At 39.6% G+C, this 58,099-nt stretch overlaps 2 protein-coding genes across 7 annotated transcripts in view; one reads left to right on the top strand and one right to left on the bottom strand.

Annotated features, from left to right (window-relative positions):
* The window catches only part of trim33 (tripartite motif containing 33), a 150,308-nt gene extending 124,013 nt beyond the window's left edge, over nt 1-26,295 (bottom strand). For 4 of the 6 annotated variants that reach the window (XM_061985614.2, XM_061985615.2, XM_061985616.2 and 1 more), the window contains exon 1: nt 25,324-26,294. In XM_061985614.2, coding sequence (XP_061841598.2) covers nt 25,324-26,248 — 925 coding nt within the window. In that variant the 5' untranslated portion in view covers nt 26,249-26,294. Of the gene's footprint in view, nt 1-25,323 lie in introns of all 6 variants that reach the window. The other 2 variants (XM_061985612.2, XM_061985613.2) reach the window with 1 other exon arrangement.
* A 20,178-nt stretch (nt 26,296-46,473) lies between these two features.
* On the top strand, nt 46,474-57,832 carry bcas2 (BCAS2 pre-mRNA processing factor). The gene is made up of 7 exons (XM_061985395.2): nt 46,474-46,699; nt 49,544-49,636; nt 49,719-49,789; nt 57,059-57,220; nt 57,290-57,340; nt 57,417-57,497; nt 57,563-57,832. Exons 1-7 carry the CDS (start codon nt 46,607-46,609, stop codon nt 57,687-57,689), a joined length of 678 nt encoding a protein of 225 aa, XP_061841379.1. The 5' UTR covers nt 46,474-46,606; the 3' UTR covers nt 57,690-57,832.
* Nucleotides 57,833-58,099: the final 267 nt, after the last annotated feature.

The following is a 58,099-nucleotide window of genomic DNA, read 5'->3' as shown; positions in this document are numbered from 1 at the left end:
AATTAGTATATACAACAGTTTTGTAATATGTAATTAATTAATTCAGTCATTAATAATATACTGAGATGAAGAATATCTTATTTTCAATAAGGTTGAAAGTATTTCTCATAATTCTTCTTCTTTGTACTTTGTAAGCACTATTCATTTGAACAACCTCTTCAACTGGATCATATCAGTACAATGTTTAACTTCTTTACTTAATCCATTCCATCATTTAATTCCACATCATGTTAGCTGTTTGCAATTTTACCAAATCATCGAACTTTAATATTTTTGATTCAATAAATAAAGTGTTTGTATGTTCTCTATATCCAACATTATGTATCAGTCTAATTTTTTTTGTAACACGGTTAACGAATGTAGCGCACATTTGTAGTTATTTCCCCACATTTCTGCACAATAACTCAGATATGGTAATACTATAGTAGCGAGCAGTAGAGAATGTGAAGTGATTTGTTAAACCAAATATTGTGTTTTTTTCCATATACAACAATCTATCTGGACTCGATAAGGAATCGGTTCGATAATAGGATTCGATAATAGGCTCGAACTCGATAATTTCTTATCAAACATCATCCCTAGTCAAAACATGTTTGTGTGTCCCTATGTCTGGAGGTGGTACAGAAAACATGCCGGAGATCCTAACACAGTCCACACAAACATCTTATCTCCTCTTACTGTGTGCACACAGCGGTACTTCATTTCCAACAGCAATCAGTGGCTTTGCGATCTTAGTTTTTTGGACACAACTAGCACGTCTTTCTCTTCTGCTGAGCCTTTGTGCTTCTTTCCTGTGGCTGGATCGCAGCAGATTTTGTGACTCCACGCCTTCCCATTGCGTCAGTGAGTAGGACTGGCAGGGTCGGGGTACCATCCAGTCGAGTTTTCATGGGTGGTGTCACAAGGTTTTTTCAGAGCTCTGTAAGGAAGTGTTGTCGTCAATAGATGATGCCTGTGTAAAATTCAGGCTGCTGAGCCCTGAAAGATGCGGCGACAACAATCATGTTGTACCAAAGCACCATGGGCCACCTGTGCGCCTGCCGTTTGCAGGTGTAGTTGCCAGCCATCTGGTCCATAGTATCTACTCCCCCTTCGGTCTGGTAATAGAAGCGGATCACTTCTGTTTTTTTATTTGGGCTGTTTTTATCTACAACCTTGCTGTGGTGCATTATGCTTAGCCTTTCCCTTATTTCTCACATACCTGATCATGGTCATGCTGTATTGAACCCAAATTCAGTGCTGTGGACCTATCCGCAATTGGAAGCTTTCATGACTGGAGGAATATCTGGCTTGTTCTGTCGCTAAGTTCCCACAATAGTCAGACCCGTCTCCCGGAGATGCTCACTGGTGAAGAAGTTGCCACCTGTGTGTCTGAATGCACTGCACAACTGGACGAACAAGGTTTTCCCCCAGATTCTTCTGGATGTCTTCCTCTGGTTGTCGCCCTCGGAACACGATCCAATCAATTGCATATGCGTGCGTCACAAAATAATCTTTATGCCGTACTTTGCGGGCTTGCAGAAGCCGGGTCCTCGCTCTGAAAGGCACAAGTTGTTCATCCACTGTAACACCATCACTGGGGATGAATTTCTGCCTCCAGTTGACAAAGAACAAGCGGTCGGACAAAAAAAACCAAAAAAACTGAGACTTCCCGCGGACCGGATTTTGGACGCTGGGCCGTAGTTTGGGGACCCCTTCTCTAAACCATAACAAACTAGCTAATATATCATTAGCCTGCTTTTGAGTTAGCTAGGTCAGATACAAAGTGTGTGTGTGTTACAATACTGTTAGCTAACACGAAAGTGTTACCAACCTAACTACAATACTGTTCGCCAACAACAAAGTAGGCTAATCTGATCACACATTACAATCTGTCAATGTAAAACATAAGTGGAGATAATACTTGCTGTATAAAAATTACCTCCTGGGTGGTGAGACTGCTGACATCATAGGGCTGAGCGGTATACCGGTGTTATACTTCATTTTAGAAAGCAGCATACAGCGGTATACCGGTGTTATACTTCATTTTAGAAAGCAGCATATATTTGAGACAATACCGCCATACCGATAGCTTTTGTTGTACCTTTGTTTGGCCGTTTGCACAGGGCATCCTTTTTGGCTCACCCTCGCCCCTTGCGTCTTTCTAGAGGCTTCTATGACGACGCACTTTGATGCGCATCAAATTTGTTTTTTTAAATGTGACAGCGCTGTACCGACTTTTCGACTTGCAAATTATGCAATGCTTTGGACAGCGACTGCATTTGGCGAGTGACTACAGCTTTATTTACACATACACCAATTTGCTTTGGAACATACGTACTTTCCAGACTATAAGGCACACTTAGTGCACCTTATAACCCAGTGCACCTAATGTATTGCATCTGCTGTCCCCTCCAAGGTTTATCATTGTCATCCCATTGGATTGAGTTTTTTCTTGCCTTGATGCGGGATCTGAGCCGAGGATGTCGTTGTGGCTTGTGCAGCCCTTTGAGACACTCGTGATTTAGGTCTATAGAAGTAAACTTTGATTGATTGATTGATGTACGGAATAACTAGTTTTGCTTGCCGACCTCGAAGCAATTTTATTTGGTAAATGGTCTAATGATAAGTGTGGCCAGTAGATGGTTGTCAAACCTAAAAGACACGTGTACACTGCACTATGATGGCAATATGACTCAAGTAAACAACACCAACATTTTATATGTTCCATTGAAAATATAGAACATTACAAACGGTGCTCAAAAATCTATCAAAATGTTTTAGTACAACTTTGGTAAGTAATGAAGCCGCACCGCTTGAAGGATTGTATTGTGCTTCAACATTGGAGTATTACTATGGTGTGTGTAAGGTAAGACATAGTCTGCCGATTTGTTTTCGCAATATTATGCAAAAGCAACTTTTCATACCTGCTGGTACCTGCTGATCTGTATTTGGGATCTGCATAAATCCTGAAAAATTGCGCGCATCCGCCTTTGTGGTGGTCCGTGCCGACACTGTAGTCGATAAGCGTCTTCTTTTTCTCTATCTTCTCGTTATGGGACATTCATCCTCCGCTGTTGCCATTTCTAATATAAAGCAGTGTCAAGTTCTTACTTATATCTGTCAACAACAACACATCATTTGCAGACTATAATTACTAGTTTGCAAAAAATATTTTTAACCCAAATAGGTGAAACTAGATCATCTCCCACCGCACACCAGACTGTATCTCACGGCACACTAGTGTGCGTGTGCGGCGGGACAGTGGTTGAAAAACAATGATGTAGACCACAAGGAAGTCTTACATTTATGAAAAAAATTATAATATGACTCCTTTAATGCGTCCTTTAATCCGGTGTGCCTTTTATATTAAAAAAAAGATAACGGGCTGTGGCGGGGGGTGGCGGCCTCCTGGCCGTAGTTCCTGGTTGTCGGCCGCGTGGACTGGGGGGATGTCCGGGCCCTCTACTCCTCCTACTTATAGCGCACACAGTCACACATATATAGGACTTTGGGGATTGTCCTGCGGGGAGGCATGGCGGGGGGTTGAGGATGCCTCCAATGGGGCTCCAGTCCTCCTTTCTTGTCCCCTGCTCGTCCATCCCTCAATCTTAGCTGCATATTAGACACTTAGGATTTGGGGGGCTTGGTTTGGTTGGGACCCACCATGACCTTGATGTCCCCCAATTTTAATCGCATTATTAGTTCCCACAAGCATACATATCTCACTCACGCTACAGTACACACATCAATAGGGACTGGAGGTCGGCTGTAACGGCTGACCTCCTAATTTTAACTACACAGTAGACACTCTGGGGGCCTTGTACACATGCATGGGGGGTTTGGGGTTCGGCGCACCCCTCATTGCCTCGTCGGCCGGCGGGGACTGCGGTCTGGTGGCCTGCCAGGCTTTTATTCATTTATTATTGTTATATATATATATTTTTTATTTTTAATGTATTTATTATTTTTATTTTTATTATTACTCATTTTTATTTTATTTTATTTTTTAAATTTTATCTTTTATTTTATTTTTTTATTTTATTTTATTTCATTTTTTTTTTTTTCTTTTTTTTTTTTTAATCTTATTATTTATTTGTGTGTGGCGTCGCGCGGGTCTCACTTCCTGTTGGATGGGGTCCGTGCCCGTGTGGCCCGACCTTGCGCTGTGGGGTCTCTGTTGGTGACTTGGTGTGGTGGCGGCGCAGCCCCCGTGTCTGGTCTGGATGCTGTGTCCCGGTTGTTTGGGCGGTGGTGTGTTTGTGCGGGTTTGGGTTGGGGTGGGGGGCCTTTTGGTTGGGGGGGTTGTTGGTGTCTCTTGTTTGCGTGTTGGCGTTCGGGCTGACCGGCGGGCTGGCGCCGGCTGGTCTCCGTGGCCCTGGTGGCGTGTGGTTGCTGGTTGCAGTTTTTCTTTGATCGCTTTGATTTGATTGGCTGGTGCTGGCTGTCTGGGGTTATTGCGGCTGCTGTTTCTGCTGCCGTTTGTTTGTGGTGTGGGCGCCCGTGGCTGCTGGGTCTGGTGCAGGGGTGTGGCTGATGTTGTGACTGGTGGCAGCGCGCGCGCGTGATGGCTGACGAACTGTGTATATGTATGTATATGTGTGTGTATGTATGTATGTTTATATATGTGTATGTGTACATATGTGTATGTATATGTATATATGTGTATGTGTGGGTATGTATACGTGTATGTGTGTATGTGTATGTGTATATGTATGTATGTATGTATGTATGTATATTTCTGGGGGTACGCTCTGGGCCTGCCTGTCAGACGGGGGTCGACGCCTCAGGCTACTGCATCCGAACTGCGTGTCTGGAGCTCCTGGGTCCCGCTGTCCATCCCTTCCGGGTGCCCGTCTTGGTTGGGGCCTGTTGGGCCTAGTCCCTGCGTCTATTGTGGTAGCTTGGTGCTGCAAGGTATTCCGAGGTGCTGCGAGTCGGCCAGTTGCTGGGGTAGTGACCTTGTTTGTCAGCATGTCTGTGATCTTCTTTTAATTCTTTTTTTTTTTTTTTTTTTTTTATTAATTAATTAATTTATTTATTTATTTATTTTTTAAATATATTTTATTAATATTATTTTTTAATTTTTTCCCCTCCCTCAGGGGGGGGGCTCGGCGGGGCGGTTGCTGGTTGTTCCATCTCCATCGTTGGGGTCCCTGCGGGTGGGGTGGGTGGTTCCCGTGGCCCTGTGCCTGGGTGGTCCTGCGGCGGCCGGTTTGGGTGGGGTGGCCGGGGGCTGGCCTCGCCGCGCTCTCCGGGGGTGGGGGGTGGGCTCGTGGGGGCCCGGTTGCCGGTGGGGCGGGGGCGGTCTTCCCGTCCGGTTGCGGGGAGTCTCTGGGTCCCTCGGGCGGGGCGTCTCGCCTTTCTGCCCGTGTGGGGTGTGGTCTCTCGCTGGCTTGGGGTCTGGCTGTCCCCTGCTTTTCTCGTGCCCTGTCCTCTGCCGGGTGCGTCTGTCTGCGGCCTGCTGCTGGCCCTTGTGGGCGGTACGGTGGGTCGGGCTCTGGGGTTCCTGTCGCTGGCCGGCTTGGCTGCGTGGGGGCGGTGGTCCCTGGTTCCCTGGGCACCACGCCTCCTGTTTGTGGGTTGGGCTCTCGGGGGTGATGGGGCCGTGCTCTGGCTCCCACGCACTCTGGGAGTCGAATGTATTGTACATGCAAATTCACATATGCTCACATACGTACATAGGTACCTACGCTCCCACATACATACACAAATACAGTACATATTTACCTACCTAATGTTCGTACATCCACACGCACATTCAATATACAAACATACACATACACATACTGTACATATACATTCGCTGTACAAACACATATACACATTCTGTACATATACATTCATTGTACAAACACATATACACATTCTGTACATATACAAGTACATATGCATACTTACACTCATGCACATAATCACGTTTCATCAAACATATATTAACGTTGTTGCCCTAGGGTAAACTGGGTGTAACACATGGCACACTGACAAAGCTTAACCTATTGTGACTATAACAATCTACAAGGTTAATGTAGGTTGCTTCTCTTTCTCCCCCTCCATTTTTCTGCATTCTTTCGTATCTCAAGTTATCATTACGTATATGTATTGTTGCATTTAAACAACTGTATTGTTGATAATAAAGGTAAATTATTGGTATTGTTAATTATCAATAGCGCTATTTCTATTGGTATTTGTATTGATCCATTTGTAGTGTAATAATGCTCATTGTCATTTCTGTATTATTTTTTATTTTTCGCTAACTGCTTATTTGCTATTACTTTTACCATCATATTTGTACATGTCATATTTGCTGATGTTGCTCTATTGTTGTTGTTGTTGTTGTTTGCTGTTGTTGTTTTTGTCTCTCTGTCTAATCCCCCTCTTGTCCCCACAATTTCCCCCTCTGTCTTCTTTTTTTTCTCTTTCTATCCCCTCCTGCTCCGGCCCGGCTGCACTAAATGATAATATAAATACATTTAATAAAGTCAAATACAAATAAGGCAACAAGAGAAGTATCCTACACTTCTCTTTTGTAAAGTAAATCTGAACAGCCGACATGGGCATCTACATCAACTATATGATTTGCCTGAGAAGCTGGACAGGACATAAAAAAAAAAAAAATAAATAAAAAAAAAAAAAAAAGAAAAAAAAAAAAAGAAAAAAAAAAAAAAGAAAAAAAAAAGAAAAAAAAAAGATAAAAAATAGACCAATCATCAGCAATGCGCCCGTTTTTCCAGAAAATACGGTATCTCTCTCCTTCTAGCGACTTTATCACTAATCTCATCTGTTTATGTTGTTCACTTTTGTTAGCAACTTAGCATGGCAGCTAGCAATAGCCCCTCTCTGCTGCTCGTTCCGTGTGTCAAATATTTAACCACAACTCGGTTGAAAAGTGCCTTTACCCATAGCCCGCGCGGACTAAGCTACTGTAGTGTAGCGGCTGGGTGGCTGAAAAGTAGTTTTAAACCTAACAGCCAGCGGCTTTCACCGCAGAGAGCGAATAGAAGCTCCATCTATACCCACGCACAAGCATAGGGATATGAACCTAACAATCAAACAAAATGAACGAAAATTGCTTGGACATAGTAACGGCTAACATTACTTTTTAAAGAATAAACAAGACATTACGTTACTACTTACAATAAAAATACTCAAGTGCTCCCAACACTGGTTATCTAGCCATGAAACACTGAGGCAACCGTAAACACTTTGCAAATTGTTTTAATATACCGGTTTTTACTAGATATCGGTATTCAAACTAAACATACCGCGGTTTCAGTTCTGGTCCACAACGGCCAGCCTTATGACATCAGATGTGTAAGTTGAACAGTATTGACAGTCAAAGTTGCATCAGATGTGAGAGATGACATCAGATGTATAAGTGGTACAGTATTGACAGTCAAAGTTGCATCAGATGAGTGAAATGACATCAGGTGTGTAAGTGGGACAGTACTGACAGTCAACGTTGCATCAGATATGAGATGATATCAGTTGTGTAAGTGGGACAGTTTTGACAGTCTAAAAGGTTGCATCAGATGTGAGAGATGACATTAGATGTATAAGTGGGACAGTATTGACAGTCAAAGTTGCATCAGATGTTAGTGATTGCATCAGATGCATAGGTAGGACAGTATTGACAGTAGGGCTGAAACGACGCGTCGACGTAGTCGACGTCATCGGTTACGTAAATACGTCGACGCCGTTTTTGTGCTTCGACGCGTCGCATATTTACGTCACACTACCGTCATGGCGGAGCGCAAAGCAGACGATGCGAGCGGTGCGAGCGAGGGGAAAAAAGCACGCCAAAAGTCGTCAAAAGTGTGGGAGTATTTCAATAAACGGCCTAAGAAGAAACGCTACTTTTACTCCGCTACTTTTATCTACATTCAGCTCGCTACTCGCTACTAATTTTTATCGATCTGTTAATGCACACTTTGTTTGTTTTGGTCTGTCAGACCGACCTTCAAAGTGCCTGCCTTACTGGTGACGTTTCACTCCATTCCACCAATCAGATGCAGTCACTGGTGACGTTGGACCAATCAAACAGAGCCAGGCGGTCACATGACCTGACTTAAACAAGTTGAAAAACGTATTGGGGTGTTGCTATTTAGTGGTCAATTGTACGGAATATGTACTGTATTGTGCAATCTACTAATAAAAGTTTCAATCAATCAATCAAAAGTGTGAAGGAAAAAAGACTACTTTTTATTTCAACCGTACATCCCGTCAAAAGCCTAAAGACTGACTGCACAGTTCCTGTCTTCACAATAAAAGTGCCGCTCCATCGCGCCGCGCTTTCAAAATAAGAGTCTCTGAAAGCCAGCGCAAACAAGCTAGCAAGCTACGGAGTTTGCCGCCAATTTATTTCTTGTAAAGTGTATAAAAACGAATATGGAAGATGGACAAATAAGATACCAAAAAACAACCACTTTCATGTGGTATTAGACAGAAAGGAGGAACTTTTTTTCTCCTCCATTTGAAAACGTGGACGTTATAAGCAATACTGTCTGTTTACAATCAATGCAAGTCATCAGAATCAGGTAATACACCAACTTATATTCTTGTCTTCATGAAAGAAAGGAATCTATATGTGTTAAACATGCATGTATATTCATTAAAACACCTTTAACATGTAAACAAAAACGGCAAAATAAATAAATATAAATTATATACTGTATATATCAATGTATGTATATATATGTGTATATATATATATATATGTGTGTGTGTATATATATATATATATATATATGTATATATATATATATGTGTGTGTGTATATATATATATATATATATATATATATATATATATATATATATATATATATATATATATATATATATATATATATATGTGTGTATGTTACTCATCAGTTACTCAGTACTTGAGTAGTTTTTTCACAATATACTTTTTACTTTTACTCAAGTAAATATTTGGGTGACTACTTACTTTTACTTGAGTAATAAATCTCTAAAGTAACAGTACTCTTACTTGAGTACAATTTCTGGCTACTCTACCCACCTCTGCTAATAATGTTGTTGTATGCACAACGGCTATAAACGAACATTTGAAAAGAAAACACCCGACAGCGTTCTTGCCATCACCATCAACTAGTCAATCGTCCGCGTGAGTATACGTTGTCATCATTACACAAAAACATGAATGTGTCATTTGTATCTGCGTTGTAAATTCATAAACTAAAACACTGTTTCGCTCTGAGAGGCGCGTTTGGCGTGCCTGTTCAGTGTTTACAAAGATGCGCTCCTCTTTAACGCTAACGTTAATTAGTTGTGCAAATACCTTTTACAACATTAACAGTTACATATACTATGTACAAACCAACAATTCAATTTCACTTTAATCATACTATCATTGTTGTGTTATTAAGCAAAATAAGCAATACTTTTACTTTTGTTGAAATGTTTACACTGTTACAGAATATTTCGTTTTGCACTTTTTTGTATTGGATGTTTATCTTTATTTTTGCACATTTTAGCAAATAAGCAATACTTTTACTTTTGAAATGCTTATACTATTGCAGAATATTAAGATTGCACTGGATGTTTACTTTTATATTTGCACATTAAAAAGCAAATAAGCTACTTTTAATTTTGTTAAATGTTAAAAGTTTTAAATGTTTACATTGTTACAGAATATTTTGTCATGTTGTTGTCAATGTTGACTGAGTGGCCAAACTTTTTTTTTTGTAAATAAAAGCCATGCCTTTTGAAAAAACTGGCCTACATTTATTTTTTCATCTTCATTTTAAATAAAAAAATAATCGGTAAAAGGAAAAATAATCTATAGATTAATCGGAAAAATAATCTATAGATTAACCGATTAATCGAAAAAATAATCTATAGATTAATCGATAGAAAAATAATCGTTAGCTGCAGCCTTAATTGACAGTCAATGTTGCATTAGATGTGAGAGATGACATCAGATGTGTAAGTGAGACAGTATTGACGGTCAAAGTTGCATTAGATGTGAGAGACGACATTAGATGTGTAAGTGGGACAGTATTGACAGTCAAAGTTGTATCAGATGTGAGAGATGACAATTGTGTAAGTGGGACAGTATTGACAGTCAAAGTTGCATCAGATGTGGGAGACGACATCAGTTGTGTAAGTAGGACAGTATTGACAGTCAAAGTTGCATCAGATGTGAGAGATGACAAATGTGTAAGTAGGACAGTATTGACATTAGGGCTGGGCGATATTGGCTTTTATGAATATATCGATATTTTTAGGCCATATCGCGATATACGATATATATCTCGATATTTTGCCTTAGCCTTGAATGAACACTTGATGCATATAAAAGGGCATATTAAAGGAGTCATATTATTATTATTTTTCTAAATTGAAAACACTTCCTTGTGGTCTACATAAGTAATGGTGGTTCTCTGGTCAAAATGTTGCATAGATGATGTTTATGGGGCCATGTCCTTTGCTATGTAATAAGTTACTGCGGACGTTATCTCCTTGTGTTTGTGACTTTGTTTTTCATATGGTGTTGATCTATAAATGGAAGACGTCAGGCTCATTTGTCAGTGCAGGTTGTTACGGCATTTTTTTGGGTGTGGCACCGGCCGGAGATGTTAACCTACTCAGTGGCCTAGTGGTTAGAGTGTCCGTCCTGAGATCGGTAGGTTGGGAGTTCAAGTCATACCAAAGACTATAAAAAAAATGGGACCCATTACCTCCCTGCTTGGCACTCAGCATCAAGGGTTGGAATTGGGGGTTAAATCACCAAAATGATTCCCGGGCGCAGCCACCGCTGCTGCCCACTGCTCCCCTCACCTCCCAGGGGGTGATCAAGGGTGATGGGTCAAATGCAGAGAATAATTTCGCCACACCTAGTGTGTGTGTGACAATCATTGGTACTTTAACTTTAACTTTTAACTTTAACTTTAACGTGCAGAGTTTCAAGCACTCTTCATTCTCTCGCGGGTGACTTTTTAAATGAAAGAACAAATTAGTAGTGCTGCTACCAATGTTCCCTCTAATTGTTCATGTGTCTGAGCAAACACAAAAACTCCCTGAGCATTCAGTGGAGCACATGTGAGCAACATCACACGTGGCAATACCAGCAGCACACCTGTCTCAAACCAATCTTTTATAATAACACTTAAATGAGAGGAGTCATTTTCATGAGATTATTTTGTAATATTAGTGATTTGGCTCACTTGTAATGAAAATAAAAGAAATCTTGTTTTTCATAAGCTTTGGAATAGTATTGTACAATATGTCTGGGTGGGGGTCCTGCTTTGGAAATCACTTTCAGAGATCACATTTAGTTCCCCTTAAACATCCTCATGTTGCACAATGAAATGTAAGCATAGGATGAAGTGTGCATTCCTGTAACTTTCTCTAGTAACAGCATTCTATGATTAATATAAATAAATTAACATTAATAATAAATGACAGTAGAATAAGCACACATATGACTGAGGAGTCATAGTGTAACTTTGTGTGGTGTTTGAGTTGTCTGACTTTTTGTTTGGCCTTAAACGCACCAGTGGCTTAGTGGTATGCGTGTTGGTGACAGATGACAAGTTGGTTTTGGCCTGGTTTGTACGGCAGAAAATGACTAGTTTTTCGAGATAGAAGTTTTTTACTCATGTTTTTGGTGTGGTTATGGCCGAATATAAACAGTTTTGCTCAATAAAGTGATCGACATAATTCCTGTCCTCGAAGCATCTCGATAGACGTTACAATAATTGAACGGTGTTGACGAACACCGTTAGGGCTGCTTGTTGTCACTGTCACTCAGAGTTGCATTGCAAAATTATACAGAATAAATGTATTTATCTTGTTTAGAATTCAGATGGGATTTGATTTGGTGCGCGGCATATATTTGCTGTGCGCAGAGGACGCTTGAGCAGTGCGCAATTGCGCAGGCGCGAACCTTAGAGGGAACGTTGGCTGCTACCTTTTGTAGCAACGCTTCTGCTGCATACTTTGCATATTACTGTTGTCTGCTGAATATCTTCCCGCTTGAAGCCAATCTACCGCCAGATGATGGACCCCGTGCTGTTTTTTTGGGGCATTAATTGTTCTTCCATTTGTGATCAGTTTCGCACCTTTTCTTGTTTTGTCACTCGCACCGCTCCGCTTGTACCACCTGCCTCAGCTAACGTTAGCCATGCTGCTACCTCTCTGCTGGGCGACGGCGTATACGTCACATACTGTCACCTATACGTGACAGTATGTGACGTATGTAAGAAGGTGGGCTTGTTTTACGCCCCTGTGAGAAGGAGAGACTAGAAAGAGTGAGAAACGCCTGTAGTGTAATGCCCGCAGCTAAAAGCAACTGCGTGAGAACGTATACTCCAATGTCACGATATCACGATATAATCATTTTCTATATCGCACAGAGGCAAACCCGCGATATATCGAGTATATCGATATATCGCCCAGCCCTAATTGACAGTCAAAGTTGCATCAGATGTGAGCGATGACAAATGTGTAAGTAGGACAGTATTGACAGTCAAAGTTGCATCAGATGTGGGAGATGACATCAGTTGTGTAAGTAGGACAGTATTGACAGTCAAAGTTGTATCAGATGTGAGATGACATCAGTTGTGTAAGTAGGACAGTATTGACAGTCAAAGTTGCATCAGATGTGAGAGATGACATCAGATGTGTAAGTGGGACAGTCAGAGTTGCTAAGAACTAAAGGTTCACAGAAGATTCCATAGAAACTGCTTGGGGTCATGTTTGACCCCACTAGTACAAGAGTAGTGATGCAAAAACTGCAATTTCTTAAAATTAATGAAAAATTGAATAAAAATGCAAATGGCCTCATGTCACAAACATGTTTTATGAAGAATACCTGCAGTGTTTCCCACACATTCATTTATTTGTGGCGGCCCGCCACGAAAGAATTACGTCCGCCACAAATGGATTTTTCGGCTTTTGACTCGGTCGACCGCTCATAAAAGCATTGGGACTGTCTGTGAATGTTGCTTGTAGTTACACCTCCGGTGCAGTAGGTGGCGGTAGCCTACTATGCACTATGCAATAGCACTTAATTCACCTGGTGGGCCAGAAGAAGAAGAAGAAGAAGAGGGACGAACGGACGGACGGAATCAAAATACTCGCCGGCTACTTTTCATAATGATGGCGCTTCCTACGTTTCTACCTCAAACGTCCAAAAGCTGCTGAAAGCCTTGATCCAGGATGCCATGGGGAAAAAACTTAAATGGTGCCTTTTGGCGACAGTTAGCAGCTTGGTGGTTCATAGCCGGAAAACGCACCCCTGCCATAATATGCACCCCCTGACGCGGGAGCGCGCTTACGTCACTCGGTTGCATCACTCGTCTCAAAAAGTATATCTAACTCGGCTGTTGGCTGAAATCGCCTCTTTTAAATCGCCTCTTTCGGCATAAAAAAGTACATAAAGTGAAATAATCCAAGTTTTCTTTACTTGTGGATGAATTAAAAATTGTGAGCCTTTAATGATTTCGCTGTCATTCAAGTGGCTGAAATCGCCTCTTTCGGCATAATAAAGTACAAAGTGAAATTATCCTTACGTGTGGATGGATTCCAAATTGTGAGCATTTAATGATTTCGCCGTCATTAGATCAGATAAGGCGAAAACAATAACCAATTAATATTGGAATATTTGCTGTCCCGAAAATGTAGTATTGTCTACCTTGACAGCTATACTGTAAAGAATATGTACACCAAAGTAAACCTCTATATGTACTTTTTTAGAGACATCAAGAAGAACGAATGTTTGCTGCTTCATTCGACGTGTTGTCGTGATCCAATACTCGTATTTTAAAAATATGACATTTTCTTTAACTTTAAGGAGCTCATGGGTGGATGGATGAATAAATAAATGAATGCATCTGATGTCTACCTTTGATTTGGTTTTAAGAAGTTTCAAATTGAACATTCACAAATAACGTTACCAAAAGTACCCGAAGTACCAGAGGTGGAGTTATGGGGGGGGGTGCATTTCCCACCTGCCACAGAATGCACCCCCCATCTATCTCTGGTTAGGAAGGTCCTAGAGACATGAAACTCACCCTGGTTACTCATCATAGCCCCCCGGGTATACACTGAAAACCATGTGAAAATTGGACCACCAGAGGTGGAGTTATTTGCATTTTCAGGCAGGACGTTCAGGCCAGCTGCCTGAGAATGCACCCCCTATGTTTTTCTTGGTATGTACAGTGTCCCCAGCTCTTGGTACATGGGACTTCTCTAACAAAGTTTACCTCCCAAAAGAGATAAAGTCCCTGTCACACCAAACATCATAAATACATCGGTATTACGATAATATAATCTGAAACCAGTCTTGTAATTAAATAGGTTTTTTCAGGTCAGAGGAGAAGAAATATTATTTCTTATCAAACAAGGTATAATGCAATTTATTTTAATACAAACAAATAACAAAATCCACCAATAGTTAAATAATTTATATATACAATATTCAAAGTCAAACAAAGTGAACACAAAGACATACATTGATACACAATAACGTAAAATCAACTATGATTAGTTTATTCAAATGTACTCTAGAGTTTAATCGAGAAAAGAAAACGTAAATTGTGAGAAGTTATATGACTTCCTATCAAAATCATTGGCAAATAAAAACAAACGCAGTAAGTTTGGTATAGGTTTTTATTTATTTTGTGTTACATAGAAATAACACTGCACTTCTTCTGAATTGGAACATCCAAAAGGAACCAACTTTGAAACCATAATTTTCTTTTCTTCTGGAAACATGTTAAGAGACCAATAAATTGTGTGTTTTGGATTGACACAGCAGTGTGTGTGTGCGTAATATATATATATATATATATATATATATATATATACACATATATAGACATTTTTAGAACAGCAATATCCCCCCCACTGCAAAGAAAGGGCTATGATGAGTAACCAGGGTGAGTTTCATGTCTCTAGGACCTTCCTAGCCAGAGATAGATGGGGGGTGCATTCTGTGGCAGGTGGGAAATGCACCCCCCCCATAACTCCAGTTCTGGTAGTCCAATTTTCACATGGTTTTCAGTGTATACCCGGGGGGCTATGATGAGTAACCAGGGTGAGTTTCATGTCTCTATGACCTTCCTAGCCAGAGATAGATGGGGGGTGCATTCTGTGGCAGGTGGGAAATGCACCCCCCCATAACTCCAGTTCTGGTAGTCCAATTTTCACATGGTTTTCAGTGTATACCGGGGGGCTATGATGAGTAACCAGGGTGAGTTTCATGTCTCTATGACCTTCCTAACCAGAGATAGATGGGGGGTGCATTTTATGGCAGGTGGGAAATGCACCCCCCCCCCCATAACTCCACTTCTGGTAGTCCGATCATCACATGGTTTTCAGTGTATACCGGGGGGGCTATGATGAGTAACCAGGGTGAGTTTCATGTCTCTAGGACCTTCCTAGCCAGAGATAGATGGGGGGAGCATTCTGTGGCAGGTGGGTAATGCACCCCCCCATAACTCCACTTCTGGTAGTCCAATTTTCACATGGTTTTCAGTGTATACCCGGGGGGCTATGATGAGTAACCAGGGTGAGTTTCATGTCTCTAGGACCTTCCTAGCCAGAGATAGATGGGGGGTGCATTCTGTGGCAGGTGGGAAATGCACCCCCCCCATAACTCCAGTTCTGGTAGTCCAATTTTCACATGGTTTTCAGTGTATACCCGGGGGGCTATGATGAGTAACCAGGGTGAGTTTCATGTCTCTATCACCTTCCTAGCCAGAGATAGATGGGGGGTGCATTCTGTGGCAGGTGGGAAATGCCCCCCCCCCATAACTCCACTTCTGGTAGTCCAATTTTCACATGGTTTTCAGTGTATACCTGGGGGGCTATGATGAGTAACCAGGGTGAGTTTCATGTCTCTAAGACCTTCCTAGCCAGAGATAGATGGGGGGTGCATTCTGTGGCAGGTGGGAAATGCACCCCCCCCATAACTCCACTTCTGGTAGTCCAATTTTCACATGGTTTTCAGTGTATACCGGGGGGCTATGATGAGTAACCAGGGTGAGTTTCATGTCTCTATGACCTTCCTAACCAGAGATAGATGGGGGGTGCATTTTATGGCAGGTGGGAAATGCACCCCCCCCCATAACTCCACTTCTGGTAGTCCGATCATCACATGGTTTTCAGTGTATACCGGGGGGGCTATGATGAGTAACAAGGGTGAGTTTCATGTCTCTAGGACCTTCCTAGCCAGAGATAGATGGGGGGAGCATTCTGTGGCAGGTGGGTAATGCACCCCCCCATAACTCCACTTCTGGTAGTCCAATTTTCACATGGTTTTCAGTGTATACCCGGGGGGCTATGATGAGTAACCAGGGTGAGTTTCATGTCTCTAGGACCTTCCTAGCCAGAGATAGATGGGGGGTGCATTCTGTGGCAGGTGGGAAATGCACCCCCCCCCCCATAACTCCACCTCTGGTACTTCGGGTACTTTTGGTAACGTTATTTGTGAATGTTCAATTTGAAACTTCTTAAAACCAAATCAAAGGTAGATATCAGATGCATTCATTTATTTATTCATCCATCCACCCATGAGCTCCTTAAAGTTAAAGAAAATGTCATATTTTTAAAATACGAGTATAGGATCACGACAACACGTCGAATGAAGCAGCAAACATTCGTTCTTCTTGATGTCTCTAAAAAAGTACATATAGAGGTTTACTTTGGTGTACATATTCTTTACAGTATAGCTGTCAAGGTAGACAATACTACATTTTCGGGACAGCAAATATTCCAATATTAATTGGTTATTGTTTTCGCCTTATCTGATCTAATGACGGCGAAATCATTAAATGCTCACAATTTGGAATCCATCCACACGTAAGGATAATTTCACTTTATGTACTTTATTATGCCGAAAGAGGCGATTTCAGCCACTTGAATGACGGCGAAATCATTAAAGGCTCACAATTTTTAATTCATCCACAAGTAAAGAAAACTTGGATTATTTCACTTTATGTACTTTTTTATGCCGAAAGAGGCGATTTAAAAGAGGCGATTTCAGCCAACAGCCGAGTTAGATATACTTTTCGAGACGAGTGATGCAACCGAGTGACGTAAGCGCGCTCCCGCGTCAGGGGGTGCATATTATGGCAGGGGTGCGTTTTCCGGCACAACACCGGCGAGCTAACGCTTGCTAGCGTGGTAGCATTGCTTCATTTTTACAGGTGTTATAGGTAGATAGTAGTGATGGGTCCGGCAACACCGATGCATCGGCGCATGCGTCGAGCTCTAGAGCGAAACCCTGTGTCGGTGCGCGTACCGATTTTAGAAAGTCACGTGACCGATCATGAGCTGTTTTGGTCACGTGACCGATACGCGAACTGTGTCGCACTGACGCCTCCACTGTGCCCTGTGAGCGGCTCTTTTCTACAGCCCGAGAAATAATAACTAAGAAGAGAAAGCGTCTAAAAGTGAATACGTTGGAAAAACTGTTTTTTTTTGATAAAAATTTGTAAAAATAAATAAATAATAATTTCCAGGTCCACAAGCATCCTCATTCACAACATGTTCTCTTAGATTTCCATGTTATGATACATGTTCACATTATTTGACTGTATCTAAAAAAGACAAAAAATATATTTTTATTTAAATGAAGTTATGAAATAATCCTAAATGAAATACAATGACTTGGTTTATATTATTGTATATACTAGGTCAGTGGTTCTCAACCTTTTTTCAGCAATGTACCCCCTGTGATTTTTTTTTAAAATTCAAGTACCCCCTAATCAGAGCAAAGCATTTATGGTTGAAAAAAAAAAGATAAAGAAGTAAAATACAGCACTATGTCATCAGTTTCTGATGTATTAAATTGTATAACAGTGCAAAATATTGCTCATTTGTAGTGGTCTTTCTTGAACTATTTGAAAAAAAAAGATATAAAAATAACTAAAAACTTGTTGAAAAATAAACAAGTGATTCAATTATAAATAAAGATTTCTACACCTAGAAGTAATAATCAACTTAAAGTGCCCTCTTTGGGGATTGTATTAGAGATCCATCTGGATTCATGAACTTAATTCTAAACATTTCTTCACAAAAAAAATAAATCTTTAACATCAATATTTATGGAACATGTCCACAAAAAATCTAGCTGTCAACACTGAATATTGCATAGTTACATTTCTTTTCACAGTTCTTTTTGACAGACATTTTAGTGACAAACCTGAGCTTGTGCTTCACTGAGTTTATGAACTTACATTCATATTTTGTTGAAGTATTATTCAATAAATATATAAAGGATTTTTGAATTGTTGCTATTTTTAGAATATTTTTTAAAAATCTCACGTACCCCTTGGCATACCTTCAAGTACCCCCAGGGGTTCGCGTACCCCCATTTGAGAACCACTGTACTAGGTCATAAAATCAGTGTCAGTTGAGTCGGTCCATAGGTTGCCTGTAGGGATTTTTAATGTCCAGCAGATGTCATTATTTAGTGACACAGTATCGACACAGTATCAATACAGTTTTGCAATGTGTCAAAACGCTTCATGACGCCTCATCAACCCATCACTAGTAGATAGGTTATAGCTGCATCGCTCGCGGCTCGTCATATATTTAACGTTAATCCGTGATTTCACCGAGCGTTTCACTGACGGTGAGCAGCCTGACGCTGCTTCATTAACACCGCCGCTGTTTGACTCGTGGCCCGGGGCAGACGCTCGTAGTAACAGTCACGTGTTACAATACCGACGAGCTAACGTGTCCAGGTTATAACCATGTTGTCAATAAACACACATGGACTGAAGCTAAATTGTCCACTGTCCACTGCAGCATGTGAATGCAATGAAAAGAATAAAATCTGAGCCAACCAGCTGTTAAAATGTTGTCCAGGTTAATGTTTTGGCCATTAAAGACCATTCATTTCAAGATTTCAACTGTGATCGGGCTTTAAACAGGTGGCTGACCTGTTCAGATGAGTGTAACTGCTACTGGTCAAATAATGTGAAATAGCATTTAATTTTACATGTATGCAATGCCATTTAAATGCAATTATAGATAATAATAATAATAATAAATACTGTGTAGTGTTGTAAATAGTCAACGGGAAGGATTATATTAAGATATAAGCCATGAGCACTACACAGCCAGAAAAAAACCTAGGCAGGACAAGTACAAATATTGGGGCAAGTAGATTTGAGAAGTCAGGCAAGTAGAAAAAAACCTTAACATTGAACCCTGCATGTGTTGAGCTGCTGCCGCTTAAGGTTAGACGGCACTGTACATAGAGCGGTTCTGCTCGTTAGTAATAAATTCTAATGTTGGATGTTCACTCCTTCACACAGATGAGTATAGAAAAATATTTTCAACGACCGAAAAGGGCTCGACTTGGAGAGGAGGTAGGCCAACAGTTCGGACCACAGGTGCGACCTGTTCAGCAGCAGCAGCAGGAGGAGGAGGAGGAGGAGGTTGACTGACTTGCAGGACACCTCTGCCTCTGTTTCACTTCATGTTGCTGGTAAATAATATGGTTGTAGTAGTAGGCTAAAGTTAAATTATTTAGTATTCACTAATTAAAGGGGCAGAGCTTTAAGAGACATTTTAGCTTTTATATTTTATAAGATATATTTTTTGTAAGAACCACAATTAATAAATATATTTCAGTGAATCACTAATTGTTCAAATCTGTATATAAATATGTACATAAAATGTTATAATTATATTCCAACTCCGCGTTCTTCTTGGTCATCGCCGCTGCCCCCCCGCCCGCCCGCCCGCCCGCCGACTACACCACCACAAATAGATGCCTGTCCTGTGGGAAACACTGACCTGGAATATGAAAATATTACAACTTTTCATTTTCAAGATTTTGAAGAATAATAACCCGTGCGGTCATTTAAATGCGTTTAAATTGAAGAAATAACTGATTAAAGTATCCAGTGATTATAATGTAATGTTATAGTATATGAACTATAATAATAATAACAATAACTAGAAAATTGCTATCTGTGCCCTGGAACTCTGGCTGGGGGTCGCCGCAAGCCGCTGTGCTTTTGAGATGGTGCCAAGTGTCTGAATCTGTGAGTTTTAGGTGTAACTGAACAAAATGAGCTACAGACCTAGCCTAAAATGTTAGCATGCTTACATAAAATTGCTAACATTTAGCATGTGTGCTAACATTACCATGATAACAGTTAGCATGTTTCATATACCAAGTTATATGACTCTAAGGTGTGTGGCTGCAGAAATAGAAAAAAAATTGTAAAATTAGATGAAAAAGTTATCATTCTTAAGTTAACCTGCTAGCATGCTATCGTTTGCAAGTGTCACATACGACTCTGGGGTAAACGGTTACAAAACTAGCTCAAAAAGTTAGCATGATAATGTCTAACGTGAACATGATAAGAGTAATAATATGACTATAAGGTGGGGAATAATAATAATAATGCAAGTAACTATTTAAAATTATATAAACGTGTATTCCTCATTACTGTATAATTGTTTACAATAGTACTTTAATTAGAAGGTAAATAACTTTGTTATCCTAAATAAACAAACAAAAAAATTAAATGGCTTTAAATAAATATTAAACATCTTAGCATTTTTTCCCAGTTGGAAAAATGAGGTCAGGTTGTCTTTTTGTTTGTTGTCATCATGGAATTCTTGCTCGTTCGTCAGTGTTGATGGGCTCATATTGCCCATCCGATTTGAAGATGAAACATTACCACTATGGGACATTGGCTTTGTCAGCAATTTTTCCTCCTCCTAGTTTTTGTTACTTTGCAGCGCTATTCACTGGCGAGTAGGGAGGCTGTCTGTGCTTCCTGTGTGTGTAGAGCTGGCGCCGCCGCCAAAGAGACAAAGATTGTGAATGACTGAAAAGAGGGCTCACTGCGTTCAGTTAATTCTACTGTTAAGTAAACGCACTCAGGGGCTGAGAGCGATGCACGGAGTGAGACCTCGTTCTCCCTGTTTGAAGCGAGAGACAAACAAAGGCGAGGCTCAAAGATTCCGATAGGCGAACATGTCTGTCACTCAAATGGCGGTGACGACAGGGGAATGGGAACAAACCCTCAGCCTCTTGCGGTTATTTATCGCACTAATTAATACCGAAGTTAAGATCTTTCAGTTTTGGTTGATTTTGGAGGGGCCAGTGGAACAAAGCGGTAGTGTTTGCCAGAAGACCACATTTCCCATGAGGACTAGCGCTTATAGTGTCGCACTGACATGATGTCAGCAGTAATATTGTCAATAATATTAGGTCTCTAATGGCTATGCTGATGTTAAATAGCAGACACTATCAAGAAATGATCATGGATTGTTCTACAAACATGACTCGACTACCAAGAATGTATCGTGGCGGATGCAGGTCCGAAACAAAAAGACTGGCGGGACAGTTTTATCGAAGGAAGTATTGTGGAACTGTTAACTATCAAGCTGGTGGCTATTTATTGCTATCACGCAAATTTCCGATAGCTAACATTAGCATTATCATTTTGATTTGAGCATGGAAAGTCACTTCCTAGTTTAGCAGAAACAGCGCTAAAGCAGCATCGGTCTGAAATTCAGCGAGTGAAACCCGGGGCAATGTTGATCCCTGACTGTCCTTTTATCCCGGGAGGTTCCCTTTTTCTTATTTTTGCCTCCTCAGACAAAACGTTTCCTTCCTTTGATTGTTTTGCAGCTTCGGCCGTGATATCGGTAATTGCATGTAGGCGTTCTTCTTCTTTTACAAACCCCGTTTCCATATGAGTTGGGAAATTGTGTTAGATGTAAATATAAACGGAATACAATGATTTGCAAATCCTTTTCAACCCATATTCAATTGAATGCACTACAAAGACAAGATATTTGATGTTCAAACTCATAAAACTTTTATTTTTTTTGCAAATAATAATTAACTTAGAATTTCATGGCTGCAACACGTGCCAAAGTAGTTGGGAAAGGGCATGTTCACCACTGTGTTACATCACCTTTTCTTTTAACAACACTCAATAAACGATTGGGAACTGTGGAAACTAATTGTTAAAGCTTTGAAAGTGGAATTCTTTCCCATTCTTGTTTTATGTAGAGCTTCAGTCGTTCAACAGTCCGGGGTCTCTGCTGTCGTATTTTACGCTTCATAATGCGCCACACATTTTCGATGGGAGACAGGTCTGGACTGCAGGCGGGCCAGGAAAGTACCCGCACTCTTTTTTTACGAAGCCACGCTGTTGTAACACGTGCTGAATGTGGCTTAGCATTCTTGGCTAATGGAGTCAATGAAGGAGGAATAACAACCACTTACCACACAGGTAAGTGGTTTTATTCATTTTATTAGTTTAACCTTTGTAGGTAACATTTATAAACAATATAAAGTTATTGTTGTACGTTTGTCCGCAATGCAAGAAGTGATCTAATAGGAGACCAAACAGACCATCGGAGTGTACATTTGTCCAGTTGTCTGATTGGTTGCCTTTTTGGCAAAATTGTAAAAGATGTGTCGAAACTTGAGCAAGCGCAGTAAAAAAACTGAATGCAGAGTGAAGAGGGTGCGAGAGAGATATCAGTAATCATTGCACATTAATAAGGATAATGGCAGACGTGCAGACACAATAATTCAGCACAAAATACTATTATATGCACTCAAACTATTCCATTTTTTTTTTACTTGAGTTTAATTTATTTTCAAAATAGCATGTATGTGCTTGTAGTGGTACACTCCAGCCAGTTGTACGCCAAAGAATCAAACAGTGTTACTGTTTAAACTGCATGTAATGTTAAAATATTACATAAACTTGTAAATAAAACATCTGCCTTGTTTTTAATGAATGTTTAGGCGGACTATGCTACTGTATTTTAATGCCAGTTGTTATGGTGGTACTTGCGAGTGTTTTCTGAGGTGGTACTAGCTGAAGAAAGTTTGACAACCACTGCCCTCGTGTGATATTTTTGCCTAAAGTTACCATACCGGCCCATGCCCAGCGGTCAGTGAAGGGTTTCCTCTAGATTGTCAAGATACCTGTGGTTGTTAGGGGCATCGTCACATTATTTGCTATGATGCAAAGATTTTCTTTAAAAAGTCAATAACATGTATATATACACATTTAAAACAAATATGCAACATTTACATATTTGTACGTCACACTTGCTTTGTGCTGCTGCGAGACTCTCTCTCCTTAAAAGCCGCCAGTGTCATCATAAATGTTCAAAATCCCTGTCCGCGGGTATATCTCGACTACATTAAAGTACGCAATCAAAGTCCTTTTATTCGGTGAAACATGGAGACAGAAGTATGTGCACAAAGGAAATACTTGTTGGAATTAGACCCGTTGTTCGCATAATAATGGCAATAAAAGATAAAAAGATCTGGTTGTACGCTATATTATACTGCTCCATATTGTTTTCTCATACAACAATCTCATTTTTAAAGTGTGGCGGTTAATATGTTGCCGTGTCGCACGGCCACAATCAAATACAGTAAGGGGAAAACCCTGTAGTGGACCAAATACCGCTCTCATGGATTCAAAAGGGAACTGAACTTTTTTGGAATTTTGCCTATCAATCACAATACTTATTTAAGAAAAGAACACAATTTTTTTCTATTTTATGCATTCTAACACGTAAATAAATGCTAGCAAAAGTCAGGTAACAATGGGGCTAATAGGAGTTGCTCTAGTCTGCCTATAAAGCGCTCTAAAAAACATTCAAACACCTCCATTAAGGTTTTATATACATGCTGTAAGTATATGTAATCTAGTAACATTCAGAATAACATTTAATATTTATATATAATACGGTAGCGCATTAATCTCACAAACGCATCGCAACATTCGCTTTTTCATACATATATACACATCTATATGCATATATACATATATATGCATTTATACATACAAATATATACATATATACATACCAATTTCTATGCATATATCCATATAAATATATCCATATATTTGCATACATATACATACATACACATATATACATATATATGAACCTTTAGGACTCACCTAAAGATTAAAGTTTGGTCCCAGTCATAAAAATGCTAGCAATTGTCATATTGTTATTTTTTTTTTTCATTCAACACTTAAATCTATAGATCAACCTCAGGTCTATCTGTCGATGTATATCATTTTTTTTATGTTTTATGCCCTTTTTGTCAAAGTCCTGTTTTCTTTTTTGGTTAAAAACAAAAAATTTGCAATATTTCCCCCAAAAAACAATATACAAAGGGGAATATATGATGTGACGTGATTGGAGCATTAGCTATATCAATAATTTATAACATCATTGATTTTAATTTGTTATTATTATTAAAGAAACACCATTACATGTTATGTAGACCAGTGTTTTTCAACCTTTTTTGAGCCAAGGCACATTTTTTGCGTTGAAAAAATCCAGAGGCACACCACCAGCAGACACCATTAAAAAACGAAACTCAGTTGACAGTAAAAAGTTGTTGTCGCAATTGTTGGATATGACTTTAAACCATAACCAAGCATGCTAAAATATAGCTCTTGTCTCAAAGTAGGTGTACTGTCACCACCTGTCGCATCACGCCGTGATTTATTTGGACTTTATTGCTGTTTTCCTGTAAATCGTGTTTTAGTTCTTGTGTTGCGCTCCTATTTTAATGGCTTTTTCTCTTTTTTTGGTATTTTCCTGTAGCAGTTTCACGTTTTCCTTTGAGCGATATGTCCCACATCTACTTTGTTTTAGCAATCAAGAAGATTTTAGTTGTTTGTATCCTTTTTTGTGGGGACATTGTTGATTGTCATGTCATGTTCGGATGTACTTTGTGGACGCCCTTTGCTGTCGTCCAGCATTCTGTTTTTGTTTACTTTGCAGCCAGTTCAGTTTTAGTTTCGTTCTGCATAGCCTTCCCTAAGCTTCAATGCATTTTCTTAGAGGCACTTACCTTGTGTTTATTTTTGGTTTAAGCATTAGACACCTTTTTACCTGCATGTTGCCTCCCGCTGTTTCCGACATCTACAAAGCAATTAACTACCTGCTGCCACCTACTGATATGGAAGAGTATTACACGGTTACGCTGCCGAGCTCTAGACAGCACGACACTCAACAACACATCATCTGCAGACTATAATTACTGGTTTGCAAAAAATATTTTAACCCAAATAGGTGAAATTAGATAATCTCCCATGGCACACCAGACTGTATCTTACGGCACCCTAGTGTGCCCCAGCACAGTGGTTGAAAAACACTGGCCTAAGGTTTGGGATTATTACATGATCCACACTTGACCAAAGGAAACGTGCTAAGACCTACTAGAGTTCCTTTGAACCGAAGCAACATGGCAAATGTGAACTTCCCCTACTGTCGACATTCATTGACTGATGTAAGAGCAAGCAAATAACGAATAATTGTAAGAAGTTCCGAGTGTGAAACTTACCGATATGCGTGTCCGTTTGCCCGTGTGGTCCGGGGACCTGCAGGCTGATCTGCCTCTCCGGCTGCGGGATACATTTCAGGCAGAACGAGTGCAGGCAGGGCAGGAGCTTTGGTTCCCGGCGCTCAAGACTTTGTTTACACACAGCACACGTATCCAATAAATTAAGGGGCACCGGTGTAGCCGTTGGAGCCGTGGGAGGGGGCGACATGTCCGATGAGAGTCCACTGACTACGGCGTCGCTGGCGGCCGAGGCCGTGGCTGGAGGAGCCGTGGCTGGAGGCGCCGGAGCCGCGACTGGAGGAGCCGGGGCCGGAGGAGTCGTGGCTGAAGGAGCCGGGGCCGGGACCGTGGCTGGAGGAGCCGGGGCTGGAGGAGCCGGGGCTGGAGGAGTCTGGGCTGGAGGAGTCGGGGCTGGAGGAGTCGGGGCTGGAGGAGTCGGGGCTGGAGGAGTCGAGGCTGGAGGAGCCGGGGCTGGAGGAGCTGGGGGTGACGAAGCTGGGGCAGAGTCTGGGACTGGTACCGGTACTGGAGCCGGAGCGGGAGCTAATGTTTCGGCGGAAAGTGGCTCCGTGTTAGTATCCGTCGGGCTCGCGTCGCAATAGCCGCTGCTAACATTGCTGATGCTAATTCCGCTGCTAACATCGCTCATGCTAACATCGCCGCTGCTAACATTGCTGATGCTAATGCCGCTGCTAACATTGCTCATGCTAACGTCTCCGCCGTCACCGAAGGTGGCGCTGGTTGTTGCCAGCGCCTCGTTAACGGGAACACGCAGTTCCTCCCCTTTTGTTTCATTAGCTTCGCTTTCTACGACCACCGCCACGGCTTCACATTTAGTCTCGGCGTGTTCGTCGTCCCGCGTCGAGGGCGCTGGCTCCATGTACGGCGGCGGTTCCATATCATCCGCGCCTTTGTTATCCGCCATCTTCCTTCCTCTTTGAACCGCTGCACGTCCTCTGCGTGATGGCGTCACGGGCGTGACTTGACAAGCCGCGACTACGCCAGTGCGTCGTGACGTCACAGTGACCCGCGTCACCCCGGCGTTGGCTCTTTTGACGATATTCGCGCGGCAACGAATGCCGTTTCTAACACAATTTGGTCGACGTCACGTACGATGTCATTTTTGACACAAGACACGTATTCACCGCGTCAGATTCGCAGTTGACTTCAATGCCATTGCAATTAATTTGTGTCGCTCAGCACCACTTGATCACCAGATGGCGCCATCTCTCAATCTTGTTAGCACGCATTTTATTGGAAATTATTTTTATTTTATACTGAGGGCCGCACACTGAAACATTAAAATTTAACCAGACCGGGGCCATTTTGATATTTTTCATTTTCAACATTCCAACATTAAATATACTTAATGTTTTTATTCATTTTAATTTAATTTATTAAATAACATTAGGGACAAGCGGTAGAAAATGTATGGATATTATATATATATATATATATATACATATATATATACATATATATATATATATATATATATATATATATATATATATATAGTCTTAAAGGTGTGTGTATATATATATATATATGTATATATATATATATATATATATATATATATATATATATATATATATATATATATACACACACACACACACCTTTAAGACACCCTTTAAAACTATATATAGTCTTAAAGGGTGTCTTAAAGGTGTAATGTATATATATAACACCTTTAAAACACCCTTTAAGACTATACATATATATATATATATATATATATATATATATATATATATATATATATATATATATATATATACACACACACACACACACACCTTTAAGACACACTTTAAGACTATATATAGTCTTAAAGGGTGTCTTAAAGGTGTAATAATAATAATAATAATAATAATGGATTAGTGTGTGTGTGTATATATATATATATATATATATATATATATATATATATATATATATATATATATATATATATATATATATATATATATATATATATATCAAGGCTTTAATCTCTAGACCAGTTTCATGTATATTTGTCGATATATATATATATATATATATATATATATATATATATTTATGTTTTATGCCCTTATTGTCAAAATCCTGTTGTGTTTTTGAGGGGTAAAAACACAAAATGTGCAATATTTCCCAACCCAAAAAACCCCTAAGGGGAATGTTTGATGTGAAGTAATTGGAGTCTTAATTCATCACATTATTGATTTTAAATCGTTATCATTTTTTGAGCAATAAAATGTAAAAACTTTTTTTTGTTTTTAAGTCCCACTAAAATTATTGGGGATCCTAAAGGGCCCTGCTCATAAGTGTTAAAATAATTCACACTGATATATTTTTTACTTCAAATCGATCCGTCGAATATAAGTTTTTAATATTTTTCCTTGGGTTTTTCTGTTTGTTTTATGCCAATAACTTTTATTGTTGTTTTTATGGGAAACAACATTTTCACCAAAATATATGTCAAAGTGAAATGTTGGATGTGCATTATGTGGAGTCTTGAATGTGGCAAGTATTCATATCAACATTGATTTTGATTCATCAGTATTTTTGAGCAATGACCTTTTAAAAAAAAAAAAAAAAAAAAAAGCTTTTTCTTCCGCTTTGCTCGGTAAGTACGTAATGTGCAAGCAAGAAAATGACTGGCAATTAAAATGTGTCACTCGTATTATCAAACAGCAAGCACATGTATCATTTTAGTGTAGCTCTTTGGAGACACTACATGCAGAATTGAACCTAAATAAGATAACGTGTTCAGTGCAAAATAAGGCCATCATCAATCACTTGTTTGGCCCTGTGATGTTTATCATTTGAAGATGATTCCCCAGTAGAATTAGAATTAACAATGAAAATGTTACCAGGGTTTGTTGTTCGTGCGTGTTGGAGGAATTGTCCAAAAGTCCAGTGGGGCAAGGCAAGAAGGAAGTCCGTAAACAGGCGAGAGGTCGGGGGCTGGAGAGAGCCGTCGAGATCCGCGTCAAGGCGGGGGCGGAGGATTGAGGGAAGCAGTCCAAAATCCAGAGGGCGGTCCAGTGGAGCGAGAAGCACAGCTCGGTCACTAGAGACGGAAGGAATAGTGCGGGGAACACAAAGGACATGTAAGACAAGGGCAGAGGGAAGCACAGAGAGCAGGTAACGAGGAGGGAAGCCAGAGACGTGATGCTTACTAGGAAACAGTGAACTACGTTCTGGCACTGGATCTCAAGGTCCGCTGGTCTTTATGGCGTCGACCCTCATCAGATCCAGGTGCGCTGATTGTTGATTGCTGGCGACCGCGTGCGGGAAGAGTGAGCAAGGGCGTGTCCCGGGGCACTCCTAGCGGGAATGATGGTTTGCGCATGCGCCATGACAATTTTGTCTACATTATGAGGGACAAGTTGTAAAAATTGATTATTAATCTACTTATTCATTTACTGTTAATATCTGCTTATTTTCTCTTTTAACATGTTCTATCTACACTTCTGTTAATATGTTATAATCACTTATTCTTCTGTTGTTTGATACTTTACATTAGTTTTGGATGATACCACACATTTAGGTACCTGATACCAAGTAGTTACAGGATCAGACATTGGTCATATTCAAAGTCCTCATGTGACCATAATATGAATTTCAAAAAAGGAAAAAATATTTTGTGATGATAAAAATGATAGATGTCATCATAGTAGTATCAACTAGATACGCTCCTCTACTTGGTATCATTACAGTGGATGTCAGGTGTAGATCCACCCATGGCGTTTGTTTACATTGTGACGCCGGTGATCTATTGTATCCTTCTACGGCAGTGGTTCTTAACCTGGGTTCGATCAAACCCTAGGGGTTCGGTGAGTTGGCCTCAAGGGTTCGGCGGAGCCTCCGCCGCGGAGGTCAAGACACACCGACTCATCGTGTGAATAAAAACTTCTCCCTATCGGTGTATTATGTATCGGGCAACCGCAAAAGTCACACTAATTTGCAGGTGTGTAATTTGTTGTGAGTTCATGCTCTGTGTTGGTTTTGTTCTTTGAACAATGTGATGTTCATGCACGGTTCATTTTGTGCACCAGTAAAAAAACATATAACTTTGTCTTGAATTTGAAAAAAAAAACATTTTATATTTCACTAAAGAAGGATTCTGTGAATACGCATATGAAACTGGTAGGGTTCGGTACCTCCAACAAGGTTAAGAACCACTGTCCTACGGTGTGTAGTGAAGCATGTTTAGCTATTCCTCGTCCTGCAGGGATGATACTTGTAAGAAACGTACTTTATTTGTCGCCCTGGAGACGAGGATTAGTGATTAAGAAGTACCGGTAGCTAAAACACTGCAGACTGCGGATGGATGTTAGCCGCTAGCTAGCTAGCCATGTCTTAAAGCACCTCTTCCTGTGTTATAACTTCACCTTCACCTTTAGTTTTTAGACAAAAATGCATCCATTCTCCCTTTTCTGTCTACACAATGTTATCTGCTTGTAAGTACTCCATGTGTGTGCACTGCCGAACATGCTCCTCTGCTCGTAAAACCAGCAATGTCATGCGATAAAATAATATATTGGGAACCGGTACTTTTCAAACAGAGTATAGCACAGTTTTTGATCCATTAGTACCGCGATACTATACTAGTACCGGTATACCGTACAACCCTATTCGGGACATTACCCAATATATGGAGAGGTTGTTGGGTTATCAATGCTCCTACAAGAATCATGTCAATGCGGCTAAACAACAGTAAATAAACAAAAGTAACATTTTAGCATTATTAGCTTGAAACATTTTTCATCCAAATAACATCTAGTTGTTCATTAGTTAGTCTTTTTAAGAAATAAAACCGGACAAGGATTCCTTGCTCAGTGGCCTTGTGGTTAGAGTGTCCGCCCTGAGATCGGTAGGTCGTGAGTTGAAACCCCGGCCGAGTCATACCAAAGACTATAAAAATGGGACCCATTACCTCCCTGCTCGGCACTCAGCATCAAGGGTTGGAATTGGGGGTTAAATCACCAAAAATGATTCCCGAGCACGGCCACCGCTGCTGCTCACTGCTCCCCTCACCTCTCAGGGAGTGAACAAGGGGATGGGTCAAATGCAGAGGATAATTTCACCACACCTAGTGTGTGTGACTATCAGTGGTACTTTATGTCAGAATAATTGTGTATAAGTTATCACACAACTTGTTTGCTATGAGTTCAGGTTGCCCTTCGTGAAGACAAAAGCTGTCTTTGATCTTATCAAGCAAAAGGCGGACGGCTTGTAAACCTCCACTGTGTGCGATGGAATGCGCCGTAGAGGTGTCGGTTTCTTTGATCTATTGGACTGCCACAGGAAGGACACGAGATCTACGAGCAGAGAGGAGGCAAACCTGACACCGCTCCAAGCACCTTTTTGTTTGAACTGTTTATGACCCAGTGCAGCAGCTGTTTACTACCCCTCCCCTTAGAAGCAGCTGCAACTATGTAATCAGGAAATGCCCAAATAAATGAGAAGGCGTGTGGAGCTTGTTCCTCAGAGCGGCGGGGTGACACTGTGCGGGTACAGGTCGACGCGCTCTCCTCTTGAGCTAAATTGAATCCTGTCTCTGTTTGATTCCTTGCTTCTTGTCTTGTTTAATAGATAGTTCGGTGTTTGAACCTGACATGTTCAACTTTTTAACTTTAACTTGTCCAGATAGTGTTGGCTAGGGATATAAGCAGTGGTGGGCAGTAGGAAGCTACATGTAGCTAAGCTACGTAGCTTAACTACATTTTCACAAAATATGGAGAAAATCCAATGACCTGGATGAATGAGAACATCCATGATTGGCGGTCATCGAAACTAGTGTTAAAACATAACAGACACACACTCATGTCACATGACGAGGGAGTCAGAGACAGAGGGATGCTTCAAGATGACCTTTAAAAAAAAAACATACTTAAAATGGCAGAGAAATTCTCTCCCGCAGATTAGATTCTTCCTTTAGTGATGAAAATGATGTCCAGGAAACCCACAATAATGCGTGTCCTTGGTCATTTTTATACAAATGTATGCCTTTAGAGAAAACAATGCCCAAAACCTTATTTTTTACTTGTTTACTCTGTAAACCAAAACCATAACTGCTCTCTTCATCTAAGATGTGGAACACAAATGTAGGAACCCGCATTAAGGTGACTTCATGAAAAGTTTTACTGCACATAACCATTAGCAACTGTTCCCAAACAACACAAGTCATTGTTTTTTGTCAAGATATAGATAGATGCTGCTTTTTTTTTACTGTAGGTAGAGAAAATGAATAACAGTATAGGAGTGGGCCAAAGAAAAAGCAAACTAAAATAAATACATAGAGTGGTGTGTGGAGACCCCAAGAGGAAGTTGTAGGGTGTCCCCAGCTAAATGACAGATTGTTAAAGTTCAAGTTCAAGTTAAAGTACCACTGATAGTCACACACACACTAGATGTGGTGAAATTATTCTCTGCATTTGACCCATCCCCATGTTCACCCCCTGGGAGGTGAGGGGAGCAATGAGCAGAAGCGGTGGCCGCGCTCGGGAATCATTTGGTGATTTAACCCCCAATTCCAACCCTTGATGCTGAGTGCCAAGCAGGGAGGTAATGGCTCCCATTTTTTTATAGTCTTTGGTATGACTCGGCCGGGGTTTGAACTCACAGCCTTCCAGTCTCAGGGCGGACACTCTAACCACAAGGCCACTGAGCAGGTTAATAGTACGGTAATAGTTGTACAGTTACATGAATATTAATATTATACATGTAGCTTTGATATTAACATCAAAGCTACATGTTGTTAAATGTAGCTTTGATGTAGCTAGCTACTTTTGCCGTGTACATACTTGCCAACCCTCCCGGATTTTCCGGGAGACTTCCGAAATTCAGCGGCTCTCCCGAAAACCTCCCGGGACAAATTTTCTCCCGAAAATCTCCCGAAATTCAGGCGGACCTGAGTGACGTGTTGACAGCCTGTTCACACGTCCGCTTTCCCACAATATAAACAGCTAATGATGGAGGGCGAGTTCTTGGTTTCTTATGTGGGTTTATTGTTAGGCAGTTTCATTAACGTCCTCCCAGCGTGGTAACAACACACAGCAGTCAAGTTTTCGTCTACTGTAAAGCAGTTCGTCTGCCGTAAACAGCAATGTTGTGACACTTTTAAACAGGACAATACTGCCATCTACTGTACATACATATGTGACCCACCCATAATGTGTCACATTTTTGTGTTGATTTATTTATTTTATTTTGTGGTTTGAATTCGTTTTTGGAGCTGTCATTACACATTTATCAATATTCACATTGGTCAGTAGGGGCGTTTCTTCCCAATTGAATGCTATCACCTGCAGACCGGAAGTGTCTTGTCATTCTGATGAGCGCGACCAGTCTGTGAACAATTGAAACGTTCTGTGTGCTTTTTCCTCCTGTATAACAGGTTAGTTTTGGTGAATCAACTCACTGAATAATATCCATGTGATCTTTATAAGTTTAAGTACACATTCTGATGGTGGAGCCTAACTCTAAAGTGTTTGTGAGTTGTAGTTTGTATTTGTGAATGAATCCAGTGCACAGCTGCAGTAATCAATACAAAATGGCGACGTGAGTACCAATGTTTATATAAGAACTTCTGATCCTAATTCAGACTCCCAAATTAGAGCTCCCGTTTTCTTATTGATTTTATAATGTATATTTGTATAATGTGTGTTCTGAAATAGTGACAGAGAATAGAACAAGGATGGACAATTCAACCCTTAACTCAACAATGAGTAGAGGAGTGTTATGTGTGTGTATATGTGTAAATAAATGAACACTGAAATTCAAGTATTTATTTTATATATATATATATATATATATATATATATATATATATATATATATATATATATATATATATATATATATATATATATATATATATATATGTAATAAAAAAATATATATATATATGTAATAAAATATATATATATATATATATATGTCTTAATAAGGTTATCCAAAAAATAGTGCTCGATACCGTAGTAGAGCGCAATATATGTATGAGGGGGGTACCCTCAATCGTCAGGAAACCTGACGATTGAGGGTACCCCCCTCATGAAACAGGCCTGTAGAGATGAAATAGTCTTGTGATTTTTTTTCCCCACACATACATATATATATATATATATATATATATATATATATATCATACTTGCCAACCCTCCCGAATTTTCCGGGAGACACCCGAAATTCAGCGCCTCTCCCGAAAACCTCCCGGGACAAATATTCTCCCGAAAATCTCCCGATTTTCAGCCGGAGCTGGAGGCCACGCCCCCTCCAGCTCCATGCGGACCTGAGTGAGGACAGCCTTTTTTCACGACAGGAGGACAACAGGGTGACAAGAACTAAATCATCCAGACTAGAGATAAATTGTATTATTATGTTTATCTTACCTAAAAATAAATATATCTATTAATTAAAAAAAACAAAAAAAACTAAATACATTTTCACTATATTTTGCTAAAAACATCAACATTTATTGTATTTTTATTTGTATTTTTTCTGACTCCTTATTACGTCCAGCCATAGAATTATACATTAAAATAAACATATTTGAAATAATTAATTTTAAATGATCATAATAATGCATTTAAAATTACCATATTTAATTATTAAAATAATTGCTTGTTTATCAACAACTTTAGCATTTTATTCATTACATTTTGAAGCTCTCAGAAGCCAAGTTATGTTATATTCAGGATGTAGATATATATATATATATATATATATATATATATATATATATATATATATATATATATATATATATATATGAAATACTTGACTTGGTGAATTCTCGCTGTCAATATACTCCTCCTCTCTTAACCACGCCCTCAACTACGCCCGGCCCCACCCCGACCACGCCCCCCACCTCCCGAAATCGGAGGTCTCAAGGTTGGCAATTATGATATATATAGCTAGAATTCACTGAAAGTCAAGTATTTCTTATATATATATCTTAACCACGCCCCCAACCACGCCCCCCACACCCCACCTCCCGAAATCGGAGGTCTCAAGGTTGGCAAGTATTGCCGTGTAGCTTGCTACAATTCTCCGGGGATAGCTTCCCCTGTAGCTTAGCTACATTTAGTCGAAAGTAACTTGTAGCGTAGCTTACTACATTTTTCGAGTAGCTTTCCCATCACTGGATATATGTATGTATGTTTGTATGTATGTATGTATGGGTATATGTATGTATGTATGTATGTATGTATGTATGTATGTATGTATCAGTGATGTGCAGTCAGGGGAGTCAGGTGAGGCAGTGCCTCACGTGCCATCATGGAAAGAAAAAAATGTAAAAAGAAAAAAAATTAATTAAATTGTTATATGTATCCAGTGATTATACTATAAAGTTATTTTCCATTTAACTTCACCAGTTTTAGATTATTTTTATTCAAAATTGCTGAATTTTCACATTTGCCGTTCAAATACTGAGAAGAGACTTGCGGTGAGTCACCAGCCAGTTGAGCCTCAACATGGATTGCGCAATGCCTTGGCTAACTGCTGGCCTGCTGTGCAGTGAGACCGTATTGCTATATGAATTATATTATACATTTCCATAGTTTAGTTAGCTGAGGTATATAATGTACAGTGTATTTTGTCAACAACTATATGTGTGTAGCGTATTTCTTGTGCTGCGCAATCATAAAACTTCTGCGAAGACGCACTGGGTGAGGCTCGCAGTAATCCCGCCTCCTGGTGGTAGAGGGCGCTAGTGATCCCAGCGATCATTCTTGCGACTACTTGGCTGCAGAATAAGTGACAACAAGCAGCAACAGTTAGCAGCGATCGTTTATTTTTTCCTCTCGCCTGAACTTTTAACATGGAGGATTACATATCTAAAATAAAACTGTTTTTGTTATGCCCGTTTGATTGTGAACTATTACTGACACCTTGTGGCGATAGGAAAATGCTGCGCGTCATCAGTTTGGGCACTTCCGGTTTACGATGATAGTTCAGTTCATGAGACAATAAGAAGTAGACAAGTTGTGTTAGCTCTTACAAGCCTTGGAAAATATAAGTCTGTAAGTAAACTGTTTAACTTGTTTATGTGGCTCAATATGAAGGTGGAAAGTGGCTAAATTTGATAGTAAGATGTGTATTGAAAAACGATTTTTGTGCACTAATTTAATGGATGTTTGAGAACTTAAAATGGCTGTCGTGTATTTCCACCATAGAAATAGTTTCAACACTAAGCAGTATTTGTGTGGAGCTGATGTTTCCATATTGTGTATTGCATTTCAGTGTGTTGATTGAATCATAAAGCTTATACATTGTCATTGTGTGTATTTCAGTTTTACAAAATAAAAAAATAAATGTCCAGTGCAAGACAAAGCAAGATCAACAACAATAAAGAGCCTAAATGGATTCATCTGCTTTGGAACTTTATTAGAACGTCCTGGATTGGTTGTTAGCTGTCTGCCAAGCTGTATAACCTCAACACATATAGTGAGGGCAGAACAGTTTTCTAAACTGGACTTTCAATCGAAGCAGGAGGTAATAATTAAAGGAAGATCTACATCGAGACAGAGAGACTTTTAAAACTGAAGAAAGATAAGGAAGACTTCTATAAAGTATAGTTATCGATGCTTTTGTTTAGAAGGAGCAGCGCATGGACTTCATTTATAAGTAAAGGTAAGACCATAATAATGTTTTTTTTTAATTAAATGTGCTTTATTTGTGTGCTACAGTTTGTATGTGTAAAGTTAAAGTTAAGTTAAAGTACCAATGATTGTCACACACACTAGGTGTGGTGAAATTTGTCCTCTGCATTTGACCCATCCCCTTGATCACCCCCTGGGAGGTGAGGGGAGCAGTGGGGAGCAGTGGGCAGCAGCGGTGTCGCGCCCGGGAATCATTTTTGGTGATTTAACCCCCAATTCCAACCCTTGATGCTGAGTGCCAAGCAGGGAAGAATGCTGGTATGAGCTTTTAAACATAACCCGTTAACTCAGACCTGGGCATTCTGCGGCCCGCGGGCCACATCCTTTGTGCGTCCCTGTCCGGCCCGCGTGAGGCCAATCATAAATTACAAAATAAATTTTAAAAAGTATCTATGTCGAGTGTGCAATACAATGATGCTGCTTTTGTTTTGAAAAGCGTTATTTGTGTTACTTACGTGTGGACGTATGCGTGTGAGTGAATGTGAACAGCGGCAATCACAAATGACAAAATAAAGTTTAAAAAACATCTATGTAGTGCACGCAATACAACTGTGCTGCTTTTATTTTGAAATGTGTTATTTATGGACGCATGTCCGGGTGTAACCTGTGAGTGAAGGTGCACAGCGACAAGTGATGTGACGCTAAAAAGAGAAAAGTTGATGACGAATGCCGTGTTTTCAACAAGACATGGACTGACAAGTATTTCTTTACAGAAATTAAAGGTAGAGCCGTGTGCTTAATGTGTGGTACACAGCTTGCTGTGTTTAAAGAATATCATTTGACTCGCCACTACATGACGAAGCACGAGGAAAAATACCGGAATCTGTCCGGTGAAGAGCACGCAAGGGAGGCTGATGCGTTGATCGTAAAACTGCAAACCCAACAAGGACTTTTTGCCATATTTCACACCCAGATGCAGCCGTCAGGACAAGTTTCGTCATTTCTCACAAAATCGCCAGAAAAAGTAAGGCGTTTTCTGAAGGAGAGTTTATTAAGGAGTGCTTATTGGACTCTGTTGCACTGATATAACAGGTGTTGTGCCGGATAATGCACCCCCAGCGTAGAATGCACCCCCTGACGGGTGTGTTATATCAACTAAAGCCCACACTTAAAGTTTCCACGTGCAAGATTGAATCTATTTAAAAAAAGTTATTTAATAAGAAGCCAAAAGTGCAAAAACAATAATGTTCGTGTTGGAGGAGTTGTGAATTAATGAAATATGAAATCCGTGCTGCAGTCGCTGCTGGGCCACAACATTAGGTACACCTCCAGTTTTGGAGTTGATGTCAGCAGGCCAGGGAAGCTAGGGTCGATATTCTTTTCTTGATCATCTTCGGTGGCATAAGGGATGGTGTGAGCCAAGACATCCAGGGGGTTTAGCTCGCTCGTCTGCGGGAACAAACTGCCGCCATTGCTTGCCGTGCTACCGAGGTCCTTTGTCCCTGAATTGCTCACACACTCCGGCAGATTCAATGGGGGTCTGGCGGCAGATTTCTTTGACTTTATCGTTGGAAATGCATCTGCTTTGAGTGTCGCAGGATATCCACACATTCTTGCCATCTCTGTCGTAGCATAGCTTTCGTCGGTAAAGTGTGCGGAACAAACGTCCAATTTCTTGCCACTTTCGCATCTTTGGGCCACTGGTGCAACTTGAATCTGTCCCTGTTCGTGTTGTTACACCCTCCGACAACACACCGACAAGGCATGATGTCTCCAAGGTACGGAAAACAGTCGAAAAAACGGAAAATAACAGAGCTGATTTGACTCTGTGTTTGTAATGTGTTTGAGAAAATGGCGGATTGCTTCCCGATGTGACGTCACGTTGTGACGTCATCGCTCCGAGAGCGAATAATAAAAAGGCGTTTAACTCACCAAAATTCACCCATTTAGAGTTCAGAAATCGGTTAAAAAAATATATGGTCTTTTTTCTGCAACATCGGGGTATATATTGACGCTTACATAGGTCTGGTGATAATGTTCCCCTTTAAATTAATAGGACGCAGTACATCTCCTCTCCTGCAGGGGTAACAATGAATTAATAATTGTGTGGACCAGTTAGGGTCATGGTTCGGTTTAATGTAACTTTGATGAATAGATGTACAAATACAGTAGGAGTACCTGCCTATCCATGATCAGTACAAATGTGTACAATTGCAGTAAAAAAATCATTAAATTAGGAAAAATTAGATGTATACACAAATGTAGTTTGCATTATTATTGTTGTGAAGACAATTATTGACGTCAGATAAAAATGATATTCTCGACGTCTGTTAGTTCTGAAAAAGAGGCGTTCTAGAATAATAACATTATCTGCTTTTGTGGAACACATGCAAATAATGTTAGTTTTTGGAAAAAACAATGACACGGTGTCACGGCCTGTTTCAGTCCTTCTTTGTTTAATTTAGAAGATTTAGAAGATTCTATACTAACAAAACATATATTTATTATTATTATTATTATTATTATATGTGTGAATGTCCAACATTCTCGGTTGGTAGAGTGGCCGTGCCAGCAACTTGAGGGTTCCAGGTTCGATCCCCGCTTCCGCCATCCTAGTCACTGCCCTTGTGTCCTTGGGCAAGACCCTTTACCCACCTGCTCCCAGTGCCACCCACACTGGTTTAAATGTAACTTAGATATTGGGTTACACTATGTAAAAGTGCTTTGAGTCACTAGAGAAAAGCGCTATATAAATATAATTCACTTCACTTCACAGAATATTTTACACCAAAAAACACATTTATTATTATTATATGTGTGAATGTCCAACATTCACACAAATAAGATTATATACCAAAAAACATCTATTATAATTTTTTTTGTTATTATTATTCTATGTGTGAATGTCCAAGCATTCACACATAGAAGATTCTACATGCATCTGCCTCACAATACGAAGGTCCTGGGTTCAGGATCTTTCTGTGTGGAGTTTGCATGTTCTCCCCGTGACTGCGTGGGTTCCCTCCGGGTACTCCGGCTTCCTCCCACCTCCAAAGACATGCACCTGGGGATAGGTTGATTGGCAACACTAAATTGGCCCTAGTGTGTGAATGTGAGTGTGAATGTTGTCTGTCTATCTGTGTTGGTCCTGTGATGAGGTGGCGACTTGTCCAGGGTGTACCCCGCCTTCAGCCCGTGATGAGGTGGCGACTTGTACTGGGTGTAACCCGCCTCCCGCCCGATTCCAGCACCCCCCGTGACCCCGAAAGGGATAAGCGGTAGAAAATGGATGGATGGATTATTATTACATGTGTGAACGGGTGTCTTTCTGGTGTTTTTGGGCTCACTTCCTGTATTGCGCTCTTGTTTTGGTTTCACTTCCTGTTCTGTTTATATTCTGTTTACAGAAGCTTGACTGTGCTTCTGAGCGCTTCCCTCCTCACCTGCGGCGTGTTTGTATTGATGATCTCACCTGAGTGCTGTTCAACCAGTCTCTCTTGGTTGTGGGATCCTTGCTAAAGTTTGGTGTTTCTCGGTACATTGAAGGAATGCACACGGTTTGTTGGACTTTGTAATTGTTTTCACCTTAGATTGTCTTCTTTGCGGGCTTGCCAGTTGAGTAGTGATGGTCAGATGGGGTCTCATGAGGCGTGGACGGTGGACCCACTTCAGCCGAGTGGTGCGAGAATTTCTCGAAGCTTCCACGCATGCCTCGGCACAAGACACACCTGCTGGTCGAATGTATAATTACACACAGCTGCTTCCTTATCACTTAAAGGCCTACTGAAAGGATTTTTATTTATTTAAACGGGGATAGCAGATCCATTCTATGTGTCATACTTGATCATTTCGCGATATTGCCATATTTTTGCTGAAAGGATTTAGTATAGAACAAGGACGATAAAGCTTGCAACTTTTGGTCTCTGATAAAAAAAAAAGCCTTGCCTGTACCGGAAGTAGCGTGACGTCACAAGTTGAAAGTCTCCTCACATTTCCCCATTGTTTACACCAGCAGCGAGAGCGATTGGGATCGAGAAAGCGACGATTACCCCATTAATTTGAGCCAGGATGAAAGATTCGTGGATGAGGAACGTGAGAGTGAAGGATTAGAGTGCAGTGCAGGACACATCTTTTTTCGCTCTGACCGTAACTTAGGTACAAGGGCTCATTGGATTCCACTCTCTTCTTTTTCTATTGTGGATCACGGATTTGTATTTCAAACCACCTCGGATACTATATCCTCTTGAAAATGAGAGTCGAGAACGCGAAATGGACATTCACAGTGACTTTTATCTCCACGACAATACATCGGTGAAGCGCTTTAGCTACGGAGCTAACGTGATAGCATCGGGCTTAACTGCAGATAGAAACAAAAGAAATAAACCCCTGACTGGAAGGATAGACAGAAAATCAACAATACTATTAAACCATGGACCTGTAACTACACGATTAATGCTTTCCAGCCTGGCGAAGCTTAACAATGCTGTTGCTAACGACGCCACTGAATCTAACTTAGCTACGGACCTCGACAGAGCTATGATAAAAACATTAGCTCTCCACCTATGCCAACCCTCATCTGCTCATCAACACCGAAGCTCACCTGCGTTCCAGCGATCGACGGAGCGACGAAGGACTTCACCCGATCATCGATGCGGTCGGCGGCTAGCGTCGGATAGCGCGTCTGCTATCCAAGTCAAAGTCCTCCTGGCTGTGTTGCTGTAGCCAGACGCTAATACACCAATCGCATCTACAGCTTTCTTCTTTGCAGTCTCCATTGTTCATTAAACAAATTGCAAAAGATTCACCAACACAGATGTCCAAAATACTGTGGAATTTTGCAATGAAAACTGAGCTTTTTGTATTGGATACAATGGCGTCCCAATACTTCCGTTTCAACCATCGACGTGACGCGCATACATCATCATACCTAGACGTTTTCAACCAGAAATTTCGCAGGAAATTTAAAATTGCACTTTATAAGTTAACCCGGCCGTATTGGCATGTGTTGCAATGTTAAGATTTCATCATTGATATATAAACTATCAGACTGCGTGGTCGGTAGTAGTGGGTTTCAGTAGGCCTTTAATGTGTGATGCGTCTATTATGGCTCTTGGAAATGACAATGAATCACAATAGATGTTTGACAAAATATTATAAAATATGTCTTGCATGTCCTCCCCGTGACTGCGTAGGTTCCCTCCGGGTACTCCGGCTTCCTCCCACTTCCAAAGACATGCACCTGGGGATAAGTTGATTGGCAACACTAAATTGGCCCTAGTGTGTGGATGTGAGTGTGAATGTTGTCTGTCTATCTGTGTTGGCCCTGCGATGAGGTGGCGACTTGTCTAGGGTGTACCCCGCCTTCCGCCCGATTGTAGCTGAGATAGGCTCCAGCGCCCCCCGCGACCCCAAAGGGAATAAGCGGTAGAAAATGGATGGATGGATGTCTTCTATGCATTGTTTGTATTTTGGTAGAATCTTATGAAAGTGCAGGTTGTATAATGTTTGTATGCCACTTTGAGAAAATGGCATAAAGAGGAATATGAAAATGACAATATAATGTAATTTGGACAATGACGTTTATTCATTTTTTTTAATTTTTTTTTACAAAACCGCTTTATCATTCAGCTATTGCTGGTTAAAAATAATAAATACAGAATGTGTTACTTTCATAAATGTATTATTATTTTTAATTTTAATTTTAATTTTAATTTAATTTTATAAACCTTTATTTACAAATTGCAACATTTACAAACAATTGAGAAATAATAATCAAAATAAGTACAAAAATAAATGTATTATTTATAGTGATAAACACATTTGCGAACGGACGTTGCCGAGGATCGCTCTCACGTCCTGTGGAACAAAAGGTGGACACGCAAATCAATGTGTTATTAAAGTTGTCATGACGTCACCGACCGAAAGTAACAATTTATTATGAATGACAAGGTCGTGGTCACGTGGTACAACTTTGCAATACGTCATCATTTCCGGCTCCTGCCCTTTTTTGTGTGCGTGACCTTTCCGCAGTCTGTTTTGCATGTTTGGAGGTTAAATTCCAGTCTACTGCACCTGGCCTGTTGTTTCCTGCTCTGAAGGGTGATGACCTCCACGACCAAGGGCAGGATGCGAGTCTAAAAGCACCAGAAAGTCACGGGGAAGACTGCATAACCTAGTAGTCAAAAATTCTGCCTGTACAACAATATTAATGTTCAGTAAACATATTTAGTGTTTTTTATTGTTGTTGTAATTTTTCAAACTAATTCATAAGTTAGTATTATTTTATATTTTCATTAACTAAACTTTGTTTACATTTTGAGTACATTTTATTATTATTTTGAGAGAGTTTAATATTTTAGATTAAAGGGTGTCCAAACTTTAATCCACCAAGGGCCACATACTGAAAAATCAAAAATCGAGGGGCCATTTTGATATTTTTTTATTTAAAAAAAAAATACTAAGAACAGATATTTTATATATTTAAAGACACAACTTTGTGTAATAGGTGAGTTAGTATATGTTTTATTATTAGTTTAAAAATATCAGCTTTTTGTCATTAAATTTCTTTTTTTTTGCTCTTTTTTCTTACATTTTTACTGTTTTCCCCTATATAAGAATAATAAATGATAAATGATGAATGGGTTGTACTTGTATAGCGCTTTTCTACCTTCAAGGTACTCAAAGCGCTTTGACACTACTTCCACATTTACCCATTCACACACACATTCACACACTGATGGAGGGAGCTGCCATGCAAGGCGCTAACCAGCACCCATCAGGAGCAAGGGTGAAGTGTCTTGCTCAGGACACAACGGACATGACGAGGTTGGTACTAGGTGGGGATTGAATCAGGGACGCTCGGGTTGCGCACGGCCACTCTCCCACTGCGCCACGCCGTCCCATAAAATAATAATAATAATAATATGATTGTGTAACTGCCTAACCAAGTCGTCAAAGATTCTGCCTGTACAAAAATATTAATGTTCAGTTCCACATTTAACAGTGCTTATTATTATTGTTGTAATTTTTTACATTAATTCACAAGTTAGTATTATTTTATATTTTTTATGAACTAACTAAACTTTGTTTGTATTTTAAGTATATTTCATTTGTATCTTCTAATGTTTTTGATTAAAGGGTGTCCAAACTTTTTTTCCACCAAGGGCCACATACTGAAAAGTCCAGAATCGGGGGGCCATTTGGATATTTTTTTATTTGTAAAAATACTCAAAACAGATATTTTATATATTTAAAGACAAAACTTTGTGTTGTAGGTGAATAAGTATATTTGTTATAATTAGTTTAAAAATATCATCTTTTTATCATTAAATTCATTTTTTTTCTCTTTTTTCTAACATTTTTACCGTTTTCCCCATATAAGAATAGAATTAAAAAATAAATAATAATAATAATAATAATAATAACAATATGATTGTGTAACTGCATAACTTAGTAGTCAAAAATTCTGCCTGTAAAAAAATATTAATGTTCAGTTACACATTTAACAATGTTTTTTTATTATTGCTTCTTCTTTTTTTTTTAAATCAATTCACAAGTTAGTATTATTCTATATTTTAATGAAGTAATTAAACATTGTTTATATCTTAAGTACATTTCATTTTCACCTTCTAATATTTTAGTTCAGGGGTGTAAACTTTTTTCAACCAAGGGCCGCATATTGAAAAATAAAAAATAAGGAGGCTATTTTTATATATATATTTTTTTTTTTAAATAAGCTAAAAACAGATTGTGTTATAGGTGGGAAATTATATTATTATTAAGTATTAGTTTAAAAATGTCAGCTTTTTCTCATTACAATCAATTTTTTTAATCTTTTTTTTTACATTTTTATCGTTGTTTTTTTTAGATAGATGTGTTACTATTTAAAAATACACAGCTTTAAAAAATGTTAGCGGACACATGAGGTATATTTGCACAAAGTATCGGTATCGGCCTGGATTTGACTTGGTATCGGATGAAAATTAAAATCAGTGATCATAGATCACAGAAAGTGTGACAAAGACCGGAAGTCAGGGGGCGGGACATTGTTTTTAATTTTGCTTTAATTACATTTAAGTGATGTCATCACTTTAATTGACATTTTGACAGAAAATAGATCCTATAAAGTCAGTCAGCATCCCAGTGAGAGCCGACATTGTACAGTAAGTGATTAGTAGTGTTGTCGTTGTTGAAGGAAACAGCGATTGTTGTGATTCGTTAGTGAAATTAATGAAAATGATCAAAATACGTCAAAATTACATGTTCTTATGAATGTTACATGTATACTTACAGCGTGTATATAAAACGTTTTTGGATGTTTTTTTAAAGAGGCACTCCCATATATGCTCCACTCTAAGCTGACTTTTCCTAGCATTTATTTACTAATTATAATGCATTAAAAAAAGAAAACAAATATGTGTTTTTGTCCTATATAAAGAGTTTTGAGTAAGCAAAATTCTCCAAAAAGTCTTTAAATAAGGTCATATGAATTGCTTTCATTAATAAATAATAATTATATATTAGTTGTTACCAACTTACCGCTATTCCATTTACAGATCACGTGACTTCAAACTTGACACCTCATTTGCTGGTTCTGAGACAGGATCGAGTGTTTCAGTCTTAATTTACTGGAAGTGAGTCTTGCTTTTTCAAGCAGAACATTTTCCGACACTGAATTTTTAGACACTGAAGTTTTTTCATACTGAATTTTTTTGTACTGAATTTTACATCAAATTTTTATTGACAAATTTTTAAAAGACTTAATTCTATTTACATGGAATTTTAAAACACATAATATTTTTAGAATTAATTTTTATACAGTTATTTTTAAAACACAGAATTTTTATACACAGAATTGTTTTTACACTGAATTTTTCTGTACTGAATTTTACACTGATTTTTTAAAATACTAATTTCTGATACACTGAATTTCTTTTTACATTGAATTTTTATACACTGATATTGTTTTATACTGAATTTTTTTGTACGGAATTTTACACTGAATGTTTTAGACTAATTTTTGATACACTGAATGTTTTTTACACAAAATGTTTATACACTGAATTAGGGCTGTGCGATATATCGATAAAATAGTCAACAACAGAAGGAGATAACGTCCGCAGGAACCTACCACATAGTGAAGGACATACACTATTTCATTTCCTATTATGCAGCTTATTTTTATTTGACAGTTATAGAAATATCTTGTGTGACATCATGCACAAAAGTAAACTTTATTTGTTTTTAACTATTGTAGTGGCGTTCTGTACAAAAAGTGCACTTTAATTTAGTGTTGTTTTGATATGTAATTTTAGTGACATCATGCACAAAAGTGCACTAATAGCTTGTTTTAAAATGTCTCTGACAATCTTGCACGTTCTGTTTTGGAAATGACATGAATGTTTGTGCCACTGCTTAATAACTGTTTAATAAATACAGTTTTGGTAAGTTGACTCAGTTGTGATTTCTCTCTCTGCATGAAAGTTTAAAATGAGCATATATTAATGCAGTATGAAGAAGAATGTTTTAATGTAGACACATAGAATCATCATACTGCTGTGATTATATGCATCAAGTGTTCATTCAAGGCTAAGGCAAAATATCGAGATATATATCGCGTATCGTGAGATGGCTTAAAAATATCGAGATATTAATAAAAGGCCATATCGCCCAGCTCTACACTGAATTTGTTTATATTGAATATTTTTTTTACACGGAATTTTAAAACACAATATTTTTTACAAGGAATTTTTATACACTTATTTTTATAACTTCATTTTTATACACAACATTTTTTTTTACACTGAATTTGTTTGTACTGAATTCTACACTGATTTGTTTTTCCAATACTAATTTTTGATGCACTGAATGTATTTTACACTGAATTTTATCCATTTTTTTGTACTGAATTTTACACTTATTTTTTTAGATTGAATTTTTTTACACGGAATTTAAAAAAAAACAACGTTTTTTTACACTTGTTTTTTAGACTGAATTTTATACACTGAATTTTAAAACACGTGTTTTTTTTACATTGAATTTTTATACACTTATTTTTTTAGATTGAATTTTTTTTACACGGAATTTTAAAAAAAACAACGTTTTTTTACACTTGTTTTTTAGACTGAATTTTATACACTGAATTTTAAAACACGTGGTTTTTGTACATTGAATTTTTATACACTTATTTTTTAGACTGATTTTTTTTATAATGACAAGTGGTAGAAAATGGATGGAGGGATGGATGAATTTTAAAAGACAGATTTTTTTTAAACGAAATTCCATCCATCCATTTACTACCGCTTGTCCCTTTTTGGGGTCGCGGGGGGTGCTGGAGCCTATCTAAGCTGCATTGTCAGCCTAATTTGATGTCAAACAATTCAGTTAACAAAATTCAACTGCAAAAACTCAGTTACATAAATTCAGTGTCAAAAAAGCTTTCGTAATAAATACACAAATTCACATCCATATGGGGGCATCAGACTCCAAAACTAAGCACTCCATTGCGCATTCCAACCTGCCACCGCTAGCTGACAGCAGTGCGTCTTCACTGGCCACAGCGGCCTCGACACCAAAGAAGAAGAAACCCGGAAATGAACACCCTCGCAGTTCACTGTTGTACTAACAAAAAAAAGCGGCTACGTTGAAGGAGAGAAACGTAATTTTCTTAAGTTATTAGTATTATGGCTGGAACTGCCTCGGTTGCGGGTGAAGTGTTTGTTGATGCGTTACCGTATTTCGACCAAGGTTACGATGCGACCGGTGTTCGAGAAGCGGTGAGTAAATAAAGCGTGTAGAAGAGCTAACATGCTAATAGCCGCATGTGCTAGCTACAAGTAGATACGTGACAAAAATGCAAAATATCTCAAAGCATTTATGTCTTTTTAAAGACCTCAGATCAAAACTTAACCAATGCTACTCGAACCATTGCGATAGGCCAAATGTTGCGTTAATACATTAAATAAAAAGTAATTTGAATATGTCAGTAACCCACAGAAAACCACTTAATGACAAAATAAAACCCTTGATTAATGTATTACTATTGTATTTAGTTAACTAGAGACGTTTCAATCAAGAGAAAATAGAACACATTATCTGGAATTTTCCAAAAGGGTTGTCCACAGATGATACCTTTTTGAAATGGCTATCTAAAAAAATACTTTGCATTGTTTCTAAATAATTCATTTAAAACTTCGAATTTTTCAATACAGGTGTCTACAAATGATACCTCAAAGCAGTGCATCTCAGTTAAAATCTGTTACGCCCCGAGGAAGAAGTACCGTATTTTCCGCACTATAAGGCGCACCGGATTATTAGCCGCACCTTCAATGAATTACATATTTCATAACTTTGTCCACCAATAAGCCGCCCCGGATTATAAGCCGCGCCTACGCTGCGCTAAAGGGAATGTCAAAAAAACAGTCAGATAGTTCAGTCAAACTTTAATAATATATTGAAAACCAGCGTTCTAACAACTCTGCCCCAAAATGTACGCAAATGTGCAATCACAAACATAGTAAAATTCAAAATGGTGTAGAGCAATAGCAACATAATGTTGCTCGAACGTTAATGTCACAACACACAAAATAAACATAGCGCTCACCTTCTGAAGTTATTCTTCATTCGTAAATCCTTCGAATTCTTCGTCTTCGGTGTCCGAATTGAAAAGTTGCGCAAGCGTGGTATCCAAAATGGCCGGTTCCGTCTCGTCGAAGTCATCGGAGTCAGTGTCGCTGTTGTTCTGTGAATCCTGCCTTCCGGAAAGCTCGGACCACAGTTGTGACCGAAATATCTGCCCAGGCATTTACGATCCACTGGCAAATGTTGGCGTATGTCGTCCGGCGCTGTCTGCCCGTCTTAGTGAAGGTGTGTTCGCCTTCGGAGCTGTGTGAAAAAAGCCACCCGGCCTCTTCGCGTAAACTTCCCTTAACCACTCGCTCATCTTTTCTTCATCCATCCATCCCTTCGAGTTAGCTTTTATGATGACGCCGGATGGAAAGGTCTCTTTTGGCAAGGTCTTCCTTTTGAATATCACCATGGGTGGAAGTTAGCATGGCAAGCTAGAACCACAGTGAAGGATGACTTCTCATTCCCTGTGGTGCGAATATTCACCGTACGTGCTCCCGTTCCACAGTGCGGTTCACAGGAATATCAGTTGCTGTGAAATACGGTAGTAATCCATGTGCGGATGGAGAGATTGCGTCTTTTTATGAACCGGATCCTTGTCGCTTAGTAGGAGCCATTTTGTGGTCTTTACAGATGTAAACAGGAAATGAAACGTACGGTGATATCCGCGCGTTTTTTCTTCTTCTTCCGGGGGCGGGTGGTTGCTTACAGTAGAAGAAGAAGCGCTTCCTGTTCTATGGGGGCGGGTGCTTTCCTTGGCGGTTGCTTGCGTAGAAGAAGAAGCGCTTCCTGTTCTACCGGGAAAAAAGATGGCGGCTGTTTACCGAAGTTGCGAGATCGAAACTTTATGAAAATGAATCGTAATAAAGCGCACCGGGTTATAAGGCGCACTGTCAGCTTTTGAGAAAATGTGTGGTTTTTAGGTGCGCCTTATAGTGCGGAAAATACGGTAAACATTCCGCGCCCCCACCCTTCTCTCCACAGCCTATAAATAGTATCATTTGCCTGTAAAATTGTTATAAGTACACCTCTGCGTAACATTGTATTCTTATTAACATTAAAGAAAACAAAATAAATACAGATCAACTTACAACAAACCATAACTTTAGTAAAGCAATTTAAAATCTGTAACAGAAAAGATTTAAAGTGCAACCATTTTTTTTCCGGAAATAGAAAAAAAATTGACTTGAACCGTTTGATACTGAAAAGTAAAATTAAGTAAATATAATAAATCCAAATTGATCTGCAATATTAATTCAGGAGCACAATATATAAAACACTTTAACCTACAAAGCAAAAATGAGTAAAACAATTTGTGCTGATTTATAAAAAATATATTTTCAAAATGAGGAAGTCAGTATTAATGGCTGCAATGAGCACGTTTTGTAGTGCACAGCTTTGATGATACTGATAAAGCATGTTCCCGAGGCCACACATGCCCTACTATTTGAGAAGAACCGCCTTAAAGGGGTTTAATTAAAATAATTCCATGCAGTGTTGTCATTACGACAGTGTCAAGGTATCGACATACCGTTTTAATAAAAACTGAATGATTTAAAAAACATAAAAAAAAGCTATTTATAGCAAATAATTGTGTATTAGTTTGGTATTATCTGACAATAGTGGAGTTTTCTGGATGAAATGTTGAAATTTTTGTGGATTTTCTCAGCTGCCGCCTCACACAGACATTTTAGGTACGCACAAAAACCATGATCCAAGGCGTCATATTTCAGGATAAGGAGGACTCATATGTATACAAACATTAAAAACTATAAGTAGAGACTAAAACGTATCTTCGGGTATAGTGAACTCCTCTGAACCTCTTCAATTTGTCAAATAATGACGCATTTCGCAAACGGCCATGATCTTAGCGGTCACGAGGCGCCGCTGCCACGGCGATAAGTATAGGTCAGGAGCCGGTAGTTACATACCTTACCTATTGGCGAGCATGGTTTGTTGTTGGTGGGTTAACACGCTTCGTAACACTTCTGCAGGCTTTAGCATTAGTGGAGGAGGAAACCAGAAGATACAGACCAACCAAGAACTACCTGAGCTACCTGACCACGCCCGACTTCGCCGCTTTCGAGGTGACAAACTTTGGAAACTTGGGGACTGCGCTCCCAAAGGGTATGGCGTCGAACAAAGTGGTAAAATCTTGTCGTCCTCCAGACCGAGATCATGAAGAATGAATTTGAGCGCCTGTCTTCTCGGCAGCCCATGGACCTCCTGAGCATGAAGAGGTGAGTTCCAGATGTTGTTTTTAAGAATGTTTGTCTTGTTCTAAATTACAGATCGACCGATATGTTTTTTTCAGGGCCGATACCGAGTATTAGTCATTAAGTAGACCAATAACCGATTTTGATTAGCAGTAAAAGTTACTTAAACATGAACATTATATGTCAGTAAACAAGGCTTTAAGTTGTTGTTGTTGAACATTATTGTTTAGGGACCAGTAGCAACATGTTTTAATGTTGTTTAATTAAGCATCAAAAAACATAAAAAACTTTTCTTATGTGTGTCCAAGAGAAACCTCAACATTTGCATTTCAAAATATGGAACATATCCTGGGAGAATTGGTAAAAATATGACATTTCTCTACATCCTAAAACTCACATCTATTACATTTTAGAACAGTTTCTGGGTTTCATTATTGTAAGGTTTCCTCGTGAGGAATATTTAAACATTTACCGTATTTTTCGGACTATAAGGCGCGCTTAAAATCCTTTCATTTTCTCAAATATGGACAGTGCGCCTTATAACCCGGTGCGCCTAATGTACGGAATAATTGTGGTTGTGCTTACCAACCTCAAAGCTATTTTAGTTGGTACATGGTAAAATGATGAGTATGACCAGTAGATGGCAGTCACACAAGAGATGCGTGGAGACTGCAAGATGACGCCAATAAATATCAAAACTTTAAATGTTCCATTGAAAATAAAGAACATTACACACGGCGCTCAAAAATCTGTCAAATTGTTTTAGTAGGACTTTGAAGCCGCACAGCTTGGATTGTCGGCCCATTACGTAGTCAGAGATACAAGTATTACTATGGTGTGTGTATAAGGACCGAAAAATGGCACCCATAAACAAACATATTATATGACCTTTTGCTTCACAATATTATGCAATAGCAACTTTTCTTACCTTCTGGTACCTGCCGATGTGTATTTGGGAACTGCATAAGTCCTGAAAATGTGCGCGCATGTACGGTAGTCCGTGCCGATTCCGTAGTCGATAAGCTTCTTCTTTTTCTCTATCTGCTTGTTATGGGACATTCATCCTCCGCTGTTGCCATTTCTAATATAAAGTAGTGTAAAGTTCTAACGTACTGTATATCTCACTATGGAAGCGCTAAAACATATCGGTGTAGTGATTTTACATTATTCACCCACAGAACTTTAGTTATTAGAGAGTTACGGTAGGATGGTTTTTCACGGGACACATTTCTGGCGTTGTTGCACTAGTGAGCCACGGATGAGGAGATGCAGCTCCGTTATTGATTGAAGCAAAGTCTGAATGTCATTAAAACAGTTAGCTCCATCTTTTGACACTTCTTCCACTCCCGTTCTTGCATGCTACACCGCTATAACAAATATGACGGGGAGAAGACGCTGTCAAAGGTGAGTCAGAAAGCGACTTAAAGATTATCTGTCAAACATTGTGCGACATTTTGACCAAAGAACCACCATTACATGTTATGTAGACCACAAGGAAGTATTTTACATTTAGAAAAAAATCATAATATGACCCCTTTAATGCACCTTATAATCTGGAGCGCCTTTTGTATAAAAAAGACCTGAATAGACCCGCTCATCGGCAGTGCGCCTTATAATCCGGTGCGCCCTACGGTCCAGAAAATGCGGTAAATAAAAACAATTCTGTGCTCCTTCACGTAGAGACATTTTTTTCTGGATGTTATAGAAAGTATGAGAATGTGTGAGCTGCTGCCTGCTCCTCCTCACTTATATAATAAGGGCCAGTGCCAGTACACCCCCTCGTAGGGCTGGGCGATATACGCGATATATCGCGGGTTTGTCTCTGTGCGATATAGAATATGACTATATGGTGATATTGGAGTATGCGTTCTCACGCAGTTGCTTTTAGCTGCTGGCATTACACTACAGGCTCTCCTCGCTCTTTCCTGTGTCTCCTTCTCACAGACAGACACGTCACATACCGTCACGTCATACCTCACATACGTATACGCCCTCGCGCAGCAAAGCGGTAACAGCATGGCTAACGTTAGCTGTGATGCTAGCGCAGCCGTGCAAGTGGTAATACGAGAGAGAGAAGGTGCGAATCTGGTAACAAATGAAGGAATAATTAATTCCCCCAAAAAACAGCAGGGGGTCCATCGTCTGGCGGTGGTTTGGCTTCCAGTGGGAATATGTCGAACAGACAACCGTAATTTGTGAAGTGTGGGGCAAAATGTATAAATGTAGCATTACTGCTAATATGTAGCATCATTTGAAAAGTGACCTGCTAGAGAATGAACAGTGCTTACTCCGCATGTCAACATCTCCGTTCGGTGCCACAGCCCACACCATCAAAATGCCGAGGCAAACATTTCCAGATCAACACCGTATGAAAAAAATAGTGATTTTTTTAGTTGTGATTTCCTTCTCTGCATGAAAGTTTAAAAGTAGCATACATTAATGCAGTATGAAGAAGAATGTTTTAATATAGACACATAGAATCATCATACTGCTGTGATTATATGCATCAAGTGTTCATTCAAGGCTAAGGCAAAATATCGAGATATATATCGTGTATCGCGATATGGCCTTAATATATCGCAATATTAAAAAAGGCCATATCGCCCAGACCTACCCCCTCGCCTTACTTTTTATCCCTATTGTTAGATTTAGCGTGTTCCCGTGACTCTTTGCATGTAGGGGTCAGGGGTATGAACCATGGATTTCAGATGCTGACTCAGGCAGGGGGGGGGCAGAGAAAATCCCCCAATTTCTGCATAAGTTATATAACATGTCATATTTTCCGGACCATAGGGCGCACCGGATTATAAGGCGCACTGCCGATGAATGGGTCTAGTCAGGTTTATTTTCATACAAAAGGCGCACTGGATTATAGGCCGCATTAAAGGAGTCATATTATTTTTGTTTTTTTCTAAATGTAAAAGACTTCCTTGTGGTCTACATAACATGTAAAGGTGGTTCTTTGCTCAAAATGTTGCATAGATGATGTTTTACAGATCATCTTCAAGTCACTTTCTGACAGTCGCTTCAGGATGCACCGTTTTGTAAGCGGTCTTATTTACGTGTCTCACCTTCGACAGCGTCTTCTCCCTGTCATCTTTGTTGTAGCGGTGTAGCGTGCAAGGACGGGATGGAAGAAGTGTCAAAAGATGGCGCTAACTGTTTTAATGACATTCAGACTTTGCTTCAATCAATAACAGAGCTGCATCTCCTCATCCGGAAACAACAACACCGGAAACGTGTCACATGAAAAACTGTCCGACCGGAACTCTCTAATAACTAAAGTTCCTTGGGTGAATAATGTAAACTCACTACACCGGTATGTTTTAGTGCTTTCATGGTGAGTTTACTGACAGATATAAGTAAGAACTTCACACTACTTTATATTAGAAATGGCAACAGCGGAGGATGAATGTCCAATAATGAGAAGATAGAGAAAAAGAAGAGGCTTATCAACTGCGGAGTCGGCACGGACTACAAAAGCGGACGCGCGCAATTTTTCAGGACCTATGCAAATTCCAAATAGAGATCAGCAGGTACCAGAGGTAAGAAAAGTTACTTTTGCATAATTTTGTGAACCAAAATGCCAGATAAGGTTTTACCTTATACACACACCATAGTAATACTCCAATGTTGAAGCACAGTACAATCCATCAAGCAGTGAGGTTTCATAGCTTACCAAAGTCGTACTAAAACATTTTGACAGATTCTTGAGCGCCACATGTAATGCTCTATATGTTCAATGGAACAAATAAAGTGTTGGTGGCGTTTACTTGAGTCATATTGCCATCGTATTGCAGTCTACACGTATCTCTTATGTGTGACTACCATCTACTGGTCACACTTATCATTACACCATGTACCAAATAAAATTGCTTTGAGGTCGGTAAGCACAACCAGAATTATTACTGACATTAGGCGCGCTGAGTTATAAGGCGCACTGTCGAGTTTTGAGGGAAAAAAAGGATTTTAAGTGCGCCTTATAGTCCGGAAAATTCAATACTTAAAAAACTCTGCAGACACTTTGTGTTTTGTTTGTTTGTTGGTGGATAAAAAAACATTGTGTTTCTGACATAATCATTAAACGTGTTTTAAGTGTATTTTACAGTACCGTATTTTTCGGATTATAAATCGCTCCGGAGTATAAATCGCACCGGCCGAAAATGCATAATAAAGAAGGAAAAAAACATATATATGTCGCACTGGAGTATAAGTCGCATTTTTTGGGGAAATTTATTTGATAAAATCCAACACCAAGAATAGACATTTGAAAGGCAATTTAAAATAAATAAAGAATAGTGAACAACAGGCTGAATAAGTGTACGTTATATGACGCATAAATAACCAACTGAGAACGTGCCTGGTATGTTAACGCAACATATTATGGTAAGAGTCATTCAAATAACTATAACATATAGAACAGGCTATACGTTTACCAAACAATCTGTCACTCCTAATCGCTAAATCCCATGAATTCTTCTTCCTCGCTGTCGCTCCTGGTATGCGCCGGTAGGGTCCTTTCTTTCTGCTGCTCGATCGCCGTTTTCTGGTGCATATTTCACTACGTCCAGCTTGTAATCTGCAGTATATGATTTACTTTTTGGTGCCATTTTAGTTCAGCCCTTCTCAGTTTTTTATAATTGATCCATTTTAATAGCTACGGCAGTAGCATATAGCAGTTAGCATCCCATGACCCACAATGCACATTTGCTTCGTCTCTTCTGTGAATTAGATAATATTATTTTATATTTTACGGTAATGTGTTAATAATTTCACACACAAGTCACTCCGGCCAAACTATGAAAAAAACTGCGACTTATAGTCCGAAAAATACAGTACCTCAAATTCAAACTGCACTGCAAGTCATTAAAGAACACAAATAACACATAATAAATAAAACACTGGTGAGAAGCACTGATATATACACAAGTCATTAAAGAATATAAATAATAATAAATAGCACTGATGGATACAAGTCATTAAAGAATACAAATAAGAAATAGAAGCACTAGTGAGAAGCACTGATGTATACAAGTTATTAAAGAACACAAATAATCATTTACCATTTAAAAGTGTTTAGTAAATGTTCACTTGAAGTAAAAGTCTTCTAGTACAGAAGGTTTGGGGTGACAAGCAAAAAACACAAAACTTTGAGAGAGAAAAAAAGTAGTTTTCTTTACCCCCACTCAATGTAGTGAAAAAGAAGCCAAACCGTGGCCCTAAAACCAGGTAGCATGTAGCATGGGTTACCTGTACTGTTACACCTCTAGTAAACACAATTATATAAATGAACAAAGTAACAGTTGTCAGCTGTTAGCATGTATTACACATCAAACATGGTGGAAATGTCTGTTACAAGATACTGCAGCAGTACACAGTACTCGCTGTAATCCGACTTTAATAAATAAAAAAATAAAAAAGTGATATTACGGTAATCGAGATCGGATGATATGAAAAAATTGTGATCATGTTTTTTTGCCATATCGCCCATCTCTATTTTATCGTTAGTTTAAAAGCCAAAATACGTCCGTTCGCCCTCTTCTGTCTCCACACCGTGTCTGCTTGTAAGTGCTCTGTGTGTGTGCGGAATCGCATGTGCTCAGCAATGTCACCACGGCACAACTTCATGTCCATTATAAATAAAAAAGACCAGTGTTTTTCAAAGGGCAGTATCAAACCTTTTTGAATTCATTAGTATCGGTATACTGTACAATCCTGGTAGTACCCATGGAGCTCTGTCAAAAGTACCTACCGTATTTTCCGCACTATAAGGCGCACCGGATTATTAGCCGCACCTTCAATGAATTACATATTTCATAACTTTGTCCACCAATAAGCCGCCCCGGACTATAAGCCGCGCCTACGCTGCGCTAAAGGGAATGTCAAAAAAACAGTCAGATAGGTCAGTCAAACTTTAATAATATATTAAAAACCAGCGTTCTAACAACTCTGTTCACTCCCAAAATGTACGCAAATGTGCAATCACAAACATAGTAAAATTCAAAATAGTGCAGAGCAATAGCAACATAATGTTGCTCGAACGTTAATGTCACAACACACAAAATAAACATAGCGCTCACTTTCTGAAGTTATTCTTCATTCGTAAATCCTTCGTCTTCGGTGTCCGAAGTGAAAAGTTGGGCAAATTTACGATCCACTGGCAGATGTTGGCGTCGTCTGGCGCTGCCTCCTCGTCTTAGTGAAGGTGTGTTCGCCTTCTGTCTTCCATTGTTCCCACGCAGTTAGCAGTTTAGCTTCGAATGCCCTGTTGACACCAATATCTAGCGGCTGGAGGTCTTTTGTCAATCCACCCGGAATGACGGCGAGTATTGAATTAAGCGCGTAAGCGTGTCTCTCAATGTGCTGTTATGAGCTAGCAAATATAACAACTACACTACCCAGCATGTAACGATAGTTACGAGCATGCGCGGTAGCCCTGAGAAGTTCCCACGCAGTTAGCAGTCTAGCTTCGAATGCCCTGTTGACACCAATATCTAGCGGCTGGAGGTCTTTTGTCAATCCACCCGGAATGACGGCGAGTATTGAATTAAGCGCGTAAGCGTGTCTCTCAATGTGCTGTTATGAGCTAGCAAATATAACAACTACACTACCCAGCATGCAACGATAGTTACGAGCATGCGCGGTAGCCCTGAGAAGTTCCCACGCAGTTAGCAGTCTAGCTTCGAATGCCCTGTTGACACCAATATCTAGCGGCTGGAGGTCTTTTGTCAATCCACCCGGAATGACGGCGAGTATTGAATTAAGCGCGTAAGCGTGTCTCTCAATGTGCTGTTATGAGCTAGCAAATATAACAACTACACTACCCAGCATGCAACGATAGTTACGAGCATGCGCGGTAGCCCTGAGAAGCGTTGTTGTATGCTGGGAGTTCGAATGTGGTTATGAGCACGCTGTGAGTAAACGTTGAGAACTCAGTTAACACGCCTCGTCTGCATTATTTATAATTAGACAGACAACACACTTAATAGGAGCCATTTTGGGGTCTTTACATAAACACACAAATGGAAATGAAACGTCACATATCCCAGCATGCACCGCGCGCTTCTTCTACGGGGAAAAAAGATGGCGGCTGTTTACCGTAGTTGCGAGACCTAAACTTTATGAAAATGAATCTTAATATTTATCCATATATAAAGCGCACCGGGTTATAAGGCGCACTGTCAGCTTTTGAGAAAGTTTGTGGTTTTTAGGTGCGCCTTATAGTGCGGAAAATACGGTACTTGGTTTTAAGCATCTTTTAGTTTTCAGGTGATGTTGTCTTGTCCTGTGCAGGTATGAGCTGCCAGCGCCTTCTTCGGGTCAGAAAAACGACATAACCGCTTGGCAGGAGTGCGTCAACAACTCCATGGCCCAGCTGGAGCACCAGGCGGTTCGCATCGAGAACTTGGAGCTCATGTCGCAGTACGGAACCAACGCATGGAAAGTCTACAACGAGTAAGAGAACGATTGGTCCTGAGACGACTGGCACAAAAATGCAAACTGGTTTTGTTCTCGCTCCTTCAGTAACCTGGCCTTCATGATCGAGACGGCTCAAAAGGAACTTCAAAAGTTCAGGTGAGCGGTCGCTCGTACGACATGGGAGATGCTCTCAGGCGGAGTTACTGGTTTCTGCTCGTTGTCTGGCACACAGAAAGCAGATTCAAGACTTGAATTGGCAGCGTAAAAACGACCAATTAGCCGGAGGAGCCAAACTACGAGAGCTGGAGTCCAAGTAGGTCATGTCCGGAGTTGTTTTGTGGATGTGAAATCCTTTGTACCAACGTGTCCCTCCACCAGCTGGGTGGCCCTGGTGAGCAAGAACTACGAGATTGAGCGAGCCATCGTCCAGCTGGAGAACGAGATAGGCCAGCTGAAGCAGCAGCAGGGGGACGAGAACAAGGAGAACATCAGGCAGGACTTTTGACGTTAAGCAGTGTGGAGAACATCAGAGCAGGTGAAGTGCATGTTTTGACTCCATGGTCCACAGGAAGAGACAAACTGAACCCTGTCAAATCACCTTCATCTTTTTTATGGCATTTTAATAAAGTCAAACATTATTTCTTTAAATGGACTTTTTCCTCTTCTGTAAAACCATGACTGACATGACATGGTTTATATTCTTAAAGTAGACCTATGGTGACATTAACTTCTTGCTATATCAGATATGCTCCGGTGTGCAATTTTCTCCATGGTCATATTCATATTGATGTATATTTTATAAATGTGCACCGTTAAATATATCTTGACGACCAACAGCATCACGGCTATTTTTATTCAGACACTGTCAAAAATAAACTTTATAGAAATATATTCATGCACTAACCACGTTGGCAG

Source organism: Nerophis lumbriciformis, linkage group LG23 (genome assembly GCF_033978685.3).
Source record: "Nerophis lumbriciformis linkage group LG23, RoL_Nlum_v2.1, whole genome shotgun sequence".
In the NCBI taxonomy this organism is placed as follows: domain Eukaryota; kingdom Metazoa; phylum Chordata; class Actinopteri; order Syngnathiformes; family Syngnathidae; genus Nerophis; species Nerophis lumbriciformis.
Note: the sequence above shows the minus strand (reverse complement) of the source record. Positions and strands in the feature narration are given on the sequence as shown.

Bases quoted from the DNA above. Each gene is read 5' to 3' on its own strand.
- bcas2 (XM_061985395.2), top strand. From the start codon at position 46,607: ATGGCTGGAACTGCCTCGGTTGCGGGTGAAGTGTTTGTTGATGCGTTA. The intron at 46,700-49,543 runs GTGAGTAAATAA...ACACTTCTGCAG, and splicing joins CGACCGGTGTTCGAGAAGCG to GCTTTAGCATTAGTGGAGGA. The intron at 49,637-49,718 runs GTGACAAACTTT...GTCGTCCTCCAG, and splicing joins CCGACTTCGCCGCTTTCGAG to ACCGAGATCATGAAGAATGA.